Raw genomic sequence first — 72,089 nt, 5'->3', positions numbered from 1 at the left:
GCTGTTAGAAAAAATGAGGTCAGTCCTTAGGGGATCTTCTGGGTCTCCACTGTGTGTTTCCTCATTAAGAGCACAGTCAGTCTTTCTCTAGACCAGGGCCGTTCAATGGAACTTTCTGTGATGATGGGAATGTTCTCTCTCTGGGTCGTTCACTACAGTAATCACTACTCACATGTGGCTGTTGAGCTTTGGAATGTAGTTAATGCAATGAAGGAACCGAATTTTGACTTTTTTTTTCATGTTAATTAATTAAAATTTGAATAACTGCACATAGCTAGTGGCTAGTGATTGCACATAGCTAGTGGACAGCACAGATCTAGAAAATTATTTCTGTGGTTTAGAACCCAGTTGTCACCCTAAGGCCTTTTTGTTACCAGCTGCAGCTGAATACACCTTCTAATTTTCTAGTTCTGAACTTTCCCCCAATCTCTTTAGTTAAAATACTGTCCCTACTCCTCTATATGTATTAAAATTCTACCTATCCCTGAGATTAGGATTTGTGAATTCCTTCTTTCCTTTGTTTTCTCTTCTCTCCTTCCTTCCTTCCTTCCTTCCTTCCTTCCTTCCTTCCTTCCTTCCTTCCTTCCTTCCTTCTTTCCTTCCTTCCTTTTTTCCTCTCTGCTTTATTTCCTCCCTCCTTCCCTCTCTTTCTGCCTTCCTTTCTTGTTTCCATCTTTCCATTAACAAGCAGTTATTGAGAACTTACTTTGTGCCAGGCCCTGCCAGACTGTGAAGATGAACAGATAAATAATATATAATCTATGACCTCCAGGATATATGAGTCCAATAAGAAAGGCAAATATACAGACAAGTAAATTATAATACAGTTTAGTAAGTGCAAAAACAGAAATAAATAAAATATTAACAAATAACATCTGTGTGTGTTTGTTGTAGTGGGTGCTTGCAAGGAGGATGGAATAAGGCATGGAGAGAGAAGGCTTGCAGGAGGATAACTTGATGTTGACTCTGCAGTTTGAAACAAAAATTGGAGGTTGCCAGGTGGAAAAATGAGGTAGAGCATTCCAGGTCGAAGGTGTGAACTCTGAAACATCTCTATCGGTTAAGGAGACTATTAGCAGTTTAATATTATTAGAGAGTAAAGTAAGTTTGAATATGAAGAAGATGGAGAGGAGTTTTTGATAAGTGCTAGATTATGAAATTTAAGAAATAGCAGTATTGACTACTTCTTTGATATTATCAAGGATCCCTGACTATATTGTGTCAGTGAAAGAGAATATTGAAGACTTTTAATCACAGGAGTGAGAGGGAAGCTAGAAGAAGGCTGTTGGAATAGCTTTGATAACAAATAGTAAGGGTTCTAATCCACATAGTGGCAGTATGAGTGAAAAAGAGAAGACTCCTGGGAGAGATACAAATGGGAGAGAAGACTAATGAGAGGATGTCAAATTGGCAGGGTTTAGTTGGCTAATTGGGTGTGGGATGAAGAAGTGGGAAAAGCCCTGAGTGACTTAAATTTATGACTTTGGTGATTAGATTGGTAGTGATAATTCCAACCAAGATTAGAAAGAATTGCAGTTTTCAGGAAAGGATAATGACCTCTATTTTGGACATACTCAGTAATCACTTGGCTATATAGCTCCAGACTTTAAAAGACATGTCTGGACTGAAGGCAGATAACATTATATCTCTACTTCATTATATATAAAGTGAAGCATAGTGCCATGTATATATTAGATACATTATATACAAAGCCAAGCATAGTCCCCTGTATATAGGATGTACTAAGTAAATAAATTTTACTTGACTTGATTTTTAAAATCAGAATGAGCAAACAATTGAGACTTCTTGGTAGCGTTTTGAATGGGCTTGTGCGCAATATTCTACCTCTTTGAGAGTGTGTTTTTGGGGAAAGAAATTTGCATTATTAAAATAGGTAACATTTATTTTGCATTTACTATGTGCCAAGCACGGTTCTAAAAACTTTACTGTATTAATTCATTTAATACAACAACCAAATGTAGAATCAGAGGATTAAATGTGACATATCTCAATTGTTCATCAATTGTTTATCAAATGTGACATATCTCAAATGTATTCAAATGAACACATTTTGAAATTTATTTAAGGTTTTCATTTTATTCTACACTTACCATTCGATGTTAACAAAAGGAATTCCAAGGCTAGGAGCCGTGGCTCATGCCTGTAATCCTAGCACTTTGGGAGGCCGAGGCCGGCAGGTCACCTGAGGTCAGGAGTTCAAGACCAGCCTGGTCAACATGGTGAAACCCTGTCTCTACAAAAATACAAAAATTAGCAGAATGTGGTGGCATGTGCCTGTAGTCCCAGCTACTTGGGAGGCTGAGACAGGAGAATCACTTGAACACAGGAGACAGAGGTTGTAGTGAGTCAAGATCACACCAGTGCACTCCAGCCTGGGTGACAGAGCGAGACTCTGTCTCAAAAAAAAAAAAAAAAAAAAGGGAATTCCTGTACTTGGCTTTTAAGATTGTAAGGCATCGTGGTGAACAACCATAAGTGAAAGGAATTTATAGAGATAAAGAAGAGATAATTTTTATTTTGACGCTGCAGAGGGCAGAGTTCTGAAAGATAAAACTAGTTTAAGTTATTGATTCTAACAAGGCAGTAAGTTGAGAGCATTTAAAAAAATACCAGTTTTCTCTTTTCTAGTATAGAGACATGAATGAAAATTTATACCTTCAACCATACTGTTCACTTTTCTGTTACTTTAAAAATATCCTTTTAGTATTGATAGAAAAATAAGTTATTAAAGATGCTTGAGCTTCAAAGTTTATGGCTTTATTAGGCAAATGTATCCTTTATTCTCTAAAGCATTTTTCTTGTTGAATTCCTGTTCCACTTGTTAATTGGTTGTCTTAAGTAATAATAATTAAATGAACATCTCTGATTTCTTTAGAAATAAATACTGGTCAGGTTGCTTTGTTTGTTTGTTTGTTGAGACGGAATCTCTCTGTCAGCCAGGCTGGAGTGCAGTGGTGCCATCTCACCTCACTGCAACCTCCAGCTCCCAGGCTCAAGTGATTGTCCTGTTTCAGCCTCCCGAGTAGCTGAGACTACAGGTGTGCGCCACCATGCCTGGCTAATTTTTCTATTTTTAGTAGAGATGAGGTCTCGCCATGTTGGCCAGGCTGGCCTCGAACTCCTGACCTTAAATGACCTGCCTGCCTCGGCCTCCCAAAGAGATGGGATTACAGGTGTGAGCCACTGCACCCGGTGGGTTGCTTTTTTAGACAGAAAAACCTTAGAATGTATCCTTTTCTTTTTATGTATCCAAGTAAATTTATGGTTTAATAGATTCCTTGTTTCATTTTATTTTATTTACCTATTAAAAATTCTTTTTCTAATTCAGAGTCCCTCTCTGTCACCCAGGCTGGAGGGCAATGACACAATCATAGCTCACTGCAACATCAAACTCCTAGGTTCAAGCTATCCTTCTGCCTCAGCCTCCCAAGTAAATGAGGTAGAGCTACAGGTATGAGCTACCATGCCCGGCTAATTTTTTAATTTTTTGTGTAGATAGAGTCTCACTGTGTTGTCCAGGCTGATCTTAAACTGCTGGGCTCAAGCAATTCTCCTGTCTTGGCCTCCCAAAGTGTTGGGATTACAGGCATGAGCCACCTTCCCCAGCCAGATTCATTATTTTAAATTGATGTGTGACAGTCTGTTGTAACACCTGTGGTGTACAGATCAGTAATAATTGTTCTTGTGTTTTGTAATTGGAAAGGATCAGTATCTTGCCCAACATCACAGAACTAGTAAGGAGTAGAACTAAAATCTGAATCCAGGTGTGTTAATTCCAGACATCAGTAGCTCAATCACTATATATATATTTTTTTTTGAGATGGAGTTTCACTCTTTTTTTTTTTTTTTTTTTTTTTGTGACGGAGTCTCGCCCTGTCCCCCAGGCTGGAGTGCAGTGGCGCGATCTCTGCTCACTGCAAGCTCCGCCTCCTGGGTTCACACCATTCTCCTGCCTCAGCCTCCCGAGTAGCTGGGACTACAGGCGCCCGCCACCTCGCCCGGCTAATTTTTTTTTGTATTTTAGTAGAGACGGGGTTTCACCGTGTTAGCCAGGATAGTCTCGATCTCCTGACCTTGTGATCCGCCCGTCTTGGCCTCCCAAAGTGCTGGGATTACAGGCATGAGCCACCGCGCCCGGCCGAGATGGAGTTTCACTCTTGTTGCCCAGGCCACAGTGCAGTGGTGTGATCTCGGCTCACTGCAACCTCTGCCTCCCGGGTTCAAGCAATTCTCCTGCCTCAGACTCTGGAGTAGCTGGGATTACAGGCACACACCACCACACCTGGCTAATTTTTTGTATTTTTAGTAGAGATGGGGTTTCATCATGTTGGCCAGGTTGGTCTTGAACTCCTGACCTCAGATGATCCACCCACCTTGGCCTCCCATAGTGCTGGGATTACAGGTGCTCAATCACTATTCTATTCAGCCTCCCTAGAGCAAGACACATACCACCTCACCACAAACAGCCACACAGTGAATATAATTATTACGAGCTAGAAAACTGTCTGCATTTTATGAGCATCTCCAAAGCTTAGCTACTCTGACTTTGTGCTGCTATGGTATCTTGTACCTTCCTCTATTATGATAGTTAATCCAACAAAATGGAATTATGTGTTTATGTGTCTCCCCCACTTCTATATGAGTACCTCCAGGACAAGGACATGGTTCTATTCATCTTCTACTTACAGTGTCTGAATCATAGCTTATGTTCAATGAATTTGGCTGAGTCAATAAATGAATAAACACTAGCCTTCCTTTTGTCCAAGCAGGAGGTAGAGTTTTTAAAAAATATTTATTTACTAAGGAATATTTATTACACACCTACTATGTACCAGACATTGTTCTAGGTGCTGATATATATGAGGAAACAAAACCAAAAAAGGTATTGTCCCTATAGACATTAATTCTAGTGAGGAGACAGATAATACCTAATAAACACAATAAATAAGTAGTTTATAAATCTATAGCCTTCTAGGAAGTAATAAGCGCTATGAGGAAATTAGAGCAAAATAAGGGACATCAAGATTTGGGGAGGAGGCTGGATGTGGCAACTCATGCCTATAATCCCAGCACATTGGGAGGCCAAGATGGGAGGATTGCTGGAAGCCAGGAGTTTAAGATAATCATGGGCAACATAGTGAGACATCTCTATAAACATTAAAAAAAAAAAAAAAAAGCTACATGGTGGCACATACCTGTAGTCCCATCTACTCAGGTGGCTAAGGTGGAGGATCGCTTGACCCCGGGGGATTGAGGCTGCAGTGAGCTGAGATCACACTAGTGCACTCTAGCCTGGGCAACAGAGTGAGACCCTGTTTCAAGAAAAGAAATTTACAAGAAAATGGGTTGAAATTTGAAATAGTATAGTCAGGGTAGTCTCACTGAGAAGGGGGTGACATTTGAGGTAAGATCTGGAGGTGGTGGGGGAATCAGCTGTGGGCTGTTTGGGGGAAAGGTGTTCCCACAGTAGCAGGAATGAGGGAGTAGTTTGTGCAAAGGCCCTGTGCAGGAGCATACCTGACTTGTTTAGGAAATGGCAAGGAGCCCACTTCGAATGGACAACAGAAGAGTAGGAGAAAACAGCAGAGAGGATATTGTAGGGCAATTTTAAAACTTTGGCTTTTACTCTGAGTGAGATGTAAAGACACTAGAGTTTTAAGGAGGAGTGACATGACTGGACACGTATTAAAAGGATCACTGGGGTTGCTATGTTGAGGGTGGACTGTGAGAAGGAAGAAATGAGATCAATTTGGCTGCTATGGTAGTAATCTAGGAAAGAGACAGACAAGGCAGTGGAGGTGCTTGTGTCTCCGAGGGTTTAAATGAAGGAATCAAGCATAGTATCAGTTGGGTAATGTCATAATGATACTTTTTAAAAATGACTCTATAGGCCGGGCGTGTTGGCTCACACCTGTAATCCCAGCACTTTGGGATGCCAAGGTGGGTGGATCACGAGGTCAGGAACTCAAAACCAGCCTGGACAACATGGTGAAACCCCATCTCTACTAAAAATACAAAAATTAGCTGGGCGTGGTGGCGCATGCTTGTAGTCCCAGCTACTGGGGAGACTGAGTCAGGAGAATCGCTAGAACCCAGGAGGCGAAGGTTGCAGTGAGCTGAGATCGTGGCATTGCACTCCAGCCTGGGCGACATAGTGAGACTTCGTCCCCCGCAGAAAAAAAGACTCTTTGTGTTATAGTTGTTTGGTCTAACTCTCTCACTCTCCTGTAAACTCTTCAACACTAGGGACTAAGTTTGTCTTTGTGTGTGTGTGATACGGTCTCACTCTGTCACTCAGGCTGGAGTGCAGTGGCTCAAACTCAGTTCACGCAGCTTCCACCTTCCAGGGTCAAGCGATCCGGGTAGGGGGTGGGGGTAGGTTACAGTGAATACAATAAATAAAATAAAATTTTTGAGTGAATGGCTGGATGGTGATATTAGCCACCCTAATGCTTGTGACCCAAAACTTTGGATTAAGGGACTGTTTTAATAAGTGAACATTTAGCAAGAAACAGGGAAATGAACTTAGAATTTCTGCTTATGGAAAAAATGCCTCAAGGGCTGTATCTAGTCACAAACAAATGTCCTGTAAAGATTAAAGACATTTTAAATAAATAAATATGAAGTTATAAATGGGAGAGCATGACTTCAGAACTATTTATAATAAAAACTATTCTACTAGAAACTCAACAATGCTCCAATATAATTGGATAAAATTATCCAGTAGCCTTTGTTAAATAATTTAAAAATTTTTCTTTGTAGAGACAGGGTCTGTCTCTGCCAGCCAGGCTTGAGTGCAGTGTTTCAATCATAGCTTACTGCACCCTCAAACTCCTGGGCTCAAGGGATCTTCCTGCGTCAGCCTCCCAAGTAGTCGGGACTACAGACAATGCCACCATGCCCAGCTAATTTTTGAAAAAGGTGTTTCAGAGATGTTGCCTCAACATGTTGCTCAGGCTGGCCTCAAATTCCTGGCCTCAAGCCATCCTCCTGCCTCAGTCTCCCAAGTAGCTGAGATTACAGGTGTGAGCCACTGAGTCCAAAGCTGAATACTTTGTTTTGTTGCTATTTAAATAAGGTGGTTATGTAGTAGGCAAACTCTTTTTGGCTTATGAGTGTTAATCTGAAGATATAAGACTTAGAAGCAGTAGTAGATATGCTTATTTTTTCTCAATTTTTTTCTTGAACTGCAACTAGAGGAGGACAAAATAAGTCTAGCTTACTTTTTCTCTTTTTTTTTTTGAGATGGGGTCTCTCTCTGTCACCCAGGCTGGAGTGCAGTAGCACAATTTCAGCCTCACTGCAACCTCCTACTCCAAGGTTCAAGCAATTCTCCCACCTCAGCCTCCTGAGTAGCTGGGATTAAAGGTGCCTGCCACCATGCCCAGCTAATTTTTGTATTTTTAATAGAGAAGGATTTCACCATGTTGGCCAGGCTGGTATCGAACTCCTGACCTCAAGTGATCCTCCCACCACGGTCTCCCAAAGTGCTGGGATTACAGTCATGAGCCACAGCGCCCGGCCTCGCTTACTTTTTCTACTCTCCCATTTTCCCTGGCATCTTAACGACTATTCTTACATTTTCATATTCATTTTTTTCCTTTGGACAGATTTATACTTCAGAAAAACCACTCCAGTGGGCTTTAAGCAGCAGCAGCCTATCTATTTGTAGATTTCCTACATACTCTGGTTTTTAATTCATTTTGGAACAAAGTTCCTTTATTGAAAAGTCGGCTTCATTTAAAGCAAATAACACAGTAAATAACTTGGTGATACTGATGTGTTCTGACTATTTATTTTTTAGACTGCTTAAGGGCAAAGATTAAGTCTTGGTATCCCCTTGATTGCCTAGCATTTATTCAGCCATTTAACAAATATTTATGGGGCATTTTCTATATGACAGACACAGAACTAGGTGCTGGTGACACTAAGATAAAATATTGCTCCGTTCCTTTCAGAAATGCATAACTTAGCAAAAGACGTTTAAACAGGCAATTACAATAAAACACAATAAGAATTATTATTGAACCCACATCTGTGGTAGGGAAACTAATGCTGGGTATAGTAGCTTCAGATACATTTTAACTAGAAAAGGAAAAACTTAAGCTGAGATGTAGAGAATCAGATGAGTGTTAGGTAGTTCATCTGGAAAGGGAAAGGAAAATTCTAGGATAACAATATGTATAAAGACTCATAATCATGAAAGGATATTGGCATATTCAAGGAACTGAATGTAGCGTGGTGTGGTTGGAGAAGGGTAGGAAAGGCAAGATCATGATGGGTTTTGGATGGTAGGTGAAGGAATGCAAACTTTGTATTATGCAAATCACTGAACAGCTTTAAACCAGGGCATACTATGATCGGTTTTGCATTTTCGTTTTCAAAGTTCTTTCTGATAGAATGGAAGCCATATAGATAGTCTAGGACACATAATAAAAGATTTCAGCCAAGACAAACTATTATGCTTGCACATAATTGGCACTGAATAACAGCTGAATGAATACAGGAATGAAGAATGAATAGAGTTCAGTATTTGTATTCTTGACATATCACACACATATATACAGCTATAGAGACACAGTACAAATAGAAGTCCTTTCTTGAGAGGAGGGACTTGAGAGTATTGACATAATCAAAGCTGCACTTTAAACAAATTATTCAGGCTGTAATGTGCAAGGTGAACTAGCAAGGAAGGATACAGACTAGAGCACACAGTAGCACCTGATCAAGGATGCTGCAATGAAGGCTGGGTGTGGTGGCTCACGCCTGTAATCCCGGCACTCTGGGAGGCTGAGGCGGGCAGATCGCTTGAGCCCTGGAGTTTGAGACTAGCTTAGGCAACATCTCTTATATCCTGAGATACCATCTCTTAAAAAAAAATACAAAAATTATCAGAGTGTGGTGGTATGTGCCTGTAGTCTGAGCTACTTGGGAGGCTGAGGCATGCATGATCGCTTAAGCCTGGGAGGTTGAGGCTGCAGTGAGCCATGATCTTGCCACTGTACTCCAGCCTGGGTGACAGAGTGAGACCCTGTCACCCCCGCCCCCACCACCAAAAAAAAAAAAAAGAAGAAGAAGAAGAAGAAGAAGAATGCTGCAAGGGGATGAGGAAGAGAGAACACACTTAAAAGATACTGTGATTGGGCAGGCACGGTGGCTTATGCCTGTAATCCCAGCACTTTAGGAGGCCGAGGCCGGCGGATCACTTGGGGTCAGGAGTTTGAGACTAGCCTGGCCAACATGGAGAAACCCCATCTCTACTAAAAATACTAACCCCATCTCTACTAACATTAGCCGGGCGTGGTGGCACATGCCTGTAATCCCAGCTACTCTAGAGACTGAGGCTGGAGAATCTCTTGAACCCAGGAGGTGGAGGTTGCAGTGAGCCGAGATCACGCCATTGTACTCCAGCCTGGGTGACAAGAGTGAAAACTCCATCTCAAAAAAAAAAAAAAAAAGGTACCATGAAGAGATTAAGAGAGAATTGGAGCATTTACTGGAGAGGGATGAAATATGAAGAAGATTTTGTTTTTTAAAGGAGTGGCTTGAGCATGATTATGTACTGTGGGGAAGGAGTTGGAGAAGAAGTCGTGATAAAAATGTTGGAGAAGGTATGGGAGAGGATGGAATCTGGAGTTTAGATTCTCCATTCACTGGCTGTGTGGCTGGAGCGAGTAACATCAATTCTTTGAACTTCAATGTGTTCACTTGTAAAACTGAGATAATTTATGTCTTCTGGAATGATGTAGAACCCTAGAATAAATAGGCATTCAACAAAAAGTAGCTGCTTATCTATTACTATTAAGGTAAGGGCATAACTTTCAGGTAGGTGAGAAGACACTAAGTGCGTGGAGGAAGTTTAGCGGGGCAGAAAGGAAAACTAACAGAGTTCACACCTATTTTCTATAAATATGTCAAGAAGAGAATACAGAGGAGAGTCCTAGAGAAGGGGTTTAAAAGGGAGTGATGGGCCAGGCATGGTGGCTAAGGCCTGTAATCCCAACATTTTGGGGAGCTGAGGCAGGAAGATCGCTTGAGTCCAGAAGTTTAAGATCAGCCTGGGCAACCTAGGGAGACCCTGTCTCTATTTTTTTCTTTTTTTCAAAGAGAGATTGGGGAAAGCATATAGTAGCTGTACTAATCATTCAGAGAATAAACTGACCAACTGCGGACATTTAAAGAAATTTTTAATTGGTTTTGAAAGATCAGAGGAGAGAATCAAAGTACTGCCCATTTCCTTCTCATAAAAAATAGCTAGTGGAGGAGTTTGGAATTACTATTTATCATTTTCTCAACCTATCTTTTCCTATACCAGGATTGTTTTATGCTTTTTTTTTTTTTTTTTCTGAGACAGAGTCTTGGTCTGTCGCGCAGGCTAGAGTGCAGTGGCACAATCATGCCTCACTGCAACCTGTGCCTACCATTATCAAGTGACTTTGCACCTCAGCTTCCAGAGTAACTGGGATTACAGGTGGTGTATTTTAAAACCTGTCCAGAGAAGCTCTTTTAAAATTGTTGTTGGCCAGATTTGGGAGCTCACACCTGTAATCCCAACACCTTGGAAGGCCCAGGTGGGAGGATCGCTTGAGGCTAGGAGTTTGAGAATAGCCTGGACAACATAGAGAGACCCTGTTTCTATAAAAGAATAACAATGAACTGGATGTGGTGGTCCACACCTGTAGTCCCAGCTACTCAGGAGTCTGAGATGGGAGGATAGCGTTAGCCCCAGAGTGGGAAGCTGCAATGAGCTATGACCTTGCCACTACACCCTAACCTGGGTGACAGAGTGACACCCTGTCTCAAAAAAAAAATAATAAATAAATAGATAAATTGTTGTTACGAGAAATGTATTACAATAGAAATAGGAGACAGGTGATAGGACAGGAGGAAGTTAATAGGTGTATGAAGAAAAGAGTCTTCTCTTTTGAGTTATTTCATACATAGGGGACAAAGAAGAACGTCCTCTTCACCCTCTGAAAATTCACTGAAAATCACTGACAAGAGGCAGATTAATGGGAGAAAAGGCATACAAATTTATTTGACCATAGTTTTACGTGACACGGGAGCCTTCAGAATGAAGATCCAAAGATGCAGGGGAAACAGTTCAATTGTATGTTTAGGTTCAAGAAAGTATGGACAGATGTTTTAAAACATGATTGGACAAAAAGATTGTGATCTAATTTTTTTTTTTTTTGAGACAGAGTCTTGCTCTGTCCAGGCTGTACTGCAGGGTGCGGTGGTGCAATTTTGGCTTACTGCAAACCCCGCCTCCCAAGTTCAAGTGATTCTTGTGCTTCAGCTTCCTGAATAGCTGGGATTACAGGCGTGCACCACCATGCCTGGCTAATTTTTGTATTTTTAGTAGAGATGGGATTTCGCCATGTTGGCCAGGATAGTCTCAAACCTCTGACCTCAAGTGATCCACCCACCTCGGCCTCCCAGAGTACTGGGATCATAGGCATTAGCCACTGTGCCTAGTCCATGATCAAATGTTAAGGGGCTGAGTTGTAAAACCCAGCAAGATCTGTCTATCTAGATTCCTCCTGACCTCTTGGAGCATGCATTTCTTCCTTCTGAGTATGGGGCAGGACCCCCTCTGGAATGGGGATCTTATGACCTATAGTAAAAAAAAAGTTAGATAATTTTGTTATGGCCAGTTTTTACACAGAAAGGCAGGAAGGAAGTTACAGTAATATTTTCAGGGTTTACGGCTGGCTTTGGGAAAAAGGGGACCCGGTTTCTATGACTGGCATTAAGGAAGAGGGATTCTAGTTTCTATGGCTATCCTCAGGGGAGAATGGAAGGCCAGAGACAGAAGGGCAGAAGGTCAGAGAGAGCTACTTCTGAGGCCTTCATTTTCGGGTATCATTTTTGAGACCCTGTACATACTTGGTTTCTTATTCTAAGGCTTCTGTGACCTTTTATCATCCTAAAGATAGGCATTATGAATCTAAAGATGGCTGATTAAATATATACCTTTACATAGAAAAATTGAGTCAAAAGACATGATATGGTGGGGAAAACAATAGTATTTATTGTGCAATGTAGGCTGTGTTAGATACATTGATTTCTTTTCCCAGAGTCTCCTGTTTTCACAACAAACATTCTCTCATCCCCGTGGTTACTATGGGAGCAGCCATTATTAGAGCTGCCTCATATTATTACATCTTATGAAGCCGATTGTTAGTATCTCTTTCAACTCCACATTCAGTGATATCACATTGGTAGCTTGAAACTAACCATAGTGAGAATATTTACACTTCATATTGGCAAGGGGCAAGAGGCAAATTGACACCTTCTCCCTCCCTACTCCAACAGCCAACTGTTACACATTGTCAGCACATCACTGCATTTAGTATTCGATAACTGTCCCTTTGGCTATAGACACTTACACAGAGATGGGCACCTGACTCCAGCTGAACCAACCAGACATTTTCCTGCAATTCATGAAACTAGAACTGAGAATAAAAGCCAAATACTCTCCAGTGGCAGACATAGTAATCAGGAAATAGGAGATGTTGGAGAGAAAAGGGGGAATGTATACGTCAATTAGGTCAGAGAGTTAACAGCAACAGGCCTACAAAGAGAGAAATAAAAATACAATAGAAGTACAAAGGTATGCTGGGAGCAGTGGCTCACGCCTGTAATCCCAGAACTTTGGGAGGCCGAGGTGGGTGGATCACCTGAGGTCAGGAGTTCAAGACCAGCCTGACCAACATGGTGAAACCTGTCTCCACTAAAAATACAAAGATTAGCTGGGTGTGGCGGCAGGTGCCTGTAATCCCAGCTACCTGGCAAGGTGAAGCAGGAAAATCGCTTGAACCCAGGAGGTGGAGGTTGTAGTGAGCCAAAACGGCACCACTGTACTCCAGCCTGGGCCACAGAGCGAGACTCCATATTAAAAAAAAAAAAAAAAAAAAAAAAGTAAGCAAAGATGAGAGATGGTGAGATAATTTAGGAATATTTAAGCTCCTCTTCTATTCCTGAAAAGCACCTGCATTTCTATCCATGGGTTCCACTAGACACTTCATTTTCATTATAACAAATTCTTCTTTGTGCTAATTTAATTCAAATAAGATTTCTGAACTTTATAAGCTAAAAGAGTCTTAATTCATATATGGGTCCTCAAATATCTGTTGTTTTAATCTGAAAGTCTCTCAAAGTCCCTCGTGTAGTGGTGCTGAAAATGGTTCCTCTTTGCTGTGGCAGGACTGGTGGCTATCAACTGAGAATTTGATTTCTGTGCTGTTTCTATAAATCAGACGGAACGAATCCTACCTGTTTGCAATTTGGTCTCTTATCGTTCCTTTTACAAAATAACAAATTAATGTTCTCTAACTTTAAAAGTTTTCTGTAAATTTTAATTTTAAAATAAGCTTCTTCCTATACTTGAAGTTTTAATTTTCTGTATCATAAATATACCATCTGGATTATGAAAAGAGGGATAATACTTATAACATTTTTGCTCATCTCAAAACTGCTGTTTACATAAAGCCATACTTACCCCAAGTTGAGACTGCAGGGTACAGTTGTGCAGGTTGTGTCCTGTACAAAGAGAAGACTTTGTGTCCTGTACAGGACTACCCTGCAGTCTTAGTACAGTTGTTCAGGCTGTGAGTGAGGGGAGGCTCATCATGGGGTTAAGGGCTCAAGCTCTCCAACTTTGGCATGCTTTGGCATGGGCCTACCAATCTAGCTGACACTACCCAATAGTGAACTTGCTCTCCTATAAATTCTTATAAATTAGCTACCATCCTTTATAGCACATTCATTTGCTAACTTTCATTTCCCCTTTATTATATGGTGAAATATCTTGAGGATGGGAAATTACATTTTATTATTCCTCCAGGTGCCTAGAACTGAGACATTTGATTTGGCCAATGAATACCTGATAAATGAAATAATGTGTTTATAAGTGAGCCGTTGTACATCAAAGTAGCACAAACCTTTAGGTGTGTTATATTTTGTTTATTATGTAAACATCACTTTCACTACAACGGAAGAACTCTATATTATAGCAGTATCTATGGGCCAAAACTCTGAGCTAAATAGGCCATGAAAAATGGTGTAAGAAAATATCCAACTTACAAAAGAGTAAGGCAGGCACAACTTAATCTCAAACTGAGACCAAAATATAACTAGTTATTTATTGAAACATAAAGCACTTTGCCTCATTGAATTTATACATGCCAGGTAAGGGAAATAAGCATTCTAATCAAATTGCAATGCAGGATTGGAGCAAGTCAAAGGGAAGACCAATCATCTGCAAATAGAGGAAATTAATTCCATTAAGTATGGAATTAAGTATGCCACAAAAATTCTGGTGTTGAAAAATTAAAAAAATTTAACTCTGTGAACTTGAAAGATATTTAGAACCATTGCTCTAAATAGACATATTTTACTCAGTTCTCTATGTGGGCTCTACTGATAGGCCATTCTCCCTGAGTTCTTATGCTAAGATTCTGATCAGTAAGTATCAAGAAGCAGGAACAACTCCAATCTATGGTTACATTCAAAGCAGAATGTGTTGATTTAACTCCAAAGGTTGGACTACTGGGAGCTGTATAATCAATAACCTCCAGTGATCATATTTCAGTATCTCTGCCAACTTAATTAATGTCCTTGGGCACGGGCTTCTGTGTACAATATGTGCATACTGGAGCATCAATCACTCTAGATAGACCTGAATGCTTGATCTTGATTTTAGATTCCTAGGATATAATATCAGGATATCTTGGGCAATAGAGAGTCACTAAGATAAAAATTATTTAGATAGAAGCTTCTTCTCCTGCTCTCCCTTGGCCACAATTTTCATGTTGACTAACTGCAATATATTGATGGTTAGAATCTTACCTGAGTGTCAGTGAACTTTATTTCTGCTGGGAAGATTGCCTAGAAAATGGGCTCCAGATTTTCAGATAATTTTATTTTAATTCCACAGTTTAGGCCCAAGAATTAGCTTGAACCCAGGTGCACAGAGCTAAATTACCTAGTTCGTATCGCTGAAGTAATTCATTGAGAATCAAAGTCTCTGAAGGCGAACAATATCAATTTCATTATACGTAAAGGCAAATAAGCACATCAAATCAACTATTTTCTAAGCAAAAATGTCAAATTTCCTGCAGGAACCACAGCTGGGCCCTGGACTCAATTCCTTGGTACATGTCAGTCTGCCACAAGGAGTAATCAATGGCCCATGGAGTCCTGTCCTACCTATGAAAGAAACAGGTGAAATTTCTCTATTATTCCTTCCTTCTGACTATCATCTTCTCTCACTGCCCACTCCTCTTTAGAGATCTCCATTTCCCAATTGCCTGCATTTTGATACTTGATACTGTGAAGAACATAGAGTAAATCAACAGTGAGGACTGTTTGAAGGGAAGGGTATTTTCTTCTCTTTGTTTATCTGTCTTTCCTAAATTTTTGTGGAGTTGATTTGAATTACTAATTCAATTTGAATATCTAATAACAAAAATAAATATGTGTTTTTTAAATAAAAAAGACATTAATAACTAAAACATATTATCTCCCTCTCACATCCCTAATTCCTTTGTTTTTTTTTTGAGAGGGAGTCTTGCTCAGTTGCCCAAGTTTGAGTACAATGGTGAGATCTCAGCTCACTGCAACTCCGCCTCCTGGGTTCAAGCAATTCTCCTGCCTCAGCTTCCCAAGAAGCTGGGATTACAGGCGCATGCCACCACACCTGGCTAATTTTTGTATTTTTAGTATGGACATTTAGTATTCACCACGTTGGCCAGGCTGATCTTGAACTCCTGACCTCAAGTGACCTCCCACCTCGGCCTCCCAAAGGGTTGGGATTACAGGCGTGAGCCACTGCGCCTGGCAACACAGATGATAATTTAACCCCTCCCCCATGCCACATCCTTCCCAGGATTTCTGTTTCCCAAGATTTACCCTCTTATGGGCATTTTACTCTCCAATCTTTAGTACCAAGCAAATCTCAAATCACCCCCTACAGTTCTTCCTCTTAACTCCACAGGAACCCAAGTGTGGAATGAATTCAGTCACTTTTCCTTGTTTTTTGTTAAAAAACATTTCTATATTGCAGACTTTAGTGGAGGTTCTGGGGAATGCATAAGGTTTATGTCAATGCTTCATGAATAATCTAAAATTGCTACTAGGCTTACTTGTTTTTAAAAATATACCCTCAGCATGTCTGCTGACTTGGGTGCAGTCTCTAGCCGTGCGGCTCGTCTGGTGTGCTTTTCCTTCTGTCATTCCTGCTTGACTGTCATCGGCAGTTCCTCCCTCTCATGGCCTCCCTGTAGGCTCTCCCCGTAGCCTCTACCCTGCCTGAGACCTCGCTTTTCACAGCCCAAGGCTCATCCTTCCCTATGCTCTGCTTCCCCATGGGCATGATCTCTCCTCCACCCACCTCTGCAAGGAAAAGGGACCAATGTGGAGATTATTTCTCTGCTGATATGAAGTTCGCTGCCCCTCTCCCGTGAGGTATGCTGCCCCTCTCCTGGAGTTAGTTTCAGTTTCATGTCACATTTTTTTTTGTAATGTTGGTCATTGTTAAGACAGTACAGGTTTGGCTCCCCCGAACTAATTTTCCTAACCCACTACCCCTAACTTCCTATCTCCACCCTATTCTCATCAAGGTAAAGTGTCTCTCTTTTTGCAAGATACCAAGAATACACGTTTTAGAAACCTCTTCTCTCCTAGAAGACTACATAATCCTCAAATAAAGAAACCAAATCTTATTTGTATATTTAATGCCTCATTTCCTGACAACATCCCTTTGATAATTATGTGCATAATAAATGTGCTTTAAATTTTCATACCTTAGAAAAATTTGCATGTCCAGAGGGCGATCTTTAATGTCTTTTTAACCCTTGGAACTCCTAATTATTCATTGAGATTTAGCTTAATTTTCTGTCTTTCATGAAACTTTCTCTGAGTCCCTATGATACTTTATTCCCACCTTTATTATAACAATACAATCTTTTCTTTTTTTGGGGCCCAGGGGGACACAGTTTTGCTCTTGTTTCCCAGGCTGCAGTACAATGGTGCAATCTTGGCTCGCTGCATCCTCTGCCTCCTTGGTTCAAGCGATTCTCCTGCCTCAGCCTCTGGAGTAGCTGCGATTATAGGTGCCCGCCATCACACCCAGCTAATTTTTAGTAGAGACGGGGTTTTACTATTCTGGCCAGGCTAGTCTCAAACTCCTGACCTCAAGTGATTGACCAGCCTTGGCCTCCCAAAGTGTTGGGATTATAGGCATGAGCCACTGTACGGCCAAAATTATTTTTCTTTAATGACCAGGTTGCCAAATGAATGAATTTAGAAATTTTATTGACCTTCACAATTTGGTATAAGAGCCTGTTCAAACATAGCTGCACTAAGCTAAATTACACAATCTAAATCATTAAAGTAGTTGGATAAGTGTCAAAATTTCTGGAGGGATTCCATATTGACATCATTTTACTCAAAGCACATTTCAAACAGAACAGGCATTGGTTACAAATATCTCTACTAGAACTGAATAGCAATACCGCCAAGGTATGCCTGCATGTAGTGTTTCACTAGCATTTCTGGCCACAGAGCCGTTTGTTCATTACAAACTTTTCTAGGGGCACACTTTGGGGTGGTTTGGTCTATTAAATATGTCTCATATGGCCGGTTTTCTTTTTCCTAGACACCACAATCTTCAGTGTAAGTTCATTTTCTTCCAGATTTCTCTACATGTCTTCATTGTCAATCCATTCTTTTTGTTGGTAAGCTTAAATTCAGAGCAACTCCATTAGTTCCTTTTTCATTGTTCTCAACTGGAGTTGTTGTTTTGTGATCAGAAATATGTGGGGATGTGCAACTAGCCACCAGGGAAGTTAAATGCCCTGCAATTAGCCAAACAGTCCCGCAACATGGAGAATTGCTCCCCCTAAAATGTTTTGTCTCTGATATAAAGTTATAAGCAAGAAAAATCAAGAGCTTTTCAATTGCTGCTTTACTAGTTGAACAAGTTATCTGCATGTCTGGATAGTGCAAATTACCTATCTTTTTTTTTTCTTTTTTAAATCTCTGTGCCAGTTATGAACATTACAAAAGATATTGCTTACTTTCTGTATTGGACCACATGACCTCTGCATGGTATTCCTCTTCGAAGGTACTGCAAATATCAGTTTTGATAGACAAATATCAAAAGTAGCTCTCTGACCTCAGTGCTTCCCAGTTATTCTACTTGCCTTATACCCTTTTCCTGGCCTGCCAGAAGCTTTTAAGAATCTATTTTTGAGCACTGCCAAGTATTATTTTACCCATTTTATGGAAGAAAGTAAGACTTACAAAGATTAAGTCAATTGCTCCCTCAAGGTCACAGAGACAGTACGTTCTAGAGATGAGCTTCAAACCCAAGCATTCTGATTCCAAACTTCAGGTACTTAACTGCTTATGTCTGAGTTGTTTTTCAGTCATATTTGACTCCTTTTACATCATTGTGGAATGCATCCAAATGATTTTGGGATTACTTCTTCATCTTAAATATCTGAAACTGTACTCAATTCTCAGCCGAGGTGCTTGCTATATTAGTATGAGTATGTCGCTTATCTTCTTTGTATCTATCACTAAAAGAAAGCAGTTGTGCTGGAAATTTGCTCTCCAGTGTCTCTTGATATTAACATTAATAATTCCATCAACAATATCCAGACCGTTTTGTTCTCAAGACATATAATTTTCAATTATGCCATATGAAAACATAATTGATATGATTGCAAAATATCTTTTTGTTACTATTTTTAAAAATGGTTTACACCAGTAAGTGAAGGTAGGTGTCACAAGTACTATCTGGCTTGGTGCAGTGGCTCATGCCTCTAATCCTAGCACTTTGGGAGGCCAAGGCAGGTAGATCTCTTGAGCTAAGGAGTTCGAGACCAGCCTGGGCAACATGGCAAAATTTCATCTCTACAAAAAAAAAAAAAAAAAGGCCACAAAGATTAGCCTGGCATGATGGTGCATGCCTGTAGTCTCAGCTACTTGGGGGGCTGAGGTGGGAGGATCACTTGAACCCAGGAGGCAAAGGTTTCAGTGAGAGCTGAAATGGCGCCACTGCATTCCAGCCTGGGGGAGACTGAAACCTTGTCCCCCACCCCCAAAAAAAGGGGCTATCTGACAGGCTTTGGCCCATTGTAGTAATCTACAAGTCTACCAAATTTAGATCTTATATTGTAATATCTGTTTTCCCCGATCCCCAAATTCCCTTCATAATTCTCATTATTTCATTGACAAAAGTCCAAGGATGAACACATTGTTTTCCTCTGAGGTAAAACAAAATAGATCTAATAATTGCACATGTTTATGCTTGATAATAATAATGATAATATATTATATGAACATCCCTCCCAAGTTCCGATTGTACTGTTTTGATATTCAGTCATGGTATCTTTATTCATAGCCTGCCTTTAATGAGAATAGTAGAGGTCTTCGTGCATATACACAAGAAGTACATTGCTATTTTCATAGTGTTTAAGAAGTACTTATTATAAAATAATGCACTCTGTGTTTTATAAAAGGATCAAACAGTAAAGAAATATAAAAAATGAGAAGTCTCCCGTTTCCTCTAAAATATCTGCTTTTGCTGAATCTCCTTCCCAAGAAGAATTAATAATTCTTCAGTAAGTGTTATGATAATGTTATTTTGTTGTGTGCAACCTAATCTGTATGAAAAATTAGCACACAACCCAAACTATATACCATTTATTGGATTTAAAGTGGCTATCATTTAATCATTTAAAAAGCTTATTTTCTAAATAAACTTGTCTTTCTAAAATGCTTACATTAGGGTTTTTGATAGTATCATTATTGTTGAAAAGGTAATACGTACCCATAATGTAAAACTTGAACACAAAAGAGAACAAAATGTAAAGAAAATCACCTTTCCACTGCAGATCCATAGTCTCTATGACCAGAAGGATTTTTTTACATATTAATCATAAATATCTGTCTAAAAATAATGCAACATAGCATATGTTCTTTTGAAAAAGTGGAAGCATAATGTATACATTACTTTGCTTTCCTGTCTTAGAAATTAGAGATCAATAGGCCAGGCATGATGGCTCATGCCTGTAATACCAGCACTTGGGGAGGCCAAGGCTGGTGGCTGACTTGAAGAAAGGAGTCCGAGACCAGCCTGGACAACATAGTGAAACCCCATCTTTACTAAAAATACAAAAATTAGCCAGGCATGGTGGCCGCATCTGTGGTCCCAGCTACTCGGAAGGGTGAGGCAGAAGAATCTCTTGAAACCCGGAGGTGGAGGTTGCAGTGATCTGAGATGGCACCACTGCACTCCAGCCTGGGTGACAGAGTGAGACTCTGATATACCAGCACATCTTAATCTCTTCCTACTTCTTGACCATACTGTAGCCATTACAGAGTAGTATCATAACTAGTTAAACAGTCTTTTAAGAATGAATAATTAAGCTAGTTTTCACTCTTTGGCTATTAAAAATGGTAAGGTAGGGTTAAAAAGCATCCTTGCTCATCTCTGTACACATGCTAACAATATATCTAAAGGATAAATTCCTGCAAGTAAAATTTTCTACAAAAGAAATTGTCAAGTCATAGATAGGGGATATTTTAAATCCTTGATACATACTAAGCTGCCATCCAATAAAGTTTTCTCAGTTTATGAGAGTAAAACAGGCCTGATTTATAGCATTTGTATTGGGTGCTTTTTTTTTTGAGACAGAGTCTTGTTCTGTGGCCCAGGCTGGAGTGCAGTGGTGTGATCTCGGCTGACTGCAACCTCTCTCTCCCAGGTTCAAGCGATTCTCCTGTCTCAGGTTCCCCAGGAGCTGGGATTACAGGTGTGCACCACCATGCCCAGCTAATTTTTATATTTTTAGTAGAGACAGGGTTTCACCATGTTGGCCAGGCTGGTCTCGAACTCTTGACCTTGGGTGATCTGCCCACCTCAGCCTCCCAAAGTGCTGGAATTACAGGCATTAGCGAACCCTCCTGGCCTGGTGCTATCTTCTGAATAATTCTTCATTACAGTACACTAAATAAAATGTCTGCATTTATGCAACTCAGGGTTTGTCAGCAAATACTAGGAGGTAAAAGTAAATGGAACTATTTTAGACCTTTTGGCCCCTAAATGCCATACCATATCACACAAAAATACCCATCTATAGTTGTATATAAATATTGAGGTGAGTTGCAGTTGATGTTATATTTTTAAAAGAAAAATATTAATTAAATATGTATTAATATACACCCTTAGTGTTTTGAAGTCTATCAATTTTTTTTTCCCCAGCCATACAAGTTTGGTAGGCTTCTAAAAGCTTGTAGGCCCTCAAGCACCACTCCTCTAGTGCTGAATGGGTTAAGTGTCCCTGAATCTAATTTGAAAAGCAAATTGCCTCATTCTTTCTCTTCACATCTTTCTTTCAAACTGTACATTTTAAGAGCTGTTTATTCCTTATTCTCCTTGTTCTTAATTTGTTTAATAAAGTTTTAGATCTTTAGCGAATATTTTGCAAGAACAGAAATATCCCCAAATTTCCTGGTGCTAGAAAACAGCCACGATAGTAAGTAGGTCAAGTCTGTATTGTTTAGGGAACAAGGAGATTTTTGTTTGTTTTAAACGAGTGATTCTTCTGAGAGTAGGACTCTGGGTGCAGGTGAGCGGTAAACATTCCTTTTTCCTGCAGGGATGTTGCTGTCAGTTGTGAAAAGCAAAAGCATTTTGTGTAAGGATGTTAGACTCCAGTAAGTTTTTCAAAGCCACATTATCTTTCTCATTAGGGGGAGTTTCTGCTTGTACTTGAAAAGAAGATAATGATGCTTGAAGAAGCTCAAGATTGACTAAATTTTAGGAAGCTGCCAGAGTTCCTCACTACAGTAGCTTCGTTATGTCTTAAGAACCATTTAACCTTCACTTGTAGTCATCGTTTCAGTCATCGTAAGCACTGGGTCATTACAGAGTTCAGTGTACGTAAAACGCAAGCTGACTGTGACTGATGAGAATCCAAACTGCAAACTGGGCGGCTTGGGCAATTGTTTTCTTAACCAATCTCCACGTTGTGGCTTACGTCTTTTAGCACCGCCCTCAGGGCAAAGGGTGGTGGTCAGAGGCAAGTGCCGCAATAAGAGGGGGCTATTTATGTGGTCTATTTACAGTTACCAGGTTTCAACACTAAGCCAGGTTTCTGCCACGTCTCGGGCGAACCTCCGGCCTGAGGTCACACAGACGCCCGGGTGGCTCTCAGGAGCCAGCATGGCAGCCTCCTCAGGACTGGTACTCAGGAATTTCGCCCGCAGGGACCAACACCACTTGGACCCAGGGACTCCAGCTTCCCTCCACTTTCTGCACTGGGAGGGGCGGTCGCGGTGACGTTTCAGGCAACGCCTCTGCTGTCAGCCAATAAGGAGCGGGAGACGCGTCGGGCTTTTGCTTAATGGGCCGCGCGGGTCCCGCCCCGCTGTGGTCGTGAGATTTTATCTGCCGGCCGGCTAATAAAATCCACCCCACAATCGCCGTGTCCCGCTTTAGTGCTTCGCTGTCGGCTCTTTCTGCGTGCTTTAGCTCCTTCTTGGCCGATCCTTCTGTCTCTCCCTACCCCGGACACCCGGTTTCCCGGTTCTTTTCCTCTCTGCTTTCGCGGTTCAGCATGCAGGAAAAAGACGCCTCCTCACAAGGTTTCCTGCCTCACTTCCAGCATTTCGCCACGCAGGCCATCCATGTGGGCCAGGAACCAGAGCAATGGACCTCCAGGGCTGTGGTGCCCCTCATCTCACTGTCCACTACGTTCAAGCAAGCGGCGCCTGGCCAGCACTCGGTGAGCTGAGTCTGTCTGGGGCTGTCCACAGTTGGGCGGGAAAAGAAAGATGGCTTATGAATTTGAAAGGCATGTAAGTAATTTATAATATTACTTATAAATTAGGAAGGCAACCGAAAGATGTTTCTACGCTGTAATTCTTGCAGTATAGCTTTGTGTCGGATGGTCCAGTGACCGTGGTTCTTTTGATAAGCAGGAATGGAAGAAGCCGTTTGTCCAACTTGCCATATAGATTTGGCCTGAAATTCACGTGATTTTGACAAATTTGCAATTAAAAACCGAAGGTCCTAACTTTTTTGAGTTACCTTTAGCAGCATAAATTTTAAAGATGTAGTTCGGAGTCAGCTTAAAAAATATTAAGGGTCTGATAACTTGACGAGAATTAAGATTGTTCCCAGTAGCTGTATTAATAGTTATTGAGTATCTACTATGTGCCAAATACATACTTGTATATAGCATGTGTACTACACGTATTGTCTCATCTAATCCTAACAACAACCCTAGTCTGAACCGAATCCTCATTTTTTCTCAATAAAACAGCTGAGATTTAGGAAGTTAAGTAGCCTTAGACCAGTAAGTATTGGAGCTGGGATTCAAACTTTAGAAACTTGAGGTTGCTTTAGGAACCAACTCTTAGGCACTCAGCTACACTATGCTATCTCTAATAATGCTAGTAACAATTTAGCCTATTGCATCATTTAATCATTGTGGCTTAGTGATTAAGAACACAAGTCATGACTGGGTGCAGTGGCTTACGCCTGTAATCCCAGCACTTTGGGAGGCTGAGGTGGATGGATCACCTGAGGTTAGAAGTTTGAGACCAGCCTGGTCAACATGGTGAAACCTCGTCTCTACCAAAAATAAATAAATTAGCTGGGCATGGTGGCGGGTAGCTGTAATCTCAGCTACTCGGGAAGCTGAGGCAGGAGGATCGCTTGAACCCAGGAGGCAGAGCTTGCAGTGAGCCAATATCTCATCATTACACTCCAGCCTGGGCGACAAGAGCGAAACTCCAACTCAAACAACAAAAAGAGGACATAAGTCTTATAGTCAAAAGCTAGTTTTGTATTCTGACACCACTTCTTCTGAGCCGGGGTATCTTGGGCAAGTTATTTAACCTATTAAAGCCTCTGATTGATCCTGTATAAATTTGGATAACAATAGTACCTACCGCATAAGTTGTTGAGATGTATTTAAGGCTGTATGGTACATAATAATTACTCGATGGTAATTTGTTTTTTCATGATGTTCATATTTACACTATTTCCATTTGATCCTCACAACAACCAAGTCAGAGGGCAGGACAGGTATTATGTACTTTTTATAGAAAAGGAACTGATCCAGAGTCATACATGAATGATCTGTAAAGCCTATGAAAGAGCCCTCTTTGCTAATCACATAGCTTTTTTTCCCCTTTTGGTGGCATATTTGATGGGTCTTGGGAATTTAAAAGTTACAAGATTTGTAAGAATTAGTTAAAGTCTGTAAGTCCAAGGCCTTGATTATGCTTTGGAAACCACTTCAGTGTGTTATATAAGTTGAGGAAAATCCTTATAGACAGTCCTTTGTTTTGTGAGATAGAGTTCTAAGGCCATTTCTACAACTGATTTAGAATACTCCTTACTGTATTTTAGAATCAAAAGATGTACACAACCTCTCTTTCATCCTTTTTTTTTTTTTTTCAGACAGAGTCTCACTCTGTCGCCCAGGCTGGAGTGCAGTGGTGCGATCGTGGCTCACTGCAACCTCCACCTCCCGGGTTCACGCGATTCTCTGGCCTCAGCCTCCCAAGTAGCTGGAATTACAGGCACCTGCCACTGTGCCTGATTCATTTTTGTATTTTTTTTTTTTAGTAGAGACGGGGTTTCACAATGTTGGCCAGGCTGGTCTTGAACTCCGGATCTCGTAACCCACCCGCCTTGGCCTCCCAACGTGCTGGGATTACAGGTGTGAGTCACTGCGTCCAGCTCACAGCCTCTCTTTCAAACATGCAGTTCATTTCTCGTGTAGGGTTTAATGAATGTGTAGCTGCCCAAGCTTTGGAACTCAGTGCAAAAGTTAACCATTCGGGTGTAATATTAATAATTAAATGTTTCCAGGAAGCCAGCAGGGATGGTTAAATCCACAAAAACTCTGCTTAGTATCTTTTTTTTGTTTTTGTTTTTGTTTTTTGAGACAGAGTCTTGCTCTGTTGCCCAGGCTGGAGTGCAGTGGTGCCACCTTGGCTCACTGCATCCTCCGCCTCCTGGGTTCAAGCAATTCTCCTACCTCAGCTTCCCGAGTAACTGAGATTACAGCTACCCGCCACCATGCCCAGCTAATTTATTTATTTTTAGTAGAGACAGGGTTTCACCATCAGACTGGTCTCGAACTCCTGACCTTAGGTGATCCACCTCTGAAAGTGCTGGGATTACAGGCATGAGCCACTGCGCCCGGCCCTTTTTAAAAATTAGCTAAGACCACTAAAGGGAATTTGAAGAGTTGAATGAGAAATGTAAGGTACTTTTCTGTGGCAGACGCCACATGAATCCAAGCATTTTTTTTTTTTTTTTAATCTGCTGGGTGCAGCTGCAGGTCATGGTAAGAAGGTGATGGTGGGGAGTGGTAAGGATATCCTAGAACCCTGTAAAATGTATCTGCTCAGGCTGGGCATGGTGGCTTACGCCTGTAATCCTAGCACTTTGGGAGGCTGAGGCAGGCGGATCATGAGGTCAGGAGATCGAGACCATCCTCCCTAATGTGGTGAAACCCTATCTCTACTAAAAAAATACAAAAATTAGCTGGGTGTGGTGGCATGCCTGTAGTCCCTACTCGGGAGGCTGAGGCAGGAGAATCGCTTGAACCCAGGAGGTGGAGTTTGCACCACTGCACTCCAGCCCGGAAACAGAACAAGACTCCCATTCAAAAAAAAAAAAGTCTGCTCAACTTGTCATAAACAAGGGCACATAGCAACAAAACTTTTAAAAGTTATTATTATTAATACTGGGAGCTTCTGAATCAGAAACAAAGGTGAAAGAGTGTTGTGTTTTGTTATGTGTGATGTGAAGCTGAGGGAGAAAATTATAGGACTTCTAATTAATGTTGAAATCCTTGGTTTGCAATCTGGTTTTGACACTCTCTAGGTACTACTACATTTGGCTTCACTTTCTCAGTCATAAGGATTAATAGAATGACTGGATGAATATAGCTAGCAGGGTGCCTTATATGTAAGAGCAGAATAATGCAATTTTTTTTTTTTTTTTTGAGACAGACTCTGTCGGCCAGGCTGGAGTGCAGTGGCACGATCTCGGCTCAGTGCAACCTCCACATCCTGGGCTCAAGCAATTCTCCTGCCTCAGCCTCCCGAATAGCTGGGATTACAGGAATGCATATTTCTAAAAAGTATTGTGTGGAGTTGTTTTGCCAGGAATTGCTCCCTATGTTTTGAGCCGCTTTTGTAGAGCCAAGATGTGAATGAATGCTGAGTATTTGTAGGATCCGATCATAACTTCCTGTTGTATGCCAAATAGAACTTGAATCAGCCTGACAGGTGGCTCACACCTATCCTCTCAGCACTTTGGGAGGCCAATGTGGGAGGATTGCTTGAGGTCAGAAGTTCAAGACCAGCCTGGGCAACATAGCTAGACTGCCTCTACAAAAAATAAAATTAAAATATTAGTTAGGCATGGCGATGTGCACCTGTAGTCCTAGCTACTCAGGAGGCTGAGATGGGAGGATTGTTTAGCCCGGGAGTTTGAGGCTGCAGTGAGCTGTGATTGCCCCACTGTACTCTAGCCTGGGCAATAGAGGGAGGTCCTATCCTTAAAACAAAAGAAACTTGTATCATTTAATCACTTATTTCTTAGGAAATGAAACACAGGTTAGAATTAGGTTTATTCTGTTGGCTTATGCAAGTCCCTTTTCCTAATGTTTCCAGATTAATGAAAAAAGGTGAGTCTAATATAATAAAAATACTAATAATAAAAACTGCCATTTATTTAGTGATTAGCATGTGCCAGGAAACATGTAGTGAATTTGTGCATTATCTCATTTTATTTTCACAACGATTTTATGAATTAGACATCTGTATTTCATTCCCATTTTACAGATACTGAGATTGACTTTTAGAAATGTGAAGTAACTTACCTAGTGTCGTGCACCTCAGAAGTGGCAGATACAGAATTCACATAGAGTTTGTTTGACTTCAGAGCCTCTTGACTATAGCCACAGCACTCTTCTGCTTCTGTATTAAAGCAAGACATATCATGACTAAAGAATAGAAACTCATATGGTAGGGTGAAACTGTAGTTGTCTATGTTAGGACTCTGATAATAAACTTAAATCTCTTAGGATGAACTCAAACTTGTTTTCTTCAGGGTTTTGAATATAGCCGTTCTGGAAATCCCACTAGGAATTGCCTTGAAAAAGCAGTGGCAGCACTGGATGGGGCTAAGTACTGTAAGTAATTTCCATTTCACAGTCTAGAATCTATTTTTAAATGTATAGAGAAAGCCATAGAGGCACAGAATGTGGAACTGAAAACAAACAGATTCGGTAGTCCAAAATTCCTGTTCTACTGACTTTGAATTCTTTGCCCAAGGTCCCTCAGTTGGTAAAATATGCATATGTGTAATCATCAGGTAAAAATACATATGAATAGAGGACAAATGAATAAAGGAAAAAATTCACATGAATACTACATTTATTAATACTACATTTATTATGTACTATTTGTGTGAAAACAATCTTCATCTGAAACTGTCAGTATAAATAAATACATGGAAATTAAATTTAATAACACCACCAATTAGAACATAAAATCTTTTTTTGAGACAGGGTTTCTTACTTTGTTGCCCAGGCTGGAGTGCAGTGGCACGATCTCTGCTCACTGCAACCTCATTCAAGCGATTCTCCTGCCTCAGCCTCCTGAGTGGCTGGGATTACAGGTGCGCACCACCACACCCGGCTAATATTTTTTTTTTTTGTTTTGTTTTGTTTTTTTTTTTGAGACAGAGCCTTGCTCTTGTTGCCCAGGCTGGAGTGCAATGGTAGGATCTCGGCTCACTGCAACCTCCTCCTCCTGGATTCAAGCGATTCTCCTCGTTCAGTCTCCCAAGTAGCTGGGATTACAGGTGCCTGCCACCACGCCCAGCTAAATTTTTGTATTTTTAGTAGAGATGGGGTTTCGCCATGTTGACCAGGCTGGTCTCGATCTCCTGACCTCATGATCCTCTCGCCTTGGACTCCCAAAGTGCTGAGATTACAGGAGTAGGCCACCACGCCCAGCCTTTTTTTTGTATCTTTAGTAGAGATCAAGTTTTGCTATTTTGGCCAGGCTGGTCTCGAACTCCTGGGCTCAAGTGATCTGCCCACCTCGGCCTCCCAAAGTGCTGGGATTACAGATGTGAACCACTGCACTTGGCCTAAACTTTCTTATCCTCTGGCTTATTCACCTAATAATTTGTGCTTAAGAATAGCACTAAAGTTTATTTTCAGTGGTCAATAACTCCTGATAATGTACTGTCAGAGATTAGAGATTAACTCCCTAAACTTTTTCTTTTTTTCATGGAGAGTCTTGTGTATTCATTGTGATTACACTTATCAGATAAATCTCAGGTCTGATGCGAGTTTTGTTAAAATATTTACTGAATTGCATATTCATATAATGAATGTCTGAATCATATCTTTGCTGTATTCTTTATGTTTGAAATTTCTTTTTTCTTTTTTTTTTCTTTTGATATGGAGTCTCCCTCTGTCGCCCAAGCTGGAGTGCAGTGGTGCATTCTCGGCTCACTGCAACCTCCACTTCCTGGGTTCAAGCGATTCTCCTGCCTCAGTCTCCCTTGCAGCTGGGATTACAGCCATGTGCCGCCATGCCTGGCTAGTTTTTGTATTTTTAGTAGACACAGAGTTTCACCCTGTTGACCAGGCTAGTCACGAAATCCTGACCTCAAATGATCTACCTGCCTTGGCCTCCCAAAGTGCTGGGATTATAGGCATAAGCCACCATGCCCGCCCTGAAATTCCTTTAGTTTGCTATTTTCAAACTGTAATTTAACTGGCAATAGGCCTTTTATCTCAGATATTTGTAAAGAATTATTTTCTTGAAGTGTTTCAGAGAAATGTTATTACCAAGGCAAAATTGACTTAACACAAAAGTATCTGTCCACATTATGTATTTTTTATTTTAAAGATATCTTATTCTTGAAATAGAAAAGGAGATTTTGTAATGGTATTAATCAGGGGCCTCTAGCAACTCAGCAGTGATGGCTGCCCTATCTGCATTGAAGTAAGTCAGATAAATACTTGGAGGTGTGTTTTAACCTATAGGGCTGACTTTTCAGCTTACTCTAACTTGATTTTTATTTTAGGTTTGGCCTTTGCTTCAGGTTTAGCAGCCACTGTAACTATTACCCACCTTTTAAAAGCAGGAGACCAAATTATTTGTATGGATGATGTGTATGGAGGTAGGTGACCCCTCTTGTTTATGTTGTGTAAACTTGTATTTTACAGATAAGAAAGTGAGCCCTGAATTAATATTAACAATGTTGCCAGTATTTTTGGTTATTTATTATATTTTACAGGTGTGACGGGCACCTCTATGCTCTCTCAGACTTGGCAAAAGAGGAGCATAAACACTCAAGGTCCGTGTTCTGGAACTGCTTATAAGAGAGATTATTTATTTATTTTTTTGTTTATTTTAAGACGGGATCTTGCTCTGTCACCCAGGCTGGAGTGGAGTGGTGCAATCTCGGCTCACTGCAATCTCCACCTCCTGGGTTCAAATGGTTCTCGTGCCCCAGTCTCCTGAACAGCTGGGACCACAGGCATGTGCCATCACACCTGTCTAATTTTTGTATTTTTTGTAGAGACGGGGTTTCGTCATGTTGGTCAGGCTGGTCTGGAACTCCTGAGCTCGAGTGATCCTCCCTCTCCAGCCTCCCAAAGTTTTGGAATTACAGGCATGAGCCACCTCACCTGGCCAGAGATTATTTAATAAGAATAGTATTTAAGGCATTAGAATGAATACGTAGCACTTGATCAACTTGCAGACATGTTCTGCTCTAGAGAAGATAAGGTTTAGAAAGACACTGTTCTCCTGTAACTTAATTTTTACCTGTAATAAAGGTGAACTACCACTCAGGTTACTCTCAAGAGCTCAACCCCACATATCCCCTTTTGCTTTTTATTTTTTGTTTGGTACCAGGGAAACTTTCGAAAATTTGTTGAGAGATATGGGCCTCTTTTCCCAAAAAACGTTCTTAAGACTACACTCAGTGATTAGCATTTTAATTTTAGGGGATCTCACGATTGAACCCCTGAAGCCCATCTATGGCTCTATATTTAAGAACTTACATTCCAAAGAGATTAAATGTTAACTATTTAAAGTGGTGAATGTGGAGAAGACAGGCTTGCCCTTGCCTTTAAGCCCACTGATTTTTGTGTTTAAAACAAAAGCAAGGAATTTTGTGAATATACATATACATATATTCCAGATGCTTCCAAATAATTAAAATGTGATTTCTAGAATATTATCATTTTATGTATTTCCTATTGGAACAAAAAGTTAAATCACTAAGTCCTTTAAAACAGCAGTCCCCAACCTTTTTGGCACCAGGGACCGGATTTTTTTTGAGGTGGAGTCTTGCCATGTTGCCAGGCTAGAGTACAGTGGTACACTCTTGGCTCACTGCAACCTCTGCCTCCTGGGTTCAAGAGATTCTCTTGCCTCAGCCTCCTGAGTAGCTGGGATTACAGGCATGTGCTACCATGCCTGGTTAACTTTGTATTTTTAGTAGAGCCAGGATTTCTCCATGTTGGTCAGGCTGGTCTTGAACTCCCGACCTTAGGTGATCCACCCGCCTCGGCCTCCCAAAGTGCTGGGATTACAGGTGTGAGTCACCCGTGCCCGGCCTCAGGGACCGGTTTTGTAGAATACAGTTTTTCCATTGACGGGAGGATGGTTTCAGGATGAAACTGTTCCACCTCAGATCATCAGGTGCTATTTAGATTCTCATAAGGAGCATGCAATCTAGATCCCTCGAAAGTTAGATTCTCGTAAGGAGTACACAACCTAAATCCTTCGCATGAGCAGTTCTCAGTAGGTTTCCTCCCGTGAGAATCTGATGCTGCCGCTGATCTGACAGGAGACTGAGCTCAGGAAGTTATAATGCTCATCCGCTGCTCACCTCCTGCTGTGCAGCTGGATTCCTAACAAGCCACAAACCTGTACATGTCTGTGGCCTGTGGGTTGGGGACTCCTGCTTTAAAGGAAGGGACTCACTCTTAGTAATCATTTTATCCCTCAGAAATTTGCACAATGTTTTGTATTTTATCTTAGTTTCTTGTATTAACTTGTTGAATTGAAATTATAGAAATCTCAAACCTTCAGATACTTTTATAATGCATTATAAAAGTCTCATGACAAACATAGGTGTAAAATCCTGAAAATTGTTGATTTTAAAGAACTTTTTACGTTATTTTCCAATTTTATATTACCTAGGGTCAGTCTGCATACCATCACAAGTCTAGTTTCTCGTTAATGACAGAATATTCTTTTGTTGTTGTTGTTATTGAGTATCAATAGCAATTTTTTCTTTAAGTTTTTATGTGTAAAAATAAATCCAGGTGTATTTATAAAAGAAATTATTTTAAGTCAAATGATTTATCTTCTTTCACTGTAAAAATCTGGTAGTTTGATTTATATTGTCTCATTTTATCGATTAAAACTTTCAGAACATAACAAAAAGATGGAAAAAGTACAAAGAATAGTAACCAATTCTTTTCTATTACAAAGTATTTTGAAATTTATTTCAAACATTTCATTGACATTGGTTCATTTAGTTTACAGTTGAGAACTAGGTAGAAATTGTTTAAAAAGATAGGATGTTTCAGGAAGCATGTCACTTAGTGGAGACTGGATGTTTTGAGAAACATTATTTGCTTCAAGCTATTTTTGGATCTCAAGTGTGTTTTATTTGACTCTTGAGCCTTTAAAGAACAAATCTTATTATTCTTTACTATTTCAGATAGACAAACTATTTGACCAAACTAGAAGTGCTTTTAGTTGCATTTTTCTTGGTGACTGAGAGTTCCATATATTTTGTGTTTATACGCAGAAGGAATGAATGTTTCTTAATGCAATGTTCTTTCCATTTTTTCTGATTCTCTTCTGTCTCAGGTACAAACAGGTACTTCAGGCAGGTGGCATCTGAATTTGGATTAAAGATTTCTTTTGTTGATTGTTCCAAAATCAAATTACTAGAGGCGGCGATTACGCCAGAAACCAAGGTAACTCAGCTTGTTTTCAGTTTTGCCTGTTTTTCCTTTGATGTTTTGTTTTCATCATTTCTGTTTACTAGACGATATAATTTAATGTGAATAACAAATTTTATTATATCCCATTGGAAACATCGACAAAATTAAGATAGACTGTCATCTCCAGGGTATTATAGCATGATGATGGTACATGGTTTCTGGAGTGGAGTTCAAATTTTAATTCTGTATCTTAGTTGGTGTATTATCTTGGGCAAATTATTTAACCAAAGTCTCAGTTTCTTCATTTGCAAAATGGAGATAATTATACTGGTTTTATAGAAAGGGGAGTGTGAGAATCAAATGAGATAATGCATATGAAATGCTTAGTATAGTTCCTGGATACATGGTAATTGTTAAAAAAAATTGCTATGCAGGAGCACCTAATTCTTAACTGCATAGCCAAAACAGTATTGGTAACAGAAGTCATCACAGAGATTGGATTATAGAAAAAGAAACCTGCCAAACCCCCGAACCCTAAGCACAGTGGCTTTGCTGGGCTGTAAGGGATGCTGCCCAGATACTAGTAGATTTAGAGAATGGGCCACAAACAATCTTTAGCTTCCATCCGGGGAAGTTTGTATGCCACCGGAAGGTGTTTTGTGTCTGAGTGAATGGCATATGTGATATTCTTTCTTGCGAACTCATTTAAATTCTGTGTGGATAAAAGAAGGACCAGTGTCTTTTATAAGTCAGCTGTTTACAACTTTTTGCTAATGATTTAAAGGTTAGAATTGTACCAAAGATTATGTTGCAATGAATGCTAAAAAATGAATGTCTTTTCATGTACAAATAATTACTTTGCACATTAACATGGTTGAGCTTTTGGTAATTAAGATTTGTTTTCAGAAGAACTTGTTTTTTATCTTGCTTGGGAGAAAAGCCACATTAAAATAGCTGGTCTGAGTCTTTCTTTCTTTTTTTTTTTTTGAGACGGAGTCTCGCCCTGTCACCCAGGCTGGAGTGCAATGGCGTGATCCCGGCTCACTGCAAGCTCCGCCTCCTGGGTTCAAAGGCTTCTCCTACCTCAGCCTACCGAGTAGCTGGTATTATAGGCACCCACCACCATGCTCAGCTAATTTTTGTATTTTTAGTAGAGACGGGGGTTTCACCATGTTGGCCAGGCTGGTCTTGAACTCCTGACCTTGTGATCCACCTGCCTCAGCCTCCCAAAGTGCTGTGATTACAGGCATGAGCCACCACGCCCGGCCCTGGTCTGAATCTTTCTAAGGGAGGAAAGCAAATTGTGAATATAGTAAGTCTTGTCAACAGAACTTTATATAGTGACTCTATGAACTTGGATTAATACATTTTCCTTCCTGAAATATCAGGTTTTTCACTTGAAGTAGAATGTCTAAGTCCATGTAAAACCTACTTTTTATTTATTTTTTTTTATTATTAGTAGGAATAATAAATTCTTATCAGGAATAATTTTTATAGATTCTTTAAATAATTCAAAATTTTTGTAGAATATGTGTTATTTTAGCCATCTTATCTTTTCCAGAGTAAAACTCTAAAGTCAGAAGTGTATTAAACCAGATCCCTTGCCTATTTAAATAATAGGTAATAAAAAAAGAATCAGCTGGGCACAGTGGCTCATGCCTGTAATACCAGCACTTTGGGAGGCTGAGGTAGGAGAATCGCTTGAGCCAGCAGTTTGAGATATATAGCGAGACCCTTTCTCTGCAAAAAAAAAAAAAAAAAAAAAAAAAAAAATTGGCCGGACATGGCCACATGCTTGTAGTTCCAACTACTGGGGAGGCTGAGGTAGGAGGATCACTTGAGCTTGAGAGGTTGAAGCTGCAGTTAGCTGTGATCATGCCACTGCACTCTAGCCTGGGCAACAATGTGAGACCCTGCCTCTTAAAAAAAAAAAAAAAAAGTAATTCAATACAATGGCATTTTGTTCAACAAATAGAATTATTTTCTTTGGTCTTTTTGATAACAATCAAGCATCTACTATGTGTCTGAATTGTGGTAGGTTTTGAGATAAAAAGGTCATTGTTACTTTTTAAGTAGGCAGTAACCAGTTTTTCTGTTGTGGGTGTCACTTTTCTTCTTTAGTCTAAAGCCCATGCTCTTCAAGTCTTAGGTGCTTATTCTGTAGTTTCCAGGGTTTCTGGCATTAAGTTCATATTAAATATATTTTTGGCATCATAGGGATAATTCTCTTTCATTAAAATTCTAGGATGTATTCTTACACAATCTATGTTATTTATCTTTGAGAACAGACACCGAGCTATGTCTTTGGAATACACTCCCTTTTTTAAGAAAAATACAATAATTAACTTCAGTACTTTTCTGTTTACATGTACATTATCTCACTTGATCTTTACAAAAATTCTGTAAGATAGGTATTACCAACCCAATTATACAGATCAATAGGATACATTACATACCAATGGCCTCAGAAATTTGTAGGTAAGGCTAGGATTCAGATTTGAACCTCCCAACATCATCATCCACGTGTTTCCATTATATATAACATAGCTTCCCAGATTGTTACAATATATGAGATGTATGTTTGTAAAGTATATTTTTACAAACTATTGAATTATTTTAGCTTGTTTGGATTGAAACCCCCACGAACCCCGTCCTGAAGATGATTGACATTGAAGCCTGCGCACATATTGTCCATAAGCGTGGAGACATTATTTTGGTCGTGGATAACACCTTTATGTCGCCGTATTTCCAGGTAAACGAAAATAATTTTTTTTGGCACAATTAGTAAATCACATATATCCGTAATTAGGAAAGAAAGGACTTGCTTAAATTGAAATCATGATCAAATTCATGAAATCTAATCATCATTCATTATTTATTGGACAGAGAATTAAATTTGGACCTCTTCTACCATTAGTTAGTATCTTTTCAAACATATGTTAATATCCTCTATGGTACTTTGTGTTTTTTATTTATTAAAGCTTACCAGTTCTCTTAAGATGTGTAAACTCTGAAGAAATGGCCTTATTATGTGATTGTATCTGCTAATTCCTTATACATAGTAAGGACTTGAACGTTTATGCATTGGTTACAAATCAGTCATATTTTTCAGTCATCTTCAATATTTTTATATATATTATAAAAGAAAAGTGATGCTCAATGATTTCAGTGTATGTTATACATATTATTTCTCTTCTAGTTTTTATTCCTTCAGCACTCCATATACTATGCCTAGATCTCTTTAACTTATTATTATTTTGAACTTTTACTTTATTTATTTTACATTATAGCTGTAAGTATTTATAGTGCTCTTGTGTTAGTCTCTTTGGGCTGCCATAACAAATTACCATAAACTGGGTGGCTTATAAATGGCAATTTATTTCTCACAGTTCTGAAGGCTGGGAAGTCCTCAATCAAAGTGCCAGCAGATTCAGTGACTGGTGAGGGCCCGCTTTCTGGTCCATAGACAGAGCCTTCTCACTATGTCCTCACATGGTAGAAGAGACATGGCAGTTCTCTGGGGCCTCTTTTATCAGGGCATTGTATTAGTCCCTTCTCACACTGCTATAAAGAAATAACCTGAGACTGGGTAATTTATAAAGAAAAGAAGCTTAATTGGCTCACGGTTCTGCAGACTGTACAGAAAGCATGATGCTGGCATCTGCTTGGCTTCTGGGGAGGCCTCAGAAAACTTACAATAATGGTGGAAGGCAAAGGGGGAGCAGGCACGTCACATGACCAGAGTAGGAGCAAGAGAGAGAACGAGGGGGAAGGTGCTACACACTTTTAAACAACCAAATCTCACAAGAACTCACAATTGTGAGGACAGTCCCAAGAGGAGATGGTGCTAAACCATTCATGATATATCCACCCTCATATATCCCTCTAGGCTGCACTCCAACATTTGGGGATTACAATTCAACATGAGATTTGGTGGGGACACAGATCCAAATCATATCAGGCACAGATCACCCTAATCACCTCCCAAAGGCCCACCTCCTAATCACACTAGTGATTAGATTTCAACCTATGAATTTTGGAGTACACAGTGTTCAAACCGTAGCAACTCTCTTTAATGATTTCTTTCCCTACCTAGCCCTCTGCATTTGTTTCCTCCCCAGACCACCCCTCCCAAACATCCTCTATCCTTTCCTTTTTTCTCTGTCTTGTGTCTAGTTTCATCCTCTTTTCTGTTTTGCTTTCTTTTGTAGATCACTTTGGGATCTCTTTATAATTAACTTGTTTCCTGCCTTTTCCCCACAGGTTCTCCCTCTCTTTCCTCTGAGTAACCCAACTCTTTCCTTTCTTTGTTAGGAGTTACCTTCTTCCTGCTCTTTTCTTCCTGCCTGTACCTTGTCATACTTAGTACACTTCCTGTAGTTCATCTTTATTCTGCAGAGTTCCTGAAACCCAGCTCATTTTCTCTGGCTCTTCAATTGGGCAGATGTTTACAGGTTTTATTGTTTACATTTCCCCCCTTTTCTGTTCTGGGTCCCTGAAGTTGATCCAGGTTGCTGCTTCCATGTGACTGGCCGACTCCCTGGGCAGTTTCTATAAACCTGCTCTTCACCTTCCTCCATTTTATTTGAAGGCATTGTCATAGTTTATTTTCCTTTCCTGAAGCACATTTCCAGCCTACATTGCATTCAGACAGCTTCATGGGCCATCTGCCTTTGGCTCATAATGTATTCTTGATTACTGATTTTATCAGGTAAAGCAATCTGTTTCCAAGTGAAAAATCTGGCATTGTCTATTTGGCATCGTCTATTTGTCCCAAGTGATTTTCAGTGTAATATTCCTTATCACAACTCCTTAGCCCATATGCCGCTTACATTAGGCCAGTTAATACAGCATAGTATAGCTTTAGCTGAGTCACAGTGAGTCCTGTATATTCCCCAAAAATTGCATACGTTTTCTAGCCTGGCCCTGCCCAGGTTACTCATCAAACCTGGCCCTCCTTCTCCTATTACCGTCACTAACATAGGTCTAGTTTTTTTGCATTTTTGAAGCCCACATCACATTCCTCATGCCAATGATTGGAATTTGCTTCATTTCAATTTGGATTTATTCCAGTTGAATTACTCAGAATCACATCATCCCTAAGTAGCTACATGTGTTGTTTCCATAAAGCAAATCTTCCTGAAAAAAATCCTCTCATTGTCTTACCTTCATGAAAACGGAATATATTCTCTTTCTTCCCAGTCTTTTGTCCTCTGGATCTTCTGTAAGTCTCACGAAAGGCAAAATAGACCTACCAGCATGAAGTTTCAGATTAGCACCTCTGGAGTCAGGCAGTCTGGGTGTGAGTCCTGGCTCTACCAGCTTTTTAATCTGAGGGATCTATCTCATTTTTCTTAGTACCCTTTCCTCACCTGTATGATGAGAGCCATAAAGGTACTGATTTTATTGAGTTAGGTAAAGTATTTTGTACAGTGCTTCCCTGGGTTATATAAAGTATGTAGCATGATTCTCAGAAGATAATGAGATCAGCAGGTGTTAGTGATTTGGTTTTTATTTTTCCTTCTCTTTTGGCTGTAGAGTTTACAAATGTTAGCACTAGAAAAGACCTTAGGCCTCATCTACTTTGACTCCATCCCTTTAGAGATGTGCAAACACATATGCAGAGAGTGCTTTGGGCAATACTTTACCTAAAGCATCCTATTTTTGAAATACCCTAAGTGAAAAGTCCCCATAGCCACCTGTACTAATATCTTCCAAAGACTAAACAGCTCTAGTAAGGATGGAATAAACACATATGGTTCTATGTTTAGGAAAATGTAAAGGGAAAGATGTTGATAATGTATTTTTGTTTTTTTGTTTGTTTGTTTGTTTGTTTTGAAATGGAGTCTTGCTGTGTTGCCCAGGCTGGAGTGCAGTAGTGCGATCTCAGCTCACTGCAACCTCTGCCTCCCCGGTTCAAGCAATTCTCCTGTCTCAGCCTCCCAAGTAGCTGAGATTACAGGTGTCCACCACCATCCCTGGCTAATTTTTGAATTTTTAGTAGAGACAGGGTCAGGGTTTCACCATGTTGGCCAGGCTGGTCTCGAACTCCTGACCTCAAGTGATCCACCCACCTAGGCCTCCCAAAGTGCTGGGATTACAGATATGAACCACCATGCCCTGCCTGACAATGTATTGTTAAGTGGAAAGTCTACACCTTTCACTCTCATTGTAAACAAATACATTTTAAGACTATAGGATTAACCTAGAGGACATTATGTTAAGTGAAATAAGCCAGGCATGGACAGACATATATGGCATGATCTCATTCATGCGTGGAATGTAAAAAATGTTGATCTCATAGAAGTAGTGAATAGAACAGTGGTGACCAGAGTCTAGGGAGGGGAGGGTGGAGGTGGGCAGGACAGAGGATGATCAGTGGGTACAAAGTTACAATTAGAAGGAGGAATAAGTGTTGGTGTTCTACTGTACAAAATGATGACCAGAGTTAACAATAATATACTGTATATATCAAAATAGGAGAGAGAATTTTAAATGTTTCTACTACAAAGAAATGATAAATATTTGAGATGATGGACATGCTAATTACCCTGCTTTTGATCATTACACAATTACACATGTATTGAACATCACATTATACTCCATGACTTAAAGGATTGATTTACAGGAAAATTAGGTGAAAGAAAACACTTTAAAAAATTCCTTCTCTTTTTTGTTTTTCTTAATTCTCCCAATTTCAGACAAATTTATTTATTTATTTATTTACTTGAGACAGAATCTTGCTCTGTCGCAGAGCAGGCTGAAGTGCAGTGGTGTCATCTCAGCTCACTGCAACCTCCGCCTCCTGGTCCTGCCTCAGCCTCCTGAGTAGCTGGGATTACATGCATGTACCACCATGCTCAGCTAATTTTTTTTTATTATTTTTAGTAGAGACAGTGTTTCACCATGTTGGCCAGGCTGGGCTTGAACTCATGGCCTCAAGTGATCCACCCACCTCAGCCTCCCAAAGTCTGGGATTACAGGTGTGAGCCCCCACCCCAGTAAATTTATTTCTTTGTTGTTGTTTTTAAGAGAAAGTCTTGCTCTGTCACTCAGGCTGAAGTGCAGTGGCTTGATCATGGTCCACTGCAGCCTGAAAATCCTGGTCTCAAGCGATCCTTCTGCCTCAGCCCCCTAAATTGCTGGGATTACAGGTGTGAGCCATTCCCCAACTCCCGGCCATCTAGATTTCTTGTAATACCTAATACAATGTACCCGCTTTATTAGTAGTTGTTAACACTACATTGTTTAGGAACTAATGACAAGAAAAAGTCTGTACATGTTTAATGCAGACACAACCATTCTTTTTTTTAACCATTCATTTTTTTTCCCATTTTTTTTTATCCACAGTTGGTTGAATCCATTAAGAATCAAGGTCATGACAAACCCCAAATGTGAATAATCACAGCATACATCATGAGGTTTTAATCAATAAAAATCTCAGCAGATGAGTTTATACTTACTCTAATAAAAATTGCTGAATGTTCATGTCAACTATTTTACATGTTTAATGAGTCATAAAATACCAGTGTCTCTACTGTAGGTAATAAATTTAGAGTCCTGTCAGAAACTGCTATAAAAAACAGGTTCAAGAGACCGGTTGACCTGGGCTTATTTTCTATTTCCAAGAAACTTTTGCCTTCAGATTAAAGACTGGATTCAATACTTTACATTTTTCTTTGGTGGGAGGGAGGCAAAGGAGAAATAATATCAGAGATCCTGGAAAATTTTAAGATGCACATATTTTTACAAAGTTAATATTGATTATAATAAGAATGAAATTTACAATTGCAGATAGGCAGGTAATGAAGCATATTTTCAAATGGTTTCTCTAAGTAAAAAACTTGTTTCTTTCAGCGCCCTTTGGCTCTGGGAGCTGATATTTGTATGTGTTCTGCAACAAAATACATGAATGGTAAGATGCGTACAGCGTACACTTTGAATGTTCTTTTCCATGGATAGGTGAAAATAGCATAGGGCTTGACTTTTGATCCCTTTTCTTTGATTATTTTGTAGATTTTTTTTCTGTGACTCATGTAGAAAGTAAAAAAAAAAAAAAATCCTTTGATTAAATGTAGGATTTCATTTATAGTACACAAAACTATGCTCATGATTTATGAGAAGAGGATTAAAGTTGAACGTAAAAAGTTATGCTTTTATCTTGCTGACACCTTAAAGAAACATTTTGTTCTTGTATAATTTTATTTTATTGTTTTAGACATAGCTTTTGCTGCTGTCCAATTGAATAACGTTTATTTAAACTTATTTTATAGAGCTTCTTCCCTGAGAGTTTTTTCAAGTGAAAATCACATTTTGGAAGTTGTAAAATAAAGAGTAAATATAAATTGTTTCTAATTGAAACTTTTTTTGTTTGTATTTTGTTTTTAGGCCACAGTGATGTTGTAATGGGCCTGGTGTCTGTTAATTGTGAAAGACTTCATAATAGACTTCGTTTCTTGCAAAATTGTAAGTATTAAAAAGTCCAGATTCTCTATGATTCTCTCAGTGACTACATTTGATATTTATATTTCCACTAAGTGTTGTGAAGTGATGGCACTCTAATAATTTATGAAGAAATGAAAAATAGAGGAGAAAAATTCTGACTTTATTATTTATTTGTTTATTTTTTTGAGACGGAGTTTCACTCTGTCACCCAGGCTGGAGCGCAGTGGCGTGATCTCGGCTCGTGACCACTCTGCCTCCAGGATTCAAGCAATTCTCCTGCCTCAGCCTCCTGAATAGCTGAGATTACAGGTGCCCACCACCATGCCCAGCTAATTTTTTATATTTTTGGTAGAGACGGGTTTCACCACGTTGGCCAGGCTGGTCTCAAACTCCTGACCTCAGGTGATCCACCTGTCTTGGCCTCCCAAAGTACTGGGATTATAGGCGTGAGCCACTGCGCCCAGCCAAAAAAATTTTTTCTGATTTTAGAGGAAAGTGTTATAAAAATAGTTATAGTAGGCTGGGCACGGTGGCTCATGCCTGTAACCCCAGCACACTGGGAGGCTGAGGCAGGTGGATCACTTGAGCTCAGGAGTTTGAGACCAGTCTGAGCAGCATGGCGAAACCCTGTCTCTACCAAAAATACAAAAAAATTAGCCAGGTGCAGTGGCACATGCCTGTGGTCCCAGATACTTGGTGACTGAGACAGGAGAATTGCCTGAGCCTGGGAGGTGAAGGTTGCAGTGAGCTGACATCGTGCCACTGCAATCCAGCCTAGGCAACAGAGTGAGATACTGTCAAAAAAAAAAAAAAAATGGTTATAGCATAGCAAGGCTTTATGACATAAGAAATGAATTTTTTTTTATTTTCATGTCCATCTTAATTATAATCATAATTTGATAAAGCCCTAGTGAATTTTTAGTTTTAAGACTTAATGGGTTTTTTTTTTCTTTTTTAAAATTACATTTGAAATGAGGGCTTTCATATACTATACCTTTTATATCAGGAATGATGGTTAATTTTAAATAGCACTTATAGTATCAACTTAAATTTTTCAACAGATGTCTAAACACCATTTCCTATTTACATTGCTTAGTTTATCTCCAGTACAGTTAAGGATTAAACCATTGTGATTTGACAGGTAAGATATAAACATAATTAGGAATAAAAATGTCCTCCAGGAGGGAAACTGAAACTTATTGCTTGGTAAGTATCCTTTCGTTTATAAAAAGTAGAAATGAAGTATATATCCCGGAGGTATGTGAAATCATTGGCTGCTTTGCACAAAGGCTAAATAGAATATTAGTAGAATATTCAGTAATAATAGGACTTGAACTGCTATTTTTCTCTGTATGTTAAAATAAGTTTTCAAAGAAATACAAGGTTAGGCTATGCACAATTTATGATTTTATTAAAATCATGGAAAGGACTATTTATTTTCATATTTGAGAAGTTTATATCATTGTGCTTTTACTTAGTTTTCAGCATATTTGCTTCTCCTCATTTTAAAGTAAATTTCTCTAAGCATATTCTATGCTTTGTTCTCGTGCTTCTGATTTGATATATTATTTTCCTCCCAGAACTCAAACACTGAGCTTTACACCTAGCTTCTGAGAGTCACTATAATGAAAAAGAGAAGCCAGATAATTTCTTGGCCATATCCTGCCTTCAAACTAATCCAGGATGTTTTCTTTTTGCAGCTCTTGGAGCAGTTCCATCTCCTCTTGATTGTTACCTCTGCAATCGAGGTCTGAAGACTCTACATGTCCGAATGGAAAAGCATTTCAAAAATGGAATGGCAGTTGCCCAGTTCTTGGAATCTAATCCTGGAGTAGAAAAGGTTATTTATCCTGGTATGTTATTTATCCTGGTATGTTAGTTTGATTTCTAAGCAGATACGCTTATACTAGGATTTCAGCAGTTATCCTGAGCATCGTGTTTATGTAACATTTATTTCTAAGTTAAGTGCTTTCACGTATTGTTTATGTTCACTTATTATTGAGCACTGCCATGTGTCAGGCTCTGTGGTGGGTCTGGTGGAAAGAAGATAGACATGGTCTCTACCCTTGTATTGCCTCTAGTCTAGTGGATGCTTGGATATTAGAAAATTATTTTTATGCATTTGATGTTCCTGTGGTGGTGTCTAGTGGATGCTTGGATATTAGAAAATTAGTTTTATGCATTAGATGTTCCTGTGGTGGTCTGTGATTTGAAGGCTTGTGTGTATCTATTCAAAGATGTTAACATTGGACTTTTCAGTTGATTTGCTTATAATCTTGTCAGTCTGCCATTCAGCATTAACTCTCACTTTAATCTGATAGAGGTTTGTTCCAGTTGAGACTTGATATTAGGTGCCAAAATTCCCCTGAAGTTCTCTTTTTTTCTCTTTTTTTTTTTTTTTTTTTGGAGATGGAGTTTCACTCTTGCCCAGGCTGGAGTGCAATGGTGTAATTTTGGCTCACTGCAACTTCTGCCTCCTGGGTTCAAGTGATTCTCTTGCCTCAGCCTCCCAAGTAGCTGGGATTACAGGTGCCTACCACCATGCCTGGCTATTTTTTGTATTTTTAGTAGAGACGAGGTTTCACCATGTTGGCCAGGCTGGTCTCGAATTCCTGACTTCAGGTGATCTGCCCGCCTTGGCCTCCCAAAGTGCTGGGATTATAGGTGTGAGCCACTGTGCCCAGCCCCCTAAGGTTCTCTTCTGTATTTGTATTCCTTCACCTCTTCCAGCATCCAGAAATGCTTCTGTGGAGTTAGCTGAATTTATTTTTACCAGTCTCTTAAGCTGTGGTAGTCCTAAAGTAGTTCTTTTATTTTTAGGTCCTTTTGAAGGATTTAGCGTCTAGAATATATAGAAAAATTAAGACTGGTCCCTCTACACAAGGAATTTAGAGAAACCAAAGCGAAATACATGTGAAACTAAATGCCCTAAATGTACTTTAGGTAAAGGGCTGTTGATTGATATATATTCTGTGCCATGAAGAGTGGGCAGCATTGGTTAAAAAGGCATAGACAAAGTATTGGAGATTTATTCAAGAAATGTTTATTAATTGCCAGCTATGAGCCAGGCTTTGCGCTAGGAACTGGGATCCAATTAGTAACAAAAGAAACGGATTTGCCCTCATGGAGCAATTCTGGTGGCTAAGACAGGTACTAAACGAGAAATTACAGGATATAATTAACAAGGGAAGTCCAGGTTGAAGGGACAGCATGGGCAAAGGTCCTGAGATGAAAGGGAGTGCAGTGATACTGGTGTAAAGAAAGCTGAAGAGGGTAGAAAAGATGAGGCAACATAAAGCTGGAGAGATAGGGGCCCGAGCAAGTAGCCAGATGTGAGCATGGCATAATCCTCATCTTAGACTTATTTGCAGTTTACTTAAGTAGACAGTGAAAAATTCTCCCCCCACCAAAAACAACAACAACAACAAAAATTACATGTTTGACTCTAAAATAAGACTTTTCTGATACCTTATGATTACAGGGCTGCCCTCTCATCCACAGCATGAGTTGGCGAAGCGTCAGTGTACAGGTTGTACAGGGATGATCACCTTTTATATTAAGGGCACTCTTCAGCATGCTGAAATTTTCCTCAAGAACCTAAAGGTAAACTTACAAAATAGGTTTAAAATTGTAAGAGGTAAGGCCTCCTTACAGCAGTTCACTATCTCTCACTTCCACTCAAGTCAGATAAAGTTTCTGTGTCTGCAGGTTACACTCATAAACCTCTTTATCATGAAATGCATTGGGTTGAAAATGACTTAAACAAAAGTGTCACAGTAGCAGACATCTAAATATGTTCATCTACTTAACTCTCTACATACTACAATCAATTTGAGAGACACAATGCTTTTATTTAAAAGTGAACCCCTTTTTTCAGATGAAATAGGTAAAACCTTGAAGTAGTGTGCAGTTAGTGCACTGCACAAGGCTTGTTCTAAAAATCCATCCTATGAATGGCTTTCCAAACCCTTTGCCTCCTAGGCTGCATCTGACTAGGGGAGGCCTTTGTCTAATTTTCAAAAACCCAGGAGGCTCTCAGGGGCCATGAGCAAGAGACCTGTCCAACTCCATACACTGGGCTTAACCTTGAGCTCATGCAGTTTGAATACTACAGAATAGATTAATAGAAAGCTGCCAGATTAGTCAAAGTGTTCCTGGTGTCACCTTAATTTCATACAGTTACCAAAGTAACTTTTAAAACATTTGTAAAGTTTTATGACACTATCACACTCAAAATAAAAAGTGGTTTTTTTTTTTTGTTTTTGTTTCTTCCTGTTCCAGTAGGGAGTTAAAGGATGTATTTCATAAGTGATATGTATTAACAAGGAAGTATGTATAACTTGGGAGGCATTTAGAGATTTTTTTATTTATGTGGTAACCACGGAGCAAAGTCTCAAATGCAACCATTTTTTCTTGTTTTTTTGAGGCAGAGTTTCACTCACTTCCCCAGGCTGGAGTTCAGTGGCATGACCTTGGCTCACTGCAACCTCCACCTCCTGGGTTCAAGTGATACTCCTGCCTCAGCCTCCCAAGTAGCTGGGATTACAGGTGCACACCACCATGCCAGCTAATTTTTGTATTTTTAGTAGAGACGGGGTTTCACTATGTTGGCCAGGCTGGTCTTGAACTCCTGACCTTAGGTGATCCGCCTGCCTTGGCCTCCCAAAGTGCTGGGATCACAGGCATGAACCACTGTGCCTGGCCTAAAAACATTTATTTTTAGATTTTAGTATTTTTAGTTTACTAGAAAGTCTAAATTCATGTTTTCTTTGCCATAGCTATTTACTCTGGCTGAGAGTTTGGGAGGATTCGAAAGTCTTGTTGAGCTTCCGTAAGTATAGTTCTGTTTTTCTCAGTACTTTAAATTTGATGTCAGCTTTAATGATTGGGAAAGAAATGTGACAAGGTCAGGGATAATTCAAGATATTTAACAATAAGAATAGCATGACATTAATCAGAATGGACTCTTACCCTGTCAAGATGGAGACCCTGATAAATCTCATGGCGGGCTACTTGTTAGTGAGTCGTGTCCTCCCAAATGTTGCTTCCTTCCCTGCTCTGTCAAAAAGAGATTCCAGCAGTAATTGTATTCTAGGATCTCTGACCTCTGACCTCTAACCTAGGGCCACATGTTCTACCCTACTCAGCCTTAGAGGGGACTGGAGACTTTGTACTAGAAAAGCTTCTTTCAAAGCTCTTTGGGAAACAGAGAATTTGTCTCTGATGAAACTCCTCCATGCCCTTGATTATTGGAGAAGAGCCCTACTAGATACTGTCAAATCTTTTGCTTTCTGTTCTCTGTGGGATAAACCTTTAATATCTTTATGTTGTGTACAAGATAAATCCAAACCCTAACTTGGTACCAGGCCCTTCAGTATCTAACCCAATCAATTCATCTAATTTTATCAAAGCATCAGAGGATATTGGTACAAGAAGCAGCCTAAGATCATACAGTCCAACAGCTTATTTTACAGGCAAGGAAACAAAGATCCAGAAGGTTGAGCTGACTGATTCAAGTGTCACATAGGAACATGTTAGCAACTTCACTCTTGGATTTGCATCAGAAACAGTGAGGGGAGGTAAAAGGTGCCTGGATCTGGATTTGAGATCTGCTTCCACCAATTAGTTAACCTTTAAACTTCCATTTTTTAACCCATAAAATGAGATTAATAATTAATGATTTTTGGCCTGGTGCAATGTATTATGCCTGCAATTACAATACTTTGGGAGGTTGAGGTGGGTGGATCACTTGAGGTCAGGAGTTCAAGACCAGCCTGGCCAACATGGTGAAATCTTATCTCTACTGGAAAAAAAAAAGGAAAAAAGTATCTGGGCGTGGTGGTGCACGCCTATAATCCCAGTTACTTGGGTGGCTGAGGTATGAGAATTGCTTGAACCCAAGTGATGGAGGTTGTGGCAAGCCGAGGTTGCAGCAAACCGAGATCACACCACTGCACGCCAGCCTGGGTGACGCAGTGAGACTCTGTCTCAAAAAAACCAAAACAACAACAAAAAATTAATGATTATTCATTTATTGACTACCTGTACCACCAAGCATTCCTGATATATATATTACCTTTATTATATGCTACTATGGCCATATGTTGTAATTATTGCAGGGTTAAGTCAACATCATAACCTAACTATTTTTAACTATACTAAATATATACGGTGTATTTCTGTGTCTTCATTTTCATAAACATTTGTGGAATAACTTGTTATGCAAGTATTGTGTGGAGAAATGTCAGGGCCCACCAAAGTTTAGGCCTCTTTTCTGTCTTTGTTTAGGAGTTTACAGTTAGACAGAAAGTCAGGCAGTCTCACAAAGTTAAAAAAAAAAAAAAAAGATGTCCAAATAATGACTTGAAATAATTCATTTAACACAGCTTTTTGTTAGTCTTTCCAGAAGATGCCTGCTAGTAAGTTTGGATGCACAAGAGGGCACACTCAGCATGAGAAATGGGTTTATTTTTCATAGTAATGAAATGTGTATTACCTTGAGACTCTCTTGTCTTAAATCTCTCCTGATTTACGTAGGGATTTTTGTTTAAAGTTGCTTGGCCCCCAGACACCCTGGTTTAGGCTATAACCGCGATGCCAGAGGATGGGTGGATTTAGGTCAGGGCTTGTCTGTTCTATGACCCTTCATTCTGTGTCTCCCAACTCTGCTGCTACTAGTAGAGCATTGCAATACGGGAGGGAGGAAGTGAAGATAGTGTGTATTAGCTTAGTCTCCCAGCCTCACAACACATATAACTCTGTGACCTTGGAAAAGTTACTCATCCTCCCTAAATCTCAATTTCCTTGATTTTAAAATGTGGGCAACACTCTACATAGCTTTTAGGTTTTTTGTGAGAACATGGGAAAAAAACTCCCTAAGCGAATGCCTTGGTTCATACTAAGTACCACGTAAATGTTAGCACCTACTATGAACTATTATCTTTTATTAGGCATCTCTACTACATTCCAAGTGCTTCGAAGTGCTTTATCCATGTTCCTTCAAATTAATGCCTGTGACAAACTTTGAAGACAGGTGTCATATCCAATTTTTATTCATTAAAAAAATGAATTAATGCACGCAAACCAGCTAGTAGAGTATCTGCCTCATAGTAAGCATACAGTAGGTGCATCTGTTATTATTTCAAATAAGGAAATAGGCACTGAGGATGAGTAACTTTTATAAGGCCACATAGCCAGTATGTGGAGGGGCTAAGATTCATATCCAAGTTTGTTGGTCTCTGAGACCTGAGTTCTTATTTCTACATGTACACATTCTTTTAAGGAATTATGAGTCTCCCAGGGCAGAACATTTTAAGATGGATGTTTCTATCTAAACACTTTAGTAGTGTGATAAAGGAAGATACCCATCACTCAGACCACAACTGAGATGTTTTTTTTTCCCCATGGCTCTCATGTAAGAAAGGAGAAAGCAGCTTAGGTATTGATTTTGCTGGTGGCATGCAGGGAAACGAAGAGTGTTGGCTGTAGTATACATATTGGGGCTAAGTGAGATGCTAAGCCTCTCCTCCATTATTCTTCACAGAAATTTCTCCTTCCTTGAAACTTTGGCAGTGTTTTTGTCTATACTTGTTTGGCATTGTTTATATAGACTATTTTGTTTTGTGAATTGTCATAGTTTTTAGCTCCTGCTTTGTTATTTAGGGTAAAGAAAACATCTCATTCTTCTTGGTTTCCCAATTTTTACTGCAGTGCTTGACATATGGGTGCTTTTCCTTTACATCTGTTGATGATGGTAATGAGCTGCTAGATAGTTTGAAAAATCCTTCTAGGCTTCTATGCCAGGAGTTATATTGTAGAATTCTGAATGCATAGTGGTTGCTACTAGTGATTCTTGGTGGTCTTTCTCCGATGTGCCTCAGAAGGTCCAGCTCTGAATTGATCCAGAGGAAACTGATTATGACAGGCTTTTGGTCCAAGAGATCTCTTGTAAGTAACAGTCCAGTAGGTTGGTCACAGAGTACACGATTTCTGGCCAAAGCCTCATGTAGGCAGGTATTGAAATCTACACCCTGGGGAGGCTATGCCTTACCCTACTGCACGGGGGTACTTGACATACACTTTCAGTGTTTGGATTGAGCATATCTTACCGAAGGTATAAAGAAGATTAAAAAAAATCTTGCTTTTCACTTAAAATCATAGCTAGAAGAAATAAGTTTCATAATTTTCTCTTTTTTTGCCTGTGAATTATAGGGGTATGCAAAATTTGATATTTGGAGCAGAAAAATTTTGAGGGTAATTGCAGTTTATGAGACAGAAACATGCCTCCACTGACACCATATAGTGATAAAAAATTTGCTCATGTCTTCTTTCAGGGCAATCATGACTCATGCATCAGTTCCTAAGAATGACAGAGATGTCCTTGGAATTAGTGACACACTGATTCGACTCTCTGTGGGCTTAGAGGATGAGAAAGACCTACTGGAAGATCTAGATCAAGCTTTGAAGGCAGCAGTAAGTCTTATTATTGTGTGTGTGTGTGTGTGTGTGTGTATGTGTATGTGTGTCTGCTTTATCTTGAGCATGGGGGTCACTATATTTACAAAGAGTGGTCTCATGTGAACTCTAAAGCTTTTCTGTTCCTATAATAGACCAGGTGTATAAATAAAGGTACAGGGAGCTCAGTCAAAGTGCTTATTTAAAGGATGGTAGTATTCAGTAAAAGGACTTCTTGAGGAGTTGAAGCTATGGCCTATATGTTTAATAACATATTTTCTTGTACACTGTTATTATAGCACCCTCCAAGTGGAAGTCACAACTAGTATTCCAGAGCTGCTATTAGAAGCTGCTTCCTGTGAAGATCAAATCTTCCTGAGTAATTAAATGGACCAACAATGAGCCTTTGCAAATTTTTCAAGTGGAAATTTTAAGGCACCTCATTATCTTTCATAACTGTAATCTTCTTAGGGATCATCTCTGTTAAAAAGTTTTCTGTATGTCATATTATAATTACAGGTCAATTCTGTTAATATCTCTTTGTTAATTTTGCTCTATGTTTGCCTCTGAAGGAGGTGAGATTTTTGCTGCTTTGGGGGATCATGTTCTTTTTTCATGTCTGAGATTTATTTTGATCATGTTTACAATATAATGGTCATTCATTTTTTATGTTTTGTGAAGAACTTAAATTTAAGCGAATGTTCTTAAATCAAGTGTGATTTTTTTTGCATATCATTGAAAGAACATTAAAAGCAATGGTTTACACTTAGTTACCATAAGCCAAAAATCAAATACTTGAAAAGTTTACTGTGAAATTCTACTGATTTAAGATTGTACTTAATATTAAAAAAAATAAATCTAATTATCAAATGCATCCCATTGTGGTATTCCTACATTATGTGACATTAACCTATATTCCTGGGTCCTTTTAATTCCCAACTACTGCTCTTAGAGGTCTTAGCCTTTTGTGTTAATTTTTATAAATGTAATTAAATAACTATTATTCCCAAATCTTAGTGTTTGCAGATTAGTTATAAATCCTATATATGGCAGGTTAAAGGCCACCTTTTTACAGAGAAATAATACTTTTTATATTTTTATCTGAAATAGTACAGTTGTTGAGAATAAAGGAAGATATGTTTAAAAATAGAATCTTTTGGGCCTGGTGGTACATGCTTGTAGTCCTAGCTACTTGGGCAGCTGAGGTGGAGGATCTCCTTGAGCCTAGGAGTTTCAGACTGCAGTGAGCTATGAATGCGCCACTGCACTCCAGCCTGGGCAACAGAAGGAGACCCTGTCTCTAAAAAAAATAATGAAATAGACAATTTTATAGTTGAGTGTATAGTTAGCAAGTTGTCAGTGAGCCATAAGTCAAAAATTAAATCTTAAAAATTGTTTTTATACTAAAGGTTTCTCATCTTATAATAAATCTTGATATTGCCATTTGTTTTGGTTAAAATAATATCATACAGCCTGATGAATAACAGTGATGTGTAGGAGGAGAATACATAAAAATACACATTCTTCTGTATTGTCCACACTCTTGAATTATGCCTATTGAGTCTGGAAATTCTGTCTCTAGAGGCAGTAGCATTTTGAGGCAGGTCCTGTCTCACTGTGGTTTCTGCCAGAACTGATTTCTTGCCATCTCAAGGCCTTAGGGCTGTGGAAATTAATGAAGATCAACCAAACGAGAAAAGGAAAGGCTATTCTTAGCTTACTATAGCAAGGGAGTTAGCCACCATCACCTGGGTTTTGGCAGAAAGTCAAAGGCAGGCAGATGGGTGGAAAAGTTTTATAGTGGAGGAAAGGGAAGCCTTCAGGTATGTCCTAGGTGAAGACTGTTGGCATGGGGAAACTGGAAGCAGGTTGACTGGAGTCAATTGTTTTACAGTGGGCAGGTCTGTGTAACTCTACACCAAAGTCTAAGGAAGTTCAGAGGCCAAAGAGGCATCCGGTTTCTTAGAAAGAAACATTTAATAGGGACTTAGGAACAGAAGCCATGACTGTATCTTGGGCAGTGATGGGGCAAGTTGGTGAATCCCAGCATAATTACCCACCAGACCCGGGACTTACATGCCATAGGGAGAGGAGTGGTTGAGAAGGAATTTGTAAGACAACTGAAGTATGCTAACATCAAGGCTGTTTGACCTAAGGACAGGATTTACTGTATGTATGAGTTTATCAAGGGTGACTTACTCTAAGGACAGGATTTACAATAAGTACCTGCTCTTAAACAAGGTACAATAGATAAACTGGAATGAGGGTTAATCGGAAGCCAACACGGCAGATTAGCATCCAAGATGGAGTTGCTTTGGCCTCTAGATGGGGCATCCTGTGTGATTTGCTAAGGGTGCATATTTGGCTTTCTCTGAAATTCCTAAGTTGGAAGCAGGGGCAAAATTAGAGAAACTGTCAGTCATTCATTTCCCGGCCATTCTGGGCCAATTGTTATACAAGTTATTGTTTAGCTTCCTGGATTGTCACTAAAGAAAGCAGTCTGGCTTCCTGCAACTCTGACTTGCAGCAGGCTGATCTCATGGGTTGTTTATTGTTGATGGGGGTGTTGGTTTCTTGGGCAGCTTGCTGCAGGTTGTGGGTCGAATTTCTAATTTTACATATAGCATGGCCACTGTCCATTCCTATATTCAGTCTCTTAGGGCTTCTGGTGAGCAGTAAGTAACTACCATCATGTTAGTCAAGGTTCTCCAGACTAACAGAGCTAGTAGGGCCTTTGTGTGTGTGTGTGTGTGTGTGTGTGTGTGTGTGTAGAGAAAGAGAGATAGACAGAGATTTATTTTAAGAAATGGCTTATGTGATTGTGAGGCTGGCAAGTCTACAGTCTATTGTAGTCTTGAGTTTGAAATTTGCAGGGCAGACCATTCAGCTGAAAATACAGGCAGAGATTCTATGATGCAGTTATGAGGCAGAATTGCTTTCTTTAGGGAAACCTTTGTCTTTGCTCTTAAGGCCTTCAACTGATTGCATGAAACTCACTCACATTATGGAGATTAATCTCTTTTGCTCAAAGTCTATTTAAATGTTAATCACATCTAAAACATACCATTACAGCAACATCTAGACTGGTGTTTGACCAAACAATTGGGCATCATAGTTGACACATAAAATTAACCATCACGACCATGTTCTAGGCACTGTTCCTCACTGCCTGAGAAGACACCATTATGTTTATTAGGGTTTTTGAGGTTTATCCACAGCTTTTGGTTATCTGCAACCATGTCTCCCACTATTAACATAGTTCACACTAAGATGATGATTCTATGTTTAACGCTTGGCCCCACTTTCTTCACAGTCCATCTGGTTTTGCAGAGGGAACGTAACTGGACATTCTGGTCAGGTTAGGTGAGGTCAGGCCTTCAGGACGCTATTTTCACTGAGTTGCTTTATAAGGTATATTATGCAAAATTCCATCAGCTCTTCTGTTCACTATATTCACTGTTGAAATTCTGAGTGAGATTGCCATCTCACACCAAAGCCAGTGGGTACAATCTTCAGTAGGCACACAGCATCATGCTTGTATTTGATCCAGCTAGATGACATTTAAGAGAAAACTTTATTGTGGACTCTGTGAAGTATGACATTTCTTTGTGACTCAATTTACTCATGCATTTGTACCTGGGAGTTCATTACATAGCTAACTTCCAGCTGCTTTCAATTTACATGATAAAAGAAATGGGTCATATTCTTCTCAGTGTCCTTGTAGTGCATTTTCCTTTAGTTTTTCATTGAATTCTGTTGTAAGTAAAATGGATAAGATTGTTCACTATTTTGGATTATTTTGCTGAAGATGACCAGCTCGGAGATGTGAGGAGTAAATAAGAAAGTAACAGTAAAATCTGGACTATCTTTTAAATTAGGACATCATTTTTAACAACAGAGTAGCCTTAAATGACCTGATTCCACAGAGGAGCCAGGAAACAGTATGAAACTACAAATCTATTTTGTAGAAATATGGAAATCTTAATACTATTAAGATACAAATCTTAACAGTATTTTTATAAAGTGAAAACAATATGATCACTTAATTACTCAGGTGGATCTGAAGAAAATTTCAGAGAAGAAAAATAAAGCTTGGAATGCACTTTAGAAAAACACAAAAGGGAACACAAATGCTTCATAACAAATCTCTTAGGAGGCCAATATTGAAAGAAATACAAAAGATGGTAAACATGATTAAACAAAATGTCATCAAGGAGTAACAAAAGTATTACTCAAAATAAAACTTCTCTTAGGAATTATCCAAAGACAAATAATTATTTAAAAAAGAATTTCCTCTTCTATACAACAAAAGAAACCCTGATTTCATTTACTTCACAATACAACACAAATTTACTTACAAAAAAATGAGTGCAATAGAAAATGAAATTGCTTTTAAATTGAAGATTGAAGAAAAGGTTGCTATATGTCTTCTTTTAAACAAACACGTTGGATTCAATTTTGACTTACTGCTCACAAAATAAATTTCTATTTGTTCCAGCGAGAACTGTCAGATATTGCAAACTTCTTTGTCTGTTGAATAGTGTGCCTTTAATAGAACACATATAGCATAGCTCTAGGGAGTAGAGACTTCTGACTTGATACTATTTTTACAGTAATTTATATCTTGGTTTCTTCAAGTAGAAAAAAAAATTGGGCCCAATTTTTTTCCTTTCATTTATTAGCTCTGCTGTTCTCACACCTACATGCTGAATTAGAAGGGACAAGTATAATCCATCTTCTTACAGTGAAGGAAAGGAAGGTTCAGAGTGAACATCATTTGACTAGCAAAAATAAGTGGCAGAGGCGGGGCTAGAATGTTGGACTTCAGACCTCTTACTTCTTTGTGCTAGTGCACCATTCTTAGTCCAGCACAGACAGTTCTCAAACAGATTAGCAAACCACCCTCTTGAAATTGCAAGAGTTGTTACCATGTGATCAAGGCATCATAATTAATGCAAATCCTAGTTTCTAGTCGGGACAGAGATTAAGGTGGAGACTTTGTAATAAAAGATGGGCATATATTTTACTCACATAGCTTATTTTATTTTGAATGAAAGAGCCAAGCAAAGTCTAGCCTTAGCCTGTTCGTGAAGGAGTGATTGCTGAAATAAAGGTGCTTTAGAGTTGAGGACCCAGGGGCTGGCCTTTTATATCCCTGTATTATTCAACCATTAATTATGAGCTGGAGATGGGGAGGGACAGGGAAGTTGAAGAGGGAGGCTTGGGAAACCTTACTGGTGAAGTGGCTCCAGTAAGCTGAGGGCAGTTCTCTGGTGGAGGGTAGACCGGTGCTGTGGCCTGGTAAGGGGAACCTTATTGGTGTATTACAGCATCCACTACAGGTAGTAACTTATGTCTCACCCATTTTATCTAACAATCTCCATAAGATAGCCTAAACAAAGTAACCGTGGCTATAATGTTGTGGTTATTGGTCTATAATGAAATTGCTTACCCATTCTTTCCTTCTTTCCCTCCTTCTATAACAATGTTTTTCTATTTTGCAGAAGTAATTTTTTTTTTTTTTTTTTTTTTTTTTTTTTTTTTTGGTGATAGGGTCTTGCTTTATCACCCAGGCTGGAGCACAGTGGTGCAATTGTGGTTTGCTGCAGCCTCAACCTCCCGGGCTCCAGTGAACCTCCTGCCTCAGCCTCCTGAGTAGCTGCCTGTAGGCATGTGCCACCACACCTGGCTAATTTTTTGTAGAGATGAAGTCCTACTATGTTGGCCAAACTAAAAGTAATTTTTTTTTTTTTCTGGAGAGTTTAGAGATTTAGAAGGAAAAGGTGGTCTTTAATAGGTTTTCTTTTTTTAGAGGGGGGCCAGAGTCTTCCTCTGTCACCCAGGTTGGAGTGCAGTGGTGCGATCTCCAGGCACTGCAACCTCTGCCTCCCAGGTTCAAGCTATTCTCCTGCCTCAACCTTGCAAGTAGCTAGGATTACAGGTGCCTGCCATCATGCCCGGATAATTTTTATATTTTTAGTAAAAATGGGGTTTTACCATGTTGGCCAGGCTGGTCTCGAACTCCTGACCTCAGGTGATCCACAGGCCTCGGCCTCCCTAAGTGCTGGGATTACAGGTGTGAGCCACGGCGCCTGGCCTTTAATAGGCTTTCTTAACAGAAAAGTAGACATCAGACTTTCTAAGTTCAAAACCCAGCTCGGGTGCTTACCTGCAAGCTGACTTTATTTTCAGCAACTTAAACTATCTAAACTTGAATGTTCTTCCTCATAGGAAAAATGGGGCTAATAACGTTTGCTCACAATGAATGTAAGGCATGGATGCATTAGGTGCTCAATAATTGTTATCTATCCCTTTGGCTTAGTAAAAACCATTGTCAAAGTTTTTGTGTATATGACTTTAAGTTTTCTCTAAATTATATGAACAGTGTTTTGAATATTGGAATCATGGCAAACAAAACTGTCCATCCAACTCTTGTTGTGGTTTAGATTTAGAATATTCTGTTATTGTTACTAAGTAACAGACTGGTTATCCTGGGTTGGAGGGTGGTTCTCATTTTAGCCTAGCTACAAGCTGTTTTAACCAACTGGTGTGATAATTTTTTGGCTTTTTGTAAAAAATTGAATATTGGAGAAAGAAATACCAGAGGATCCAACTGGCATTTCTAGATGCCATGACCTAGAGAATCTGATACATAAAATTACATATACGTACATATGTGTGGCTAATACAAACGATAGTAGATCACTTCGAAAATATAAAGCAAACTTAAAGCTTAATCATCACCAAATAGCAACGATGATAATTGTAATATTATGGAAAGGTTTGAAATTGTTCCTGTCATAAAACGGCTAAGGAAGGGAATTTCCTGTTATACATTTTCCATGTTGCGTGAGTTTTTAGCATGGAATATTTAAACAATATTTAATGCCAGGTATCTTCTTGTGTTTTTGGTTCTCAAAAATCAAATACCCTTTGTAGAAGGCAAAATAACATAAATTGCAAAGAGTGATTTTGTTAACTAATTAGAGTGGTTATCTCTTGTTCTTGTCTGACTAGCATCCATTTAACCTTCTTCAGGCAACATATACCCAGTGGAAAGCTACTCCGTCCTCATTTTCAATTACTAGTTTGCTGGGGAGTCCCAGTATTGAGCACAGATTATCCAAGACCAATCCACATATCTAGTCTGGTCACAGTGATGCTTCTGAATGAACACTTGTTCTAGGTCAGTCCATTAAGAATGAGTCTCTCACGCCTGTAATCCCAGCACTTTGGGAGGCCGAGGCGGGCGGATCTCGAGATCAGGAAATCGAGATCATCCTGGTTAACACGCTGAAACTTCATCTCTACTAAAAACACAAAAAACTAGCCGGGCGAGGTGGCGTGCGCCTGTAGTCCCAGCTACTCGGGAGGCTGAGGCAGGAGAATGGCGTAAACCCGGGAGGCGGAGCTTGCAGTGAGCCGAGATCCGGCCACTGCACTCCAGCCTGGGCGACAGCCCAGCCAGACTCCGTCTCAAAAAACAAAACAAAACAAAACAAAAACAAAAGAGTAAGTCTCATAACTTTCATGGGAATTATCAGAAAAGATGCATTCTCATTCACTGTGACTTGAGCCCGAAAATGTGTAATGTGGAGCTGCTACATCTATCTCACCACCACAAGAAGAACTACTATCTGAGAATGAAACCCCATGGAGAGGGCATCTCTGAGAGGTGGACGGAAACTGGAACCTGGTGATATTTTTTGAAATGTGCATCTAATTATCCCGGAAGTTAGATATATGCCAGCACATGTCAGTCACATGAGCCAATGCATTTCTTCTCCTTCTCTCTTCTTTTCCTCTTCTTCTTTCTCCTTTTTTGTTCTTATATTGAGCCTGTTTTTCTTTTGTTGTTTTTGTTGTTGCTGCTCTTAATAACTGAAGGAGTCTCATCTGATATTGAAATTAAAGGAATAATTACTTATAATAGATAATAGGAATCTACATACCTTCCAATTTTCATTTTTACAAGTTGTACCTAATAATATCATCATATTTACAGGCATTGTATATTAGTCAGGATTCTTCAGAGAAACAGAATCACTGGGATGTATGTGTGTGCACACATGTGTGTACAGAATTGGCTCATGCAATTATGGAAGCTGGCAAGTCCAAAATCTGCAAGCAGGCTAGAGACCCAGATAACTGCTAATGTTACAGTTCAAGTGAAGGCCATTTGCTGGCGAATTCCTTCTTGCTCAGAGAAGCTGATTTTTGTTCTATTTAGACCTTCAACTGATTGGATGAGGCCCACTAGATTATGGAGGGCAAACTACTTCACTCAAAGCCCACCAAATGTTAAACTCACCCAAAAACACCCTCACAGAAACATCTAGAATAATTGCTTGACCAAATATCTGCTCATCATGACTTAGAGAAATTTATACATAAAACTAGCCATTGCAGGTATCTAGTAATAATAATGGCCAATTTTTCTGTTTTAGCTCTCACTATTTGGCAAATACCTGGATAAACATTTTATTTCTTTATTTTTTATTTTTATTTTTTCCCAAGATGGAGTCTTGCTCTGTTGCCCAGCTGGGGTGCAGTGGCTTGATCTCAGCCCACTGCAATCTCTGCTTCCCAGGTTCAAATGATTCTCCTGCCTCAGCCTCCTGAGTAACTGGGATTATAGGTGCCCACCACCACACCCAGCTGATTTTTGTATTTTTAGTAGAGATGGGGTTTCACCATCTTGGCCAGGCTGGTCTTGAACTCCTGACCTCAGGTGATCCACCCACCTCGGTCTCCCAAAGTGCTGGGATTACAGGCGTGAGCCACCGCCCCTGGCCTCACATAAACATTTTATAAGCATCATTTCAGTGAATTCTCATGCAATCCTTTGCAGCAGGTGCTATTATTACAACTGAGGAACTAACACTAGAAAGAAACTTGTTTAAGGCCATATAATTAATAATTGGTAGAGGCATGGTGTGAATCTGGTTTGTATGATTCCAAAATCCACGTCCTTAGCAAACAAGCTATACTGCCACTCCAGGGCTGAAAATCTGTTTGCCATGCTTTGGTCACTTTTAGGAGAATACTCTAACAGCATAGGGGAAATGTACTCAGGAGACAGAGTGTTTTTATTTTTTGAGTTATAGGAAGTTATAGCTCAAAAAATATATTATTTTATTGAGTTATAGCTCAACAAACATTCAATGTTTGTTGAATTGAATGAATGAATGTTTGTTGAGCTCTAACTGCTAATTATTTTTTCATTCAGTGTTTCTTGAGCTATAACTACTGGGATGTGTTAAGGTAAAAAAATACCATGTTGAGTAAGACAAAGTCCTTGCCCTCAAAATCCAGTAGGGAGTTCAGAGAAATAGGCAGTGCGCTAAAGCATGCATGAAAGCTTTGAGACCACATAGTACGAACACCTAGTCCTGGAGAGTCAGGAAGAACTTATAGGAGGAAAAGACATCCAAGTTGAATTATGAGGGCAGAATAGATATTAGCCAAATGAATAGGGTTAGAAGAACTTTTTATAGCATAACTAGGACCCAATTTTCTCACTGGTAAAATGAGTGTTAGAACTGAAAAAATGTCTTGAAAATCTCTTCTGTATTTGTTTTCTGTTGTACCATAACAAATTACCACAAACTTATCTTGAATAACATAAGTTTATTATCTTGTAGTTCTGTAGATTGAAAGTCTTACACAGGTCCCACTGCACTAAAATCAGCAAAACTGTGTTTCTCTCTGGAGTCTCTAAGGGAGAGTCTATTTCTTTGCTTATTTATTTATTTATTTATTTTCATTTTTTTGAGACGAAGTCTCACTCTTGTACCCCAGGCTGGAGTGCAGTGGCACGATCTCGGCTCACTGCAACCTCCACCTCCCGGGTTCAAGCAATTCTCCTTTCTCAGCCTCTTGAGTAACTGAGATTATAGGCACCTGCCACCACTCTTGGCTATTTTTTGTATTTTTAGCAGGGACGGGGTTTCACCATGTTGGCCAGGCTTGTCTCAAACTCCTGACCTCAGGTGATCTGCTGCCTCGGCCCCCCAAAGTGCTGGGATTACAGGCATAAGCCGGCTGTCTTGCTTATTTAGATTGATAGGAGAATTGAGTTCCTTGCGATTGTAGGACTGAGATCTCCATGACCTTGCTGGCTGTTATCAGAGAGCTGTTCCGAGCTTCTAAAGGCCATCATGTTCCTTATCTTCTGGCTCCTTCCTCCATCTTCAAAGCCAGCAACGAGTCAACTTCCTCTTATGCTTTGAATCTTTCCTCCTTTAGCCTTCTCTCTGATCCAGCTGGAAAGATTCTTCACTTTTAAGAACTCAAGTGGTTAGACTGAGCCTGTTTAGATAATCCAAGATGATCTTCATCTCAAGATCCTTAACCATGATCACATCTGCAATATTCCTTTTGTCACGTAAGGTCACATAGCAATGGGCTCTGATTACAGGCATGAGCCACCGTGCCCGGCCTGATTCTTGGTTTTACTTGTTATATAACTTTAGATTATGTAATCTCCTCTTTTCCCTCATCTCTAAAGTAGGGATAATAATGACACCTACTTCTCTGGATTATTTTGAACAATAACTGATATAATATTTGTAAAGTATGTAGCACCATGTCTGACATATGAGTTTCTCTACATTCACTTCATCAATGGAGAAAAATAATGAAAAAATGACCCCTAAGTATGCATTCTCTATAAACTTCAAAGAAGTTTATTAATTAATGCAAATTTATTCTGCATTACATAAAAAGATATTACTTAGATATTGAAGCAAACAAAAATATAGACTATTTGAATCTTCATCACTTTCACTTTCAGATGGTGCTCTGGTTGCTTTTAGATAGAATTCTCAGCTCTCATTTTTATTTGTTCATATGTAGGAAAACCTTCATGTAACATATTTCAGAGCTTTTTTATTGTGACTTTGCTGGCCCTCTCTCACTTCCAGTTCCTTTGACATTTCTTGCTTAATGTTTTTCAACCCATCCCCTTCTAACGTCTAGAGAAGTACAGATTTGCTAATTTCTCTGACTGATAAACTTTGATTTGTTCACCAACATTATCTAAAATGCTATGATTAATTCTGATGCCACATTCCCAGAGAAAAAGCTGAGGGGGCGAATTTTGTGTGAAATACAGTGGGTAAAACAGAAAGGAGTTACAAGATATGAAATAGTGATTTTTATGAGCTGGTGAATCAGCATATATGCTGATTTTTCTTCTTTTCTTTCTTTTTTTGTTTTTTTTGAGACAGTGTCTTGCTCTGTTGCCGAGGCTGAGGCTGGAGTGCAGTGGTGCAATCATGGCTTACTGTAGCCTTGACCTCCCTGGCTCAAGCAATCCTCCCACCTCAGCCTCCTGAGTAGCTGGAACCACAGGCTTGTGCCACCACGTCTGAATAATTTCTTTTTTATTTTTTGTAAAGATGGGGTCTCACTATGATGCCCAGGCTTATGTTAACTTTTATTTAATATTTTTGTTGTTGAAGATGAACTTGCTTCCTTCAGAGCACAATTTCTTCTCTCGTGGTCAGATTTTAGTGAAGAGACCAGCTGGTGTTTGGGACATCAGAGTCTACTAACATTCCTAGAAAAGTCATGCTGTGCTTTAATATTACTTACTTTTACTGAAGAATAAAACTTGACATGGGAGAAAATCTGTAAAACAGTTTGTATGTAGAGAAAAACTCTCCCACACAATGCGTGTTACTTCATTCTCACGATGCATTGAAGAAATACCGGAGACTGGGTAATTTACAAAGAAAAGAGGTTTAATTGACTCACAGTTATGCATGAATAGGGAGGCCTCAGGAAACTTACAGTCATGGCAGAAGGGGAAGAAAGGCACCTTCTTCACAGTGAGGCAGGAAGAAGGGTCGAGCAAAGGGGGAAAAGCCCCTTATAAAATGATCAGATCTCCTGAGAACTCACTCACTATCACAAGAGCAGCATGAAAGTAACCATCCCCATGATTCAGTTACCTCCCATTGGGTTCCTCCATGACACATGGGGATTATGGAAACTACAATTCAAGATGAGATTTGGGTGCGGACACTGCCAAACCCTGTTTTCCCTCTGCTCTCACAGCACCACAGCAATCATCAACACAGAAGACTTCCATGACCAAAGCAGTCGAGTGTTTTTTTTTTTGAGTCTCACTCTGTCACCCAGGCTGGAGTGTGGTGGTGCGATCTTGGCTCACTGCAACCTCTGCCTTCCAGGTTTGAGCAATTCTCCTGCCTCAGCCTCCCGACTAGCTGGGATTACAGGCATGCGTCACCATACCTGGCTTATTTTTGTATTTTTAGTAGAGATGGGGTTTCCCCATGTTGACCAGGCTGCTCTCGAACTCCTGATCTCGGGTGATCCTCCTGCCTCAGCCTCCAAAAGTAGGAGTGGGATTTTTTCCCCACACCTAAGCAGCAGACACCAGTTGGGTGTCCTCCAATTTCATTCTGACACCATTTCCCTGGAGATAGCATCAGAGCCTACAGGTTGAGGGCTTAGTCTCACAAGACCACCTCCTCCTTACACCCAGTCACAGCTCCAGGCCTCTGGAACTTCTGACTGACTGTCTTCAAGTTGGGGTTCTCGCCTCTTTGGAACTTCAAGGTGGGGCTCCCACCTCTTTGGAATTAATCAATTTCTTTGAGTTTGATTAATTTGCTAGAGTGGCTCACAGAACTCAGGGAAAACACTTACATTTGCTGGTTTATTGTAAAGGACATTACAAATGATACAGATGAAGACATGTATACCTTCATAAGGTAAAGTATGTGGGAAGGGGCACGCAGCTTCCATGCCCTCTGGGGGCATGCCAGCCTTCAGGAACCTCCACGTGTTCAGCAATGTGGAAACTTTCTGAACCCAGTCCCCACGGGTTTTCATGGACACTTCAAGACAAGCATTCCTTCCCTCAGTGTATAGGGTGGGACCCTCTCTGCAGACAGTCTTAAGATGGGGGTGCAGATAAGAGTTCTGCCTTGGGGCAGGTGAAAAGAGGGAAGAAGGTCAGAGAAATTCTGTTTTCTGAGGCCTGACATACCCAAAGTTATAACAAAAGACTGTAAGAAGGGCTATGGGAGTTGTAAGCCAGACACCATGGACAAAAACCAATATATATAATAATACCACAGTTTGCTAAGAAGATAAATTATTATCACAACTGGCAAGGTGAGTGATACATGATACATGAGGGGCATAGATAAATGCTTTTAAGGAGTTAAAAAAAATCACATTTTTTGTGCATCCTTTATATTAAAAGAACTTTGTTAAACATTTTTTAACCATGTAGAAAAAAAAAATTCCACATAACCTGTCTTGTTTATTTCTGTAATCAAGATCACATTTATTTCCTCTGAATGTGCCTTATGACATTGTCTCTCTTTGCTTTTGTATCTCAGGATTTATTTGGGGTGAGTGATGATGGGGAGTCAAAAAGACCATTTGTCCTGGGAGTTTCATTCAAAAAGCATTTTAAATTTAGACTTCATTATTTTCAAATGGAATAGAGACATAAGCAATGCTATTCTGTAAACTAGTATTTTTGCATTTCTTTACTTTTAAAAAATGCATTAAGAGCCTCAAAATTGAAGTATCTCTTGACTGGTGAGAAGCACTGCTTTTCTTTGAATCAGAATTTGCCTTCCTTGCTTTTATTACCATCTCTCAAAATCAAATCCATCCTTTATAAGCCATAAAGAAGATTTTAAAAAAAAGATACACACACATATATATATCTATATAGATAGATATATGTATGTCTATATACATACATCTATATATAGATACATATATACATATATACATACATCCATATGGATAGATACATATATTTATCTATATATCTATATATGTATCTATATGTACACATGTATCTCTATATAGATACATATATGTATCTCTATAGATGTATGTATATATCTATATCTACATATATGTATCTACCTATATAGATGTATGTATATATGTATCTATCTATATCTATGTGTAGATGGATTTGATTTTGAGACATGGTAATAAAAGATATGTGTCTGTGTGTGTGTGTGTGTGTGTATGTGTGTGTATATATATATATATATATATATATATATATATACTTTTTTTTTTTTTGAGACAGAGGCTCGCTCTAGTACCCAGGCTGAAGTGCAGTGGTGCAATCTCAGCTCACTGCAGCCTCCACCTCCTGGGCTCAAGTGATCCTCCTCTCTCAGTCTCCAGAATAGCTGGGACCACAGGTGCATGCCACCACACCCAGCTAATTTTTGTATTTTTTGTAGAGATGGGGTTTTGCCATGTTGGCCAGGCTGGTCTTGAACTCCTGAGCTCAAGTGATCTGCCCACCTTAGCCTCCCAAAGTGCTGGGATTACAGGTATGAACCACCACACCCGGCCTCATCAGGCTGTGTCTAGTCTTTATACTAGTCTGTAGGCTTCGTGTGCACAAGGGCCTTGTCTTATTCTCTCATGTGTTAGATGTCACTTAGAAACTTAAAAAAAATTCTTTTTGAATGGAGGACTATGATAACTCCATTTCTGGAGAGGGATGTTTAAATTAGATTTTATTATTTTCTCTGTTTCTCTGTTTCTTTCTCTGTCTCTATCTCTATTGTTTTTTTCTCTGTCTCTGTCTTTATTATTTTCTGTCTCTCTTGTATGCATAAAACAGTTTTTCCAGGATTGGATTAGGTATTCTATACATTTGCAAAGATTTTAATTCTTATAGCCCCTTTAATATAAGCCTAATTTAATGTGAAAGCTCAAAAAACTCTCTGCTTAATTAGAAAATCCTTCCTCTGGACATACTCAGGGCCACTTGCAATGTGATTAGTGACATCCTTCTTTAGTGGCAGAAAAAAAAAAACATTCCCTGGAACTCTCAAAGGTCATTAAACAAATGTCCAATTGTTGTCTAGATGACGTTTGGCAATATCACTACCAAATGGCTTTATTCTGGTTATCTTCCAAATTTTGTATCTCTACTCCTATTTATCTTTATGGGGTTCTTTCTGTAGTTAACAGCAATTATGTTTCTAGGAAATCTACATCACAGAACATATTGGTCTTGAGTTGGTTTCCTCAAGACTGTAGTTCTCTCTCTACATATATGTAAATGAGACAGGGTCTTACTTCATTGCCCAGTCTGGTGACAAGCTCCTGGGCTCACATAATCCTCCCGCCTCAGTCTCCCAAAATGCTGGGATTACAGGTGTGAGCCACTGCACCTGGCCATGCAAGGCATTTTATAGAAGTGTTGGACTGTGTGGGAAATAAAGTAAATGAAAAAAAAATTTGTACAAGAAAGTAAATGCAGTCATGATACTCCACTTGATTCAACCGTGATGAATACTTACATAATTATAAGAATGAAACCTCTGTGTTTGAGTTTAAATGAGACAGAAAGAGAAGAAGAGAGTGAATTATATTGGGAGGAAAAGAAGAAGGGGAAGATGGTGCATGAAATCATTTACCATATTGGAAAGTTAGTAAATAACTAAAATGTGATGAACTGAGAGATAGTGATACATACATATTATTTAGAGTTTTAAAAGTAATATTATAGAAATGTTAAAACTGCAAGTAGGACAAGAAAGTTGGCAGGCAAGGAGAACTTGGAGCTATTATTTTGTTATGGTTGTAAGCCTTTTAACTCCTCATATACCTAAAACAATTTTGTAAACATAATACTCTGATTAAAAATTAGTATTAATTCAAAAATTAGCCAGGCGTGGTGGTGCATGCCTATAGTCCCAGCTACTCAGGAGGCTGAAGCAGAAGAATCTCTTGAATCTGGGAGGCGGAGGTTGCAGTGAACCACGATTGTGCCAGCAGTGAGCCGATATCGCACCACTGCACTCCAGCCTGGGTGACACAGTGAGACTCCATCTCAAACAAACAAACAAACAAACAAAAATTAGTACTAATTAAAACAATCTATTGAGGAAAAGTTCTGTGTATAATTTTTTGTTTTGCTTAGTTTCAAGTCAGTTCTACCTAAAAAAGATGGTGGTAGAAATTTAACAATTGTCCTTAGAATTTAGATATAAATATACATTGGATAATTAAAATTAAAAACTAAAATTCCTAGGAAAGTCAATTCACGTGGTTAAGAGCCACCATATACTTTTCATACTATTTAACAGGCGTATTAGTCTGTTCTTATACTGCTTATAAAGACATACCCAAGACTGGGTAATTTATGAAGGAAAGAGGTTTAATGGACTCACAGTTCCATATGACTGGGGAGGCTTTACAATCATGGCAGGAGGCAAAGGAGAAGCAAAGTCACCTCTTACATGGTGGCAGGCAAGAGAGCTTGTGTAGGGGAACTCCCCTTTATAAAACCATCAGATCTCATGAGACTTACTCACTATCATGAGAACAGCTTGGGAAAGACCTGCCCCCATGATTCATTTATTTCCCACCAGGCCCTTCCCATGACCTATGGGAATTATGGGAGCTACAATGCAAGATGAGATTTGGGTGGGGACATAACCAAACCATATCAACAAGATACACTAAAATGATCAAAATTCCTATATAACAGATAGCATATTATAACTAGAGAGGATCCTAGAAGTCCTTATATATTTTATCATTTTTAAAAGACATTTTCCAGCTTGGCATGGTGGCTCATACCTGTAATCCCAGCACTTTGGGAGGATGAGGTGGGAGGATCACTTAATCCCAGGAGTTCGAGACAAGCCTGAGTAACACAGTGAGACATCATCTTGTAAAAAAAAAAAAAAAAAAAAAAAAGACATTTTATATTGAAGAAACATCCTATTACCTTGAAAAAAATGTGAATCATATTTTGTTTTATAGACAGAAATTGATTACTTGAAGAATCAAGTGGTTTGTTAAAAATACTGCTGTTTAAAAAAATAACAAGTTACAGAAAGTTACTATTTCATCAGTTAGTTTTGTCAAAGTCAAATAAAAACGTAGAGACAAATCTATAAACAAAAGGTTTAATTTGAGAAAATAGAACTGCAATTTGTGATATACACACAGACTGGTGTGGTTTTTAGTATGTCTGAAGAACAAAGAGAAGGTTGAGTGTTTTATTAGAAAAAGAAATGCTACATATTGTTTTGTAAGAAAGCTCACTGGCAGTAGCGAAGTTTCTGGGAGCTGACAAGCTCTGATTGGTGAATGATGGCAGTAGGAAAAACTACTCTTAGAGTCATGGCAGGTCATTTAGGTAGCTGCTAGGTAAAAATGGTCTTACATTGCAGCAGGCCATTTCAGCAGCTGAGCTTGCAGGATAATTCTTGAAGCAGGTGCTGTGTACTCTGAGTGCTTTTTTCCCTGGTTCCTTGATTCCAATCCATTTGGGTAGGACAAAAATAACTCAATTCATACCATCAGTTTTCAGTTTATTCTATATTATAAAACATTAGGTTTAATTTGTTAATATATGAGCTGCTCTTATAAAAGGATCCTATTTTAGTGATCTGGTAATTAGGGCTTTCTTTTCAAGCTGTACTTGGGCTCTTGGATCACAGTGAGTAGCATGCCAACACCAAGGACATAGCTCTTTGGAAAGCCTTTCATTTAAAATATTTTCCTTCCTTTTTTGTAGGCTGAATCAGGAAGCTGTTTCTGGTCTACAAATGAAGTGTTGTCATGTTCACATCCAGCCAGCTGGGGGTCTGAAGGAGAGTGTACAATCTGTGAGAAGACTGTGTGTGCTACTCTGCAAATTGCAGATAATTACTCTTAACAGAGAAGTGCTTTGAAGTTGCTGCATGAAGTCAGTGTAAAGTGTTATGAAGCACCCACATGAAAGGAGTCCTTTGTTCATTACTTCTGTACTCACAGAGGGGTTGACTGCATTGGGTTATTCATCTTCTTTCCCTATGGAAACTGACTGTGGAGTTCTGTGCCAGGCCCAGCATGCATCTTCTTCCCGGGCTGCCACATTTCACAGAATGTTAAATAAAATCTGCTTTTATTTGCCCATAACTGCTCTTCTGTGGGTTTACTCAGAAATAAGACCTGTTAAAAATGAATTACTTTTTAGAAAACTAGCACAGTTTAAAACCCTTAGAGCACTTGGGGCAAACTGAACTTAGTATGCTGGCGATGGCTGAAAAATGCTGAAAAATAAAGCAGAGAGCAAAGGCCAGAAGCTTCTCTCAACGTGGAAGGTTTTGAGAGCAAAGCAGTCCTACAGTTCAGTTTTGCACACACCCAAACTCGCCCTTCTCTGGAAGTTAAAAGGTTCTTGGAGAAATAAATAAATAAAATTCCAAATTTGTTACATCGATGGTCTGAAAGAGATGGGAAAAAAGTCTTGGGGTATATTTTATATGAAGGCAATACCTGCTCTTCTAAGAAATACCTTCTGAAGAAACTGGTTAAAAATTAAGACCCCATTGAGGCTGTAGTCTTAGTTACCTTGCTGCCAGAGTGGCAGGCTAAAGGTCACTAGCCTGTAGTCAGTCGTGTTTGTATGCACCCATTTTCCACTCAATGACAAAGGGATTCAAGCTTAGGTTCTGGGTATCAATTTGCAAATGCATCCATCTGCTTTTCCTAATTTCTCTACTTCATTCCTCCCTTTCCCCTTTCCATTTTTTTTTTTACTGCAGTTTATTTGCTCTACCTAACACTGACTTTAAACTAGAAAAAGCATTTTATTGCTTTCAGATTCTTTCAGACATATTCTTCTTGCCTCTGTAATGAAATGGAACACTTTTCTGATGGCAAGACACATGCCTTTTTTTTTTGGCCCAGTACCCCAGTATTAAATCATTAATTTTTATATTCATTTTCTGTTACTGCTTAGTACACCTGGCACATGGTAGGGTGTCCACACATAATTCATTATCCAAAGTGAGACACTTTTGGGAGCAAAAGGGTATGCAGTTAGTAGTTACACTAAGACACCAGGTGCAAATTGAAATGTAAGTTCAGTTTATCGATAAACACTTGTGAAATATAATTTATTTCTTTGGTGATATCCTACCCATTATAATTAACTTGTACCTTTCTAATCTCAGGAATCTTCTTACAGGTGCTTGAATAACTTCTTTCCTTCTTAGAGCCTTTTTGTTTTTTCCTGAGATTTTTACTCTTTGTCGAGACAGGCTCTCACTCTGTAACCAGGTTGGTGTACAGTGGTGTAGTCATAGCTAACCGCAGCCTTGATCTCCCAGGTTCAAGGGATCCTCCCATCTCAGACTCCTGAGTAGCTGGGACTATTAGTGTGTGCCATCATGCTTGGCTATTTTTTTTTTTTTTTAGTAGGTATGAGGATTTGTTATGTTGCCCAGGCTGGTCTTGAACTCCAAAGCTCAAGTGATCTTTTTGCCTTGGTCTCCCAAAGTGTTGGGATTAGAGGAGTGAACCACCTTGCCTGACCAAGATTGTACTTTCTAAAACCACATTACATGACTCATGACTTATCACAGGCCTGGAGGCCTAGGAGAGAAGAATGGCTTCATGAGCCAGGCTCAGGGCCCTGCTCCTCTATGCAGCCTTGGGACACAGCTCCCTGCATCCTGGCCTCTCCAGCTTCAGCCATGGCTCCAAGAGGCCCAGATATAGCTTGGCTGCTGCTTAAGAGAGTGCAAGTGATTAGCCTTGGTGGCTTCCTCATGGTATTAAGCTGGCTGATGCACAGAGTACAAGAGTTGAGGCTTGGGAGCCTCTGCCTAGATTTCAGAGGATGTATCTGAAATGTATGGAAGAGCCTGGATACTTAGGCAGAAGACCACAGCAGGGGTGGAGCCCTCTTGGAGAACCTCTACTAGGGAAGTGCAGAGGGAAAATGTGAGGTTGGTGGCCCCACAGAGTTCCCACTGGGGCACTGCCTATTGGAGCTGTGAGAAGAGGCCACCCTCCTCCAGACCCCAGAATGGTAAATCCACTGGCAGCTTGCACCATGTGCCTGGAAAAGCTGCAGGCACTCAAAGCTAGACCTTGAGAGCAGCTGCTGGGGCTGAACGCTGCAAAGCCACAGGCCTGGAGCTGCCAAGGCCTTGGGAGCCCACACATTGCATCACTGTGTCCTGGATTGGAGTCAGAGGAGGTTATTTTGAAGCTTTAATTTTTAATAACTGTGGGGCAGTCATTATTTTTTTTTATTTTTTTTAATTTTTGAGACGGAGTCTTGCTCTGTCACCCAGGCTGGAGTGCAGTGGCCAGATCTCAGCTCACTGCAAGCTCCGCCTCCCGGGTTTACGCCGTTCTCCTGCCTCAGCCTCCCGAGTAGCTGGGACTACAGGCGCCCGCCACCTCGCCCGGCTAGTTTTTTTGTATTTTTTTGTAGAGACGGGGTTTCACCGTGTTAGCTGGGATCGTCTCTCGGTCTCCTGGCCTCGTGATCCGCCCGTCTCGGCCTCCCAAAGTGCTGGGATTACAGGCTTGAGCCACCGCGCCCGGCCTACTTTTTTTAATATAATTTTTTTTTACATAAAAGTCCAGCTCCCCCTTTACCTTCCACTGTGATTATGTTTCCTGAGGCCTCCCCACCCATTTGAACTGTGAGTCAATTAAACCTCCTCCTTTCTTTATAAATTACCCAGTCTCAGGTAGTATCTTTATAGCAGTGTGAAAACAGACTAATACAGAAAATTGTTACCAGGAGTGGAGTACTTCTATACAGATAATCTGGAAATGTGGACGTGACTTTGGAACTGGGTGTTGAGCAGAGGTTGGAAGAGTTTGGAGGGCTTAGAAGAAGATAGAAAGATGTGGGAAAGTTTGGAACTTCCTAGAGACTTGTTGAATGATTTTGACCAAAATGCTGATAGTAATATGGACAATGAAGTCTAGGCTGAGGTGGTCTCAGATACATGTGAGGAACTTATTGGGAACTGGAGCAAAGGTCACTCTTGCTATGCTTTAGCAAAGAGAGTGGCAGCATTTTGCCCCTGTCCTGGAGATCTGTGGAACTTTGAACTTGAGAGAGATGATTTTGGGTATCTGGTAGAAGAAATTTTCTTTTCTTTTCTTTTCTTTCTTTTTCTTTTTTTTGTGGAGACAGAGTCTTGTTCTGTCACCTAGGCTGGAGTGCAGTGGTATGATCTTGGCTCACTGCAACCTCCACCTCCTGGGTTCAAGCAATTCCTGTGCCTCAGCCTCTCCAGTAGTTGGGACTACAGGTGTGTGCCACCAAGTCTGGTTAATTTTTTGTATTTTTAGTAGAGACGGAGTTTCACCATGTTGCCCAGGCTGGTCTCGAACTCCTGAGCACAGGAAATCCACCCACCTTGGCTTCCCAAAGTACTAGGATTACAGGTGCGAGCCATTGTGCCCAGCCCGGCAGAAGAAATTTCTAAGCAGCAAAACATTCAAGAAGTGACCTGGCTTATTCTGAAAGCATTCGATTATATACATTCACAAAGAGATGGCATGAAATTGGAACTTATGTTTAAAAGAGAAACAGAGCATAAAGGCTTGGAATATTTGCAGCCTGACCATGTGGTAGAAAAGGAAAAACCATTTTCTGGGGAAGAATTTAAGCTGGCTGCCGAAATTTGCATAAGTAACCAAGGAGCTGAATGTTAATAGCCAAGACAATAAGGAAAATGCCTTCAGGGCATGTCAAAGATCTTCAAGGCAGCCCCTCCCATCACAGGCCTGGAGGCCTACGAGGAAAAAAAACAGCTTTGTGGGCTGGGCCCACACTGCTCTGTGCAACTTTGGGACTTGGTGCCCTGAAAACCAGCTGCTCCAGCTGTAGCTGTGACTAAAAGGGACCAAGGTACAGCTCAGGCTGTTGCTTCAGAGGGTGCAAGCCTCAATCCTTGGCAACTTTAATGTTGTGTTTGGCTTGCAGTATGCGGAAGACAAGAGTTGAGCTTTGGAAGCCTCCTAGATTTCAGAAGATGTGTGAAAATGCCTGGATGGCCCTCATGAAGAACCTCTGTGGAAGAGAAATGTGTGGTTGGAGCCCTCACAAAGAGTCCCCTCTGGGGCACTGCTGGAGCTGTGAGAAGAGGGCCATCATCCTCCAGACCCCAGCACTGTACATCCACTGATAGCTTGTACCATGCCCCTGGAAAAGCTGCAGGCACTCAATGCCAGCTTGTGAAAGCAGCCGCAGGGCCTGTACCCTGCTGAGGCACAGGGGTGGAGCTGCCAAAGGCCATGGGAGCCCTACCCTTGCATCAGTGTGCCCTAGATGTGAGACATGGAGTTAAAGTGGATTTTGGAGCTTTAAGATTTAATGACTTCCCAGCCAGGTTTTGAACTTGTATGAGGCCTGTGGCCCCTTTGTTTTGACCAATTTCTCCCATTTGGGAACATTTACCCAATGCCTGTACTCCCATTGTATCTTGCGAATAATTAACTTGCTTTTGATTTTACGGGCCTCTGTAAAGATACCTGAAACTAGGTAATTTATAAAGAAAAGAGGTTTAGGCCGGGCGGGCGCAGTGGCTCAAGCCTGTAATCCCAGCACTTTGGGAGGCCGAGGCGGGCGGATCACGAGGTCAGGAGATCGAGACCATGCTGGCTAACACGGTGAAACCCCATCTCTACTAAAAAAATACAGAAAACTAGCCGGGTGAGGTGGCAGGCGCCTGTAGTCCCAGCTACTTGGGAGGCTGAGGCAGGAGAATGGCGTAAACCTGGGAGGCGGAGCTTGCAGTGAGCTGAGATCCGGCCACTGCACTCCAGCCTGGGCGACGGAGCGAGACTCCGCCTCAAAAAAAAAAAAGAAAAGGGGTTTAATTGACTTACAGTTCCACATGGCTGAGGAGGCTTCAGGAAATTTACAATCATGGCAGAAGGTGAAGGAGAAGCAAGAAGCATCTTACATGGCAGCAGGAGAGAGAGAGAGTGAGGAAGTGCCACACTTTTTGGTTTTTTTTTTTTTGAGACAGAGTCTTGCTCTGTCACCTAGGATGGAGTACAGTGGCATGATCTTGGCTTACTGCAACCTCTGCCTCCTGGGTTCAAGCAATTCTCCTGCCTCAGCCTCCCAAGTAGCTGTGACTACAGGTGTGTACCACCACGCCTGGCTAATGTAATTTTAGTAGAGACGGGGTTTCACCATGTTGGCCAGCCTGGTCTTGAACTCCTGACCTGTGATCCACCTGCCTCGGCCTTCCAAAGTGTTGGGATTATAGGCGTGAGCCACCAGAAGTGCCACACTTTAAAACTGTCAGCTCTCATAAGAACTTACTCACCATCATGAGA

The 72,089-nt window shown here is 39.9% G+C and overlaps 1 protein-coding gene across 1 annotated transcript; it reads left to right on the top strand.

Moving 5' to 3' along the window:
• The first annotated feature begins 22,509 nt into the window (after positions 1 to 22,509).
• Positions 22,510 to 49,833, top strand: CTH (cystathionine gamma-lyase). The gene is made up of 12 exons (XM_015142534.3): positions 22,510 to 22,823; positions 27,179 to 27,260; positions 29,174 to 29,269; positions 31,984 to 32,093; positions 34,681 to 34,812; positions 39,918 to 39,975; positions 40,449 to 40,526; positions 42,206 to 42,358; positions 43,987 to 44,108; positions 45,284 to 45,336; positions 48,839 to 48,977; positions 49,259 to 49,833. Exons 1-12 carry the CDS (start codon positions 22,656 to 22,658, stop codon positions 49,283 to 49,285), a joined length of 1,218 nt encoding a protein of 405 aa, XP_014998020.1. The 5' UTR covers positions 22,510 to 22,655; the 3' UTR covers positions 49,286 to 49,833.
• Positions 49,834 to 72,089: the final 22,256 nt, after the last annotated feature.

Source organism: Macaca mulatta, chromosome 1 (genome assembly GCF_049350105.2).
Source record: "Macaca mulatta isolate MMU2019108-1 chromosome 1, T2T-MMU8v2.0, whole genome shotgun sequence".
Classification (NCBI taxonomy): domain Eukaryota; kingdom Metazoa; phylum Chordata; class Mammalia; order Primates; family Cercopithecidae; genus Macaca; species Macaca mulatta.
Note: the sequence above shows the minus strand (reverse complement) of the source record. Positions and strands in the feature narration are given on the sequence as shown.

Coding starts and splice junctions, on each gene's coding strand:
- CTH (XM_015142534.3), top strand. CDS start 22,656: ATGCAGGAAAAAGACGCCTCCTCACAAGGTTTCCTGCCTCACTTCCAG. Junction 22,824..27,178: donor CGGCGCCTGGCCAGCACTCG/GTGAGCTGAGTC, acceptor TGTTTTCTTCAG/GGTTTTGAATATAGCCGTTC. Junction 45,337..48,838: donor GAAAGTCTTGTTGAGCTTCC/GTAAGTATAGTT, acceptor GTCTTCTTTCAG/GGCAATCATGACTCATGCAT.